Raw genomic sequence first — 60,948 nt, forward strand, 5'->3', positions numbered from 1 at the left:
CCAGATCCTCCCTCCACCCACCTCATCCCACCCCTTTGAAGGCATCACATCCCACCAGGTGAGAAATGACCTTTCCAAGGTTTTTCTCCCCAAAAAACCCCATGGGACTCACTCTCGATGGAGTTGTTGTTCAGGTAGAGGTGCTCCAGCTTGGGGCTGATGAAGGGCACGTTGGTGAGCTTGTTGTGGGCCAGGTGCAGCACCAGCAGGTTGGTGAGGTTGAAGGAATTTTTGGGCAGCCCCTTGTCCGAGATCTGGTTGTAGTTGAGCCGGATGAAAGCCAGGTTGGGAAACTCCTTGAAATAATCGCTGGGGATGTCCTCGATGTTGTTCCTGTCCAGGAAGAGCTGGTGGATGCGCTGGGCACGCCGGGGGGCATCTTCCTCAGGATGTTGTGGGCCAGGTTGAGCTGCATGAGGTTCTTGAGCCCCTTGAAGGTGTTCTTGTTGAAGACGCCGTCGCTCAGCTTGTTGTGGTGCAGGTCCAGCAGCACCAGGTTCTCCAGCTTGTTGAAGACCCCGGGAGGGATCTTGGAGATCTGATTCCTGCTGAGCCTCAGCTGCTCCAGGTTGGGCGGCAGGAAGGCGGGCACCTCCTTCAGCTGGTTCCTCTCCATGTAGAGGAAGATGAGGTTCTCCAGCTTCTCCAGCACCTTCCTGTCCACCTTGCGGATGCGGTTGTTGTCCAGGTTGACCCACTTGAGGCCGGTGGCGTTGCGGAAGGACTCCTCGGGCAGGTCGGCGATGAAGTTGTTCTGCAGGTACAGGTAGTGGATGCGCGCGGGGATGACGGGCACCGTGCGCAGGTTGCGGCTGTCGCAGTACAGCGCCGACGGGAAGTCGGGCGGGCAGTAGCACTCGCGCGGGCAGTTCGGGGAACACGGACGGGGGGCCCGGAGGGAGGGGAGGGGGCAGCTCTGTGGGCTCCACGGGCTCCTCGAAGGGCAAGGGAGGCCGGGTGGGCCGGCGGGGCGGTTTGCGGCGCTGCCCGCTCGCCGCCAGCGCCAGCGCCAGCGGGAGGAGGAACGCAAGGGTCGCCCTCATGGTCCCGGTGATTTCCTGCAGGGACACGAGGAGGAGGGTTGGGTGTCAGGGAAGATGGAACAGGAAAGCCCTATAAATATGATTGTCTGGCAAAAGATTTTGAGAGTACAGAAACTATTAAGTGAGATGGAAATGAAAGCAAGCTTTGAGATCCCTCAGTTACTGAACAACTGAGCAACAATGGTGTGGCCAGCTGAAGGTGATCCCCTTTTGATGGAACAACACCCTCTGCTTGCAGACAGGCCCAAGGGTCAGAGCAGACCCTACAGCCTGGCAGAAGGGCCCAAAGAGGAGTTTTTAGGGTTTAAAATGTAAGACAGTATGGTAATGTAGTGATTCTTATAGGCTGTATGGAAATGCTGTAGGATTTGTATCTTGTTCTAGATTGGTTAGTGAGAATCAGAATATTCAACACAGAAGATGATTTATTTATTGTAATGGGAAATTTGCTGTCTTGTCTCTTAGCTCTTAGCTCTTACCTCTTGTCTCAAAGCTCTTGCCTTTTACGCCTTACCCCTTTTACTCTCTCACCCTCTCATCCTCTGCACCCCTCTCTTCTCTCAGTCCTGCTCTGAGCTGTGTTTGGCAGCTCCCAGCACAGCCCCGCACTTGGCCCTTTGCAATAAACCCCAAGTTCCCAGCCCTGGCTGCGGAGATCTCTCCTCTCCATCCATCCCAACCGTCCTACCCCGTCAATCCTACAGCTGGGCGTTGCAGACATCTTTTATGAAAATCCTTTCCATTATCCATGGAATTCCTCTCCCTGCCTCACCGTTATCCATGGGGAATGTTGCTGTCGTTGTTTAGTTTTGTTTTTAATTCGGGTTTTTATTTCATGCTCTCATCCCGCTCCGCCCGGGCCCTCCCCAGAGGTCACTTCCATCCTCTCTTCCCAAAGGACGGATCAGCCCTTCAGTCTCCTTCATGGATTTGGCTTCATTTGGCACTCAGGACAGCCAAATCCATGATTCCAGAGGAAATTGGCTCTGGAAAAGCACCGGAAAGGAAAGGAAAGGAAAGGAAAGGAAAGGAAAGGAAAGGAAAGGAAAGGAAAGGAAAGGAAAGGAAAGGAAAGGAAAGGAAAGGAAAGGAAAGGAAAGGAAAGGAAAGGAAAGGAAGGAAAGGAAAGGAAAGGAAAGGAAAGGAAAGGAAAGGAAAGGAAAGGAAAGGAAAGGAAAGGAAAGGAAAGGAAAGGAAAGGAAAGGAAAGGAAAGGAAAGGAAAGGAAAGGAGAAGCCTTTGGAGGTGCTGGAGCTGCTGGTGCCAATTCTGGGGGGAACTCCAGCACTTCCAGCACAGCAGAGTGGGGTTCCCTGCCTATCGTCCCTTTCCAGCCCATTTCCAGCTCTCCTCACACCTGGAACCCCCAATTTCCATCACCTCTGAAGGGAGAAAATCCCCCACCCAACCTGGGAACCGCAGGGACCCCCTGGCCCACCCCCCTTCCAGAGCCACCCCTGCCATCCCCAGCTCCCTTTGCAGCCCACCCCACGCCTTCCTGGGGCTCCAAGGAATTGACTTTCTCCAGGAAAAAGTTCCCGTTTTGGCCCCTCCTGCCGGCCCAGCCTGTTCCTGCCCCATCTGGCTCCGGTTAACCCCGCACGCCTCCCGGGCCGGCTGCTTTCCATCAGGGCTCTGGCATCTCGCTGGGAAAGGGAGGGAGGAGCAGGGAAGGAGCCAGCAGAGCCCGGAGCTGCCGGGTCCCGAGCCCAGCAGAGCTGCAGCAGGTCCTGCTCGGGGATGGACGTGATCCCGTCCCTGCATTCTGGGATTGGCGACAGGAAAATGGGAAAATCCACGACAGGGAAAAGGCTGTTTGTGCAGTGACCTTCCCATTCTGGCAGAATCCTGCTCCTTCCCCAGACACACCACATGGGTGTCGCTCACAAAGCTTTCCATGGGCTCCCAGAGCTTTCCATGGCATTTCAGAGTTTCCCATGGGCTCCCAGATCTTTCCATGGGCTCCCAGAGCTTTCCATGGGCTCCCAGAGCTTTCCATGGGCTCCCAGAGCTTTCCATGGGCTCCCAAAGCTTTCCATGGCATTCCAGAGCTTTCCATGGGATCCCAAAGCTTTCCATGGGGTCCCAAAGTTTTCCATGGGCTCCCAGAGCTTTCCATGGGCTCCAAAGCTTTCCATGGGGTCCCAAAGCTTTCCATGGGATCCCAAAGCTTTCCATGGGATCCCAAAGCTTTCCATGGGGTCCCAAAGCTTTCCATGGGATCCCAGAGCTTTCCATGGGCTCCCAGAGCTTTTCCATGGGCTCCCAAAGCTTTCCATGGGGTCTCAGAGCTTTCCATGGGATCCCAAAGCTTTCCATGGGGTCTCAGAGCTTTCCATGGGATCCCAAAGCTTTCCATGGGCTCCCAGAGCTTTCCATGGGCTCCCAGAGCTTTCCACAGGGTTTTTCCTCTGCTCCAGAACCTGGATTTTAACCCCACAAACACCCGAGGGAGAGCTGAGGTCAGAGCTTGGCCCAGTGCAGAGGGGAGGGAGCAGCTGGGAGGTGACATTCCAGCTGGGAGGTGACCATTCCAGCTGGGAGGTGACAATCTTCCATCCAGGACCCGACATTCCAAGCTGTGATCCAGGTGTTGGATCCACTCAGGCCACCCAACAATGTCCCAGCAGGGTTGGGGGACAGGGCAGCGCTGTCACCCCACTGACCCTGCCCTGTCCCCTCACACACGAGGGTTTGACACCCCAGATGTTTGTGGACTCGGCACAGAGCAGGAACAGCCACCCCAGCCGGGAATTCTGGCTGGAGAGTGACAAAATCCTGCGGAATTCTGTCGGCACAGACGGGCAGTGGTGGGAGGGTGACGCCACCCCTTTTACCCACCCTGCGGGGACTGTCCCAGCCCTGTGGCACTGCCACCACCCTTCCCCTGCCGTGCCTGTCCCCATCCTGCCTGGGGAAAGCAAGACACACATTTTTTTTTTTTTTTCCTAACAAACTGCAGGAAAGCAGCGACATTCCCAAAAAAAACAGGGATGCAACGAGCCCGAGGCCACCAACACGTCACAGTTGCTGCAAGATTCCAAGCCAGCTCTCCCAGGAAAAGCTGGAAGCGTGTTCTCCACCCTGTTGGGTTTACTGGCATGAATTCCAGGAGCAGAATTCCCATAATCCCACCCCTGATCCCGCCAGAGCCCCAGCACAGCCTGTGGGGGCAGCTCCATTCCAGCTGCCCACAAGGAATCCGCGCCACTGGAAACAAAGTTAAGTCATGGAGCAACGCAGGAATTCAGGAAACCGACGGCCTGGCGTGGAAAAAAGGCTCAATTCATGGACGAAACCAGCCCTGACACCTCCTCCGCTCCGCACGGCCAAGGCACCCAACAGATCCCGGGGTTTTTCCCAGAAGGAGGCAGCTGCTTCCTCAGCCGTTCTGCTTACAATGGACAAAAAAAATTAAAAAAAAAATCCTTGCAACAGCTGGAAATTCCAGCCCCGAATGCCACTGGGGTTTGCTCTGCGCATATTTTCTGTTCCCTGCATCCCAGTAACCCCCAGCTCCAGCGGCGCTGGCTGCCAGCCCGGGATGGGATGGGATGGGACGCCAAGGGCAGGGAGAAGCCGCCAGCCCAGGGCGAGAGGGAGCCGTGCAAGGGTCACCGAGGGGGATTTGTCACGGCAAAGTCCCCTCGATGTCCCTCGGGTGCCTCAGCAGCGGTGAGGGGACAGCGAGCAGCTGGATCCTGGTGTTTGTGCGAGATCCCGCTCCCCGCAGAGGGATAAAGGGAATTTAAACCCTGGGAGAGGCAGGAAAAGCCTGGATGGCTGAGCAGGGCCCCTTTCCAGCACGTTCCCGCAATTCCCACCAGCCCTGGTGGGGGAAAAGCCCCTCTCCAGCCTGGGAGCGGGAATGTCGGAGCAGAACAAGATAAAAATAAACCACAAGGAGCAGGCAAAGCTCCTTCCTTGGCTTCCCTCGCTCGTCCAGCCCCGCTCGTGTCTCTGCGAGAGCCCGACCCAGCTCAGAGCTCGTCATCCAGCGCCTCTGCAGCGCCGGGAATGGTGGAAAAAGGGGCGAGGGCAGCCAGGCTGTCACCCGGGCGTCGCCGGGGTCCCTTGGGAAGCGCAGCCCTGATGCAACAACCCCGTGAGTCTCGCCCTTTCCCAGCCCTTTCCCAGACAGCAGCGGAGCCGGGGCTGGGTCCTGCTGCATTCCTACTGGGACGGAGCTGTGTCCGTGCAGGGATCGGTGACACCAGCCAGGACACTCCGTCCTGTCCCATTCCCACTGGGATGGAGCTGTGTCCGTGCAGGGATCGGTGACACCAGCCAGGACACTCCGTCCTGTCCCATTCCCACTGGGATGGAGCTGTGTCCGTGCAGGGATCGGTGACACCAGCCAGGACACGCCATCCTATCCCATTCCTACTGGGATGGAGCTGTGTCCGTGCAGGGATCGGTGACACCAGCTGGGACACTCCATCCTGTCCCATTCCTACTGGGATGGAGCTGTGTCCGTGCAGGGATCGGTGACACCAGCTGGGACACTCCATCCTGTCCCATTCCCGCTGGGATGGAGCTGTGTCCGTGCAGGGATGGGTGACACCAGCCAGGACACTCCATCCTATCCCATTCCTACTGGGATGGCACTGTGTCCGTGCAGGGATGGGGTGACACCAGCCAGGACACTCCATCCTATCCCATTCCTACTGGGATGGCACTGTGTCCGTGCAGGGATCGGTGACACCAGCCAGGACACTCCATCCTATCCCATTCCTACTGGGATGGAGCTGTGTCCATGCAGGGATCGGTGACACCAGCCAGGACACTCCGTCCTGTCCCATTCCCACTGGGATGGCACTGTGTCCATGCAGGGATGGGTGACAGCCACCAGGACACAGCCAGGGCATGGTGACAACAGCGCGGAGCTCCTGCCAGGAGGGTCCCTGGATCCCCAAAAGCTCATCCCGTTCTCTGCTCCCGGACCCCCACAGCCCCCAGGATCGTCCCCAAAGGCTCATCCTGTCCTTTATTCCTGGATCCCCAGAATCCCCGGGATCCTTCCCAAAGGCTCATCCCGTCTTTTATTCCTGGGTCCCCACAGACCCTCAGGATTCTCCCCAAAGGTTCATCCCTTCCCCTGCTCCTGGGTCCCCAAAGTCTCCAGGATCCTTCCCAAAGGTTCATCCCTTCCCCTGCTCCTGGGTCCCCAAAGTCTCCAGGATCCTTCCCAAAGGTTCATCCCTTCCCCTGCTCCTGGGTCCCCAAATCCCTGGGATCCTCTCCAAAAGCTCATCCCATCCTTTGCTCCCAGTTCCCCACAGTCCCCAGGATCTTCCCCAAAAGTTCATCCCGTCCTCTATTCCCAGGTCCCCAAACCCCCAGGATCCTTCCTAAAGGCTCATCCCCATCCCCAGCTCCTGAGTCCCCACAGACCCCGGGATCCTTCCCAAAGGCCCATCCTGTCCTTTTTACCCGGGTCCCCAGAGTTCTTGGGATCCTTCCCAAAGCTCATCTGTCCCCTGCTCCTGGGTCCCCGCAGTCCTCAGGATCCTCTCCAAAGGCTCATCTTGTCCTTCACTCTCGGATCCCCACATCCCCGGGATCTTTCCCAAAGATTCATCCCGTCCTCCTCTCCCTCCTCCCGTAGGAGGGCAGCCCTGGCCGGGATCACCTTCCCGCTGCTCCCTGGGTCTCAGCAATTCCTCCCTCCCTCCCTGCGTGTCCCGGCCCTTCCCAGCTCCGCTCCCGGCTCAGATCCTGCTGCCACAAGAACTGGGAATGGCTGCATGGGGACAAAAGGGGATCCCAGGGACAAAAGGGGATCCTGCTGCCGCACGCACTGGGAATGGCTACACGGGGACAAAACGGCTGCCACATGCACTGGGAATGGCTGGAAGGGGACAAAAGGGGATCCCCCTCACGCACTGGGAATGGCTGCACGGGGACAAAAGCGGATCCCCCACACACACTGGGAATGGCTGCAAGGGGACAAAAGGGGATCCCGGCTGCCACAAGAACTGGGAATGGCTGCAAGGGGGGGGACAAAAGGGGATCCCACTGCCACACGCACTGGGAATGGCTGCACAGGGACAAAAGCGGATCCCCGCTGCCAAAGCGCCGCCGGCTCGGACCCCCCACACGCCCCGCTCGCCCCCCCCAGCAGCCGCCTCGCCTCGTTCCGCTTCTCCCTCAGGCTGGGAAGCGGCTCCGACGCCTCATTCCCTCCTCCAAGGGCAGGGGAAACCTCCCAGGGCTGCGCTTTGATCTCTGGAAGCGCTGATCCCTCATTGCCCGGGGAGCAGGGACTCGATTCCCGCATTCTGGCTGAGCCAGGAAACGGCGCTGGGATGCCCTGGGTGCCACACGAGGTACGGTTGGGATTGTGGGATCCCAGCATCCCATGGTCCCAGGATCCCAAGGATTGCAGGATCCCAGAATCCCAAGGATTGCAGAACCCTAGGACTGCTGTATCCCAGGATCCCAGGATTGCAAAAATCCCCAACCCCAAAATCCCAGGATCCTAGAATCCCATGATCCCAGAATCCCATGATCATAGGATCCCAGGATTGCAAGATCACAGGATCCCAGAATCCCATGACCCCAGATCCCATGATCGCAGGATTGAAAGATCCCAGAATCCCAGGATTGCAACATCCCAGGATCGCAGAATCCCAAAATCCCAGGATGCCAGAATCCCATGACCACAGGATCCCAGGATTGTAGAAACCCAAAATCCCAAAATCCTAGGATTCTAGAATCCCATAATCCCAGAATTGCAACATCCCAGAATCCCAGGATTGCAAGATCCTAAAATCCCAGAATCCCATGATCACAGGATCCCGGGATTGCAGGATTCCAGGATTGCAGGATCCCAGGATTGCAGGATCCCATGATCGCAGGATCCCAGGATTGCAGAATCCCATGATCACAGGATCCCATGATCACAGCATCCCAGGATTGCAGGATCCCGGGATTGCAGGATCCCAGGATTGCAGGATCCCAGGATTGCAGATCCCAGGATCGCAGGATCCCAGGATTGCAGGATCCCACGATTGCAGATCCCAGGATTGCAGGATCCCAGGACCTCCAGGAAGTTTCCAAGCCCTCACACGCCGCACACCAAGGAGATCAATTCCCATGTTTTGCTTTGGAGCTGCTTTTCCCCAAACCTCTCCAGCCGGCGGGCAAGGGCAGGTCTGGGATCAGCCTCTTCCAAGTAACAAAACTCCTTTTCCTTCCAACAAAACTCCTTTTTTTTTTTGTTTTTTTTTTTTTCCCCAGGATTTCGGCGAACATCGTTTTGTTTCCCGCTCGTTCCTCCTGGCGGAGCGGGGACAAAGAACCCCGGGACCCCCCGAGGGGAGGGGGCTGCACTCCCCCGCCCGCCTGGAGCTGAGCTCCGGGCAGGAAAAGTGGGATTACATTCCCTGGGAATGCTCGGTGCGATCCAGGCAGGAAAGAAAGGCTTTACCACCAACATTTTGGGCAGAAAACAGCCCGTTGGAGCTGCGGGGCTGCTCGCTCCCACCCTGCTCCCGTCTGAAATTCCCTGCTCCCCCTCCATGGGAGCAGCCCCCCAAAGCCAGGACGGGGTGCCCCGATGTCCCCGGAGGCTCCTGGTGGCATTCCTGCCTCCGGAGGGGTCTCTCCTCCCCTCAGCCTCTCCCTTTCCTCGCTTGTTTTCCCTCCTGCTCCCAGGGCAGGGATTGTGCAGCCCTCCCAGTTCCCCCAGTTTGGCTGCAGAGCCGAACGCGCTGGGCTTTGGGCTGTGGGGGACGCACAAAGGGCACCTCGTGTCCCACCAAAAGCGCCTGGCAGTGGCCACAGCGCTGTCACACCCCCCAAATCCTCCCCTCGTCCACCCCAGAAACTCCTGGAAGCGGAGCAGAGAGAGAACAAAGACTGCAGAGCGCCGCAGGACAGAGGAGCCAAGAGGAGAGGGGGGAAAAGAGGAAGAGGAGCAGATGTTTTTGGGGATGGGAGGAAGGCCGGAGAGGGCAGAGCATCGTGGAGCGCTGGCTGGGAGGCTCAGGCAAGGTGAGGAGAGCCTGGAGGGGGAAGCACCTGCCCAGAGCTTACCTGTGTGCACCTCTCCCTCCTCCTGCCTCCTATTAATCCCCAAGACAAGTTTCTCTCGGGCTTCTCTCTCCCTCCTCCTCCTCCACCACCTCCTCCTCCTCCTCCTCCTCCTCCTCCTCCTCCTCCTCCTCTGTGCTCCGCCACGGGCGAGCCCGGCCGGGCGCGGGGGTTTTGTGGTTGGGAATGCGGGGGGCGGAGGGCGGGGAGGGAGGGCTGGGAGCGCTGGGAGGGAGCACTGGGAGCACTGGGAGGGCTGGGAGGGAGCTCTGGAAGCCCTGGGAGCACTGGGAGGGCTGGGAGGGAGGGCTAGGAGCATTGGAGGCACTGGGAGGGAGGGCGGGGAGGGAGCACTGGGAACACTGGGAGGGTTGGGAGGGAGCACTGGGAAGGAGCACTGGGAGCACTGGGAGCACTGGGAAGGAGCACTGGGAGCACTGGGAGCACTGGGAAGGAGCACTGGGAGCACTGGGAGCACTGGGAGGGAGCACTGGGAGCACTGGGAGCACTGGGAGCACTGGGAGGGAGCACTGGGAGCACTGAGGGGGAGCACTGGGAGCACTGGGAGCACTGGGAGCACTGGGAGGGAGCGCTGGGAAGGAGCACTGGGAGCACTGGGAGCACTGGGAGGGATCACTGGGAAGGAGCACTGGGAAGGAGCACTGGGAGCACTGGGAAGGAGCACTGGGAGCACTGGGAGCACTGGGAGGGAGCACTGGGAGCACTGGGAGCACTGGGAGGGAGCACTGGGAGCACTGGGAGCACTGGGAGCACTGGGAGGGAGCACTGGGAGCACTGAGGGGGAGCACTGGGAGCACTGGGAGCACTGGGAGCACTGGGAGGGAGCGCTGGGAAGGAGCACTGGGAGCACTGGGAGCACTGGGAGGGATCACTGGGAAGGAGCACTGGGAAGGAGCACTGGGAGCACTGGGAAGGAGCACTGGGAGCACTGGGAGCACTGGGAAGGAGCACTGGGAGCACTGGGAGCACTGGGAGGGAGCACTGGGAGCACTGGGAGCACTGGGAGGGAGCACTGGGAGCACTGGGAGCACTGGGAGCACTGGGAGGGAGCACTGGGAGCACTGAGGGGGAGCACTGGGAGCACTGGGAGCACTGGGAGCACTGGGAGGGAGCGCTGGGAAGGAGCACTGGGAGCACTGGGAGCACTGGGAGGGATCACTGGGAAGGAGCACTGGGAGCACTGGGAAGGAGCACTGGGAGCACTGGGAGCACTGGGAGGGTTGGGAGGGAGCACTGGGAGCACTGGGAGGGAGCACTGGGAGCGGGGCACGCTGACAGCAATCCCGTCTTTCTCTGGCAGCCGAGAGCGGCGGGATCGGCGCGCGGCAACAATTCCTCTTCCTCCTCCTCCTGCTGCTGCTGCTGCTGCTGCTGGCGCGGAGGCAGCTCCTTGTTTCAAAACAAAGCTAATTAATCACGGAACAAGCCCTGCCCTCGCCGCCGGCTCCGCTCTCCCAGGGGCGGGCTGGAGTCTGTGCGCAGGGTGGCTGTGCCCTGTCGCCTTCCCACATCCATCCCTGTCCCAGGATTGCCGGGATTTGGGATCCAGGGGGGCACAGGAGCCCTGGGAATCGCCTTCCCACATCCATCCCTGTCCCAGGATTGCCGGGATTTGGGATCCAGGGGGGCACAGGAGCCCCCCAGACCAAGGAATTGCCCTCCCACATCCATCCTTGTCCCAGAATCTCAGGGATGTGGGATCCAGGGGGCACAGGAGCCCTGGGAATCGCCTTCCCACATCCATCCCTGTCCCAGAATCTCTGGGATGTGAGATTTGGGGGGCAGAGCAGCCCCCCAGCCCCAGGAATTGCTATCCCACATCCATCCTTATCCCAGAATCCCTGGGATTTGGGATCCAGAGGGGCACGGGAGCCCCCCCAGACCCAGGAATCGCCATTCCACATCCATTCCTGTCCCAGAGTCCCTGGGATTTGGGATCCAAGGGGGCACAGGAGCCCCTCAGACCAAGGAATCCCCATCCCACATCCATCCCGATCCCGGAACCCCCAGGATTTGGGATCCAGGGGGGCACAGCAGTGCTGGGAATCGCCCTCTCACATCCATCCCTATTCCAGAATCTCTGGGATGTGGGATCCAGGGGGGAACAGCAGCCCCCCAGCCCTGGGAATTGCTATTTCACATCCATCTCTGTCCCAGAATCGCAAGGATTTGGGATCTGGAGGGGGGGGCACAGCAGCCCTCCAGCCCCAGAAATTGCCATCCCGCATCCATCCCTATTCCAGAATCCCCGGGATTTGGGATCTGGGGGGGCACAGGAACCTCCCAGACCAAAGAATCGCCTTCCCACATCCATTCCTGTCCCAGAATCGCCGGCATCTGGGATCCATGGGGGCAGAGCAGCCCCCCAGACCAAGGAATCCCCATCCCACATTCATCCCTATTCCAGAATCTTTGGGATGTGAGATTTGGAGGGGCGCAGCAAACCCCCAGACCAAGGAATCGCCCTCCCACATCCATCCTTGTCCCAGAATCCCGGGGATATGGGATCCAGGGGGGCACAGCAGCCCTGGGAATCGCCTTCCCACATCCATCCCCGTCCCAGAATCTCTGGGATGTGAGATTTAGGGGGCAGAGCAGCCCCCCAGCCCCAGGAATTGCTATCCCACATCCATCCTTATCCCAGAATCCCTGGGATTTGGGATCCAGAGGGGCACGGGAGCCCCCCAGACCAAGGAATCGCCATTCCACATCCATTCCTGTCCCAGAGTCCCTGGGATTTGGGATCCAAGGGGGCACAGCAGCCCCTCAGACCAAGGAATCCCCATCCCACATCCATCCCGATCCCGGAACCCCCAGGATTTGGGATCCAGGGGGGGCACAGCCGTGCTGGGAATCGCCCTCTCACATCCATCCCTATTCCAGAATCCCCGGAATTTGGGATCTAGGGGGGCACAGGAACCCCCCAGACCAAAGAATCGCCTTCCCACATCCATTCCTGTCCCAGAATCGCCGGCATCTGGGATCCATGGGGGCAGAGCAGCACCCCAGACCAAGGAATCCCCATCCCACATCCATCCCCACCCCAGAATCTTTGAGATTTGGGATCCACAGGAGCCCCCAGCCCTGGAAATCGCCCTCTCACATCCATCCCTATCCCAGAATCTTTGGCATTTGGGATCCAGGGGGGCACAGCAGTGCTGGGAATCGCCCTCTCACATCCATCCCTATTCCAGAATCCCCGGAATTTGGGATCTGGGCGGGCACAGGAACCCCCCAGCCCTGGGAATCGCCCTCCCACATCCCTGGTGATTCCAAAATCTCTGGGATTTGGGGTCTGGGGTCTCCTCCCTCCCTCCCTCCCCACCATCCCCCTCTCTCCACCCGCAGCAGCCCCGTGAAACCCGAGCTGCTCCGGCTCCTCGAAATCCCAATCCCAAACCCACCCAGGAGGGGCTGCTCCTGCCCTGGCAGCCAAATCCGGAGCTTTTCCCCAAAATCCCCCCTCTCTGCACCGCCCCTTTTGCCTTAAACCTTTAAGTTAATTTATTTTATTTTTTGGGGGCTTTTCTTTTTACCCCCAAACCCGAGGGTTGCTCTTTGCTGAGGGATGGAGCAGGACGATCCCAAACCTGAAATGCAGCAGGTAGATGGGGAGGGAGGCAGGAAAAAGCACCGAGAGGACCCACAGAGGAATTCCACAGAGGCTGTTCAAACAAAAACTCGGGATGGAGGCTCGAGTTTGCCAGCTGGAAAAGCGCCAGGATCGATAGGGAAAGGAGATGCTGTTTGAAAGGAGATGCTGCTGGAATTTGATGCTAATTCCTTTCAAAACCGGTCCCAAAATCCCCCAAATCTATGGGGACTTGTTCCATGGGGGTTTCTTTGGTTTGATTTGGTTTGGTTTGGGTTTTTTTGGGGTTTATTTTTCGGTTTTTTTGGTTGTGTTTTTTTCGGCTGTGGGTTTATTTTTTTTTTGGGGGGGGGGTGCTTTGAGGTTTTTTTTTTGGGGTTTTTTTGTCGTTATTGTTTGGTTGGTTTGGGGGTTTTGGGGTTTTTTTTAGTTTTTTTGGGTTTTTGGGGGTTTTTTTGGGTTTTTTGGGGGGTTTTTTTTGGAGTTTTTTTTTGTTTGTTTTGGTTGGAGTTTTTTGGGTTTTTTGGGGTTTTGGGGGGGTTTTGGGGGAGTTTTTTGGAGTTTTTTTTTTTGTTTGTTTTGGTTGGGTTTTTTGGGTTTTTTGGGTTTTTTTTTTTCTGGTTTTTTGGGGGTTTTTTGTTTGTTTCGGTTTTGTTTTTTAATTTTTTTTTTCTTTTTCCCCTGCTCGTTCACAGCTGCCCAGCCAGCCATGGAAATGGAGAAATTCAGGCACCAAAGCGGCACCTCCTGGCACCAAAGCGATGCCAGCCGTGCCAAGGTGCCACATCCCCGACCTGCACCCTGCCCTGCCCGACCCCGAGAAAACTCCAAATTCGGGAGGCACCGACCCCTCCCCGCCGCTCTGGGGGTGACGGCGGGCGCTGCTCTCATCTCGGCCCGGGGAATTTGTTTGTTGAATTTTCTCCCTGCAGGAATTCTCTCCCCGGCTGCGGCCAAGTTTCGGATCCACCTTCAAAGGCGCCCTTTGACATTTTTCAGCCCTCGGACGTGGCTCCAGGCATCGTTTTTTTCCATGGTTGGAGTAAAATCCTGCCTTGCTCTTGCAGGGAAAGGTGGGGCTGTGTGTCCCCGGCCTCGGCCTTGATGTGGATTTTCAGCCATTCCGGCGGTTTTTCCCCTTTTTCCCGGTTTGTCCCACATGGGTTTGGAGCCAAACCCCTCACGGGTCTGGCAGAGGTGGGAGAGGGGATGTGCAGAGCTTGGGAATGGCAGGGGACAGGGCCAGGACAGCAGGAATGGCTGAGGGGACCGAGGAGAGCACGAGGGACAGAGGTGGGAATGGGGGGACACAATGGGAGGAATTTGGGTCCCAGCGTGTCCCACCAGGAGTGGGGAGGTTGGAGCATTGTGACCATTCCCTGGCCATTTCAGCCATTCCTTGGTCACTCTGGACATTCCATGGTCACTGTGGACATTCCATGGTCATTCTGGATGTCCCATGGTCATTCTGAATGTCCCGTGGTCACTGTGGACACGTTCTGGTAACTCTGGACATTCCATGGTCACTCTGAACATTCCATGGACACTCTGGATGTTCCATGGTCATTCTGGATGTCCCATGGTCACTGTGGACATCTTCTGGTCACTCTGGACATTCCATGGTCGCTGTGGACATGTTCTGGTCACTGTGACCATTCTCTGGTCACTCCAGCCATTCCTTGGTGACTCTGGACATTCTATGGTCACTCTGGGCATTTCATGGTCACTCTGACCATTCCCTGGTCATTCTGGCCACTCCTTGGTCACTCTGGACATGTTCTGGTCACTCTGGACATTCCATGGTCACTCTGGACATTCCAAGGTCACTCCAGCCATTTCTGGTCATTCCAGCCATTCCATGGTCACTCTGGTCATGTTCTGGTCACTCTGGACATTCTCTGGCCATTTCAGCCATTTCCTTGTCGCTTCAGACATGTTCTGGTCACTCTGGACATTCCATGGTCACTCTGGACATTCCATGGACACTCTGGATGTTCCATGGTCACTCTGGTCATGTTCTGGTCACTCTGGACATTCTCTGGTCACTCTGGACATTCCATGGACACTCTGGATGTCCCATGGTCACTCTGGCCATGTTCTGGTCACTCTGGACGTTCCATGGTCATTCTGGACATTCCATGATCACTCTGGATGTCCCATGGTCACTGTGGACATGTTCTGGTCACTGTGACCATTCCCTGGTCATTTCAGCCATTCTTTGGTCACTCTGGTCATGTTCTGGTCACTCTGGACATGTTCTGGTCATTCTGGACATTCCATGATCACTCTGGATGTTCCATGGTCATTCTGGCCATGTTCTGGTCGTTCTGGACATTCCCTGGTCACTCTGGACATTCCATGGTCCCTCTGGACATTCCTTGGTCACTCTGGCCCTGTTCTGGTCAGAAGGGAAGGGAAGGGAAGGGAAGGGAAGGGAAGGGAAGGGAAGGGAAGGGAAGGGAAGGGAAGGGAAGGGAAGGGAAGGGAAGGGAAGGGAAGGGAAGGGAAGGGAAGGGAAGGGAAGGGAAGGGAAGGGAAGGGAAGGGAAGGGAAGGGAAGGGAAGGGAAGGGAAGGGAAGGGAAGGGAAGGGAAGGGAAGGGAAGGGAAGGGAAGGGAAGGGAAGGGAAGGGAAGGGCGGTGCCAGGCTGGAAAATCGCGCTCAGCCTCCCCCGGGAGCGGCTCCTGCCCGGCCCCTCCGGCTGCCCCCGCACGCCAGAGCCGCATCCAGAGGAGCCCGGGAGAAGGGCTTGGCTCCGGGAAAAACGCGCTGCAGTCGGGAATGAGCGAAGGGGAAAAGAATTCCGGGGTGTAACGAGCGGATCGCGCCTCACGTGGCGGCTTTGGGGCCGCGGGGAGCTGAGATGGGGAGGGCGAACCGATCCCTGCCCTGAACCAGCCGGGAATGGCCTGGGGAAGCGGCTGCAGCAAAGCTGGCCCGGCCCCAAAGCGCTCCAGAGGAGGTGGGATTTGGGAATTTCGGCGGCGCTTTGGTTATCCCGGCACAGGGATCCACAGGGAGGGAGGGAGGAAGAGGAGGAGGAGGAATTCCGAGCATATTCCAGGCATCCCAAACACCCATCCCTGCTTTCCTGGTGCCCCCATGCATCCCTGAGCATCCCTGAGCCTGGGATGGGATCCTTGAGCCTGGAAAAGGATTCCCACTTTTTATTCCCACTTTTTATTCCCAGTTTTCATCCCCAAGTTTTATTCCCAGTTTTCATTCCCAGGTTTTATTCCCACTTTTTATCCTCAGTTTTTATTCCCAGTTTCTATTCCCAGTTTTCATCCCCAGGTTTTATTCCCAGGTTTTATTCCCAGTTTCCATTCCCAGTTTTTATTCCCAGTTTTCATCCCCAGGTTTTATTCCCAGGTTTTATTCCCAGTTTTTATTCCCAGCTTTTATTTCCAGTTTTTATTCCCAGTTTTCATCCCCAGTTTTTATTCCCAGTTTTCATCCCCAGCTTTTATTCCCAGGTTTTATTCCCAGATTTTATTCCCAGGTTTTATTCCCAGGTTTTATCCTCAGTTTTTATTCCCAGTTTCCATTCCCAGGTTTTATTCCCAGTTTTTATTCCCAGTTTCTATTCCCAGTTTTTATCCCCAGGTTTTATTCCCAGGTTTTATCCCCAGTTTTTATTCCCAGTTTTTATTCCAGTTTTTATCCCCAGGTTTTATTCCCAGGTTCCTACGAGGCACCGGGGCAGCCACGACGACTTCGCTGCCTTTAATCAAATCCCTTCATTAGGTTGTTTAATTAGCAGGGGAGCTCCGGGAGCGCTCCCAGGAGGAATTTGCGGCACAGCCATTAAGGCCCAATTAATCCAAATTTTATCTCCAGGAGTTCATTTAAACCTTCCCCGTTTCCACCTTTAAACCTTCCCTGCTGACCCCACACCAGGGGAAACTTCCCTGGGAGTGCCCAGAGGGTTTGGGGAGCTCCAGGGACCCCCTTGGAGCATCCCAGAACCCCCAGGCCTGCAGGGAATTCCAGGGAATTCCCACAGAATTCCAGGGAATTCCCACATCTGATCCTTTATGGACTGGGGAGGGATGTGCTGAGTCCCACTGGGGCTTGTGGGGCACAGGAAAAGGGTCAGGGGAGGAGAGGAAAGGCTTCTAATCCCAAAAATCCCAAATTAATTGGGGTTTGCCCGGCAGGGAGCAGATTCCACATTCCAGCTGTTGAATTCCATGATTTTTACCCATGGATAAAAATCCAGCCCTTTTATCCAGGGAATTCCCACATCTGATCCTTTATGGACTGGGGAGGGACGTGCTGAACCCCACTGGGGTTTGTGGGGCACAGGAAAAAGATCAGGGTGGGAAAGGAAAGGCTTCTAATCCCAAAAATCCCCAAATTAATTGGGGTTTGCCCGGCAGGGAGCAGATTCCATGTTCCAGCTGTTGAATTCCATGATTTTTACCCAAATTTCTCAATATGATCCTGCAGGGATTGGGGAGGGAAGTGCTGAACCCCACTGGGGTTTGTGGGGCACAGGAAAAGGGTCAGAGGAGGAGAGGAAAGACTCCTCAACCCAAAAAAACCCCAAATTAATTGGGGTTTGCCCAGCAGGGAGCAGATTCCAGCCTCCAGATTCCGCCTGTTGAATTCCATGGTTTTTACCCACATTTCCCACCCCTTTGCAGAGAGCAGGGTCAGCTCGGGGGGCTCCTGCCAGCTCCAGGTTTGGGCAGAGCTCAGCCCCAAAACAGCCCCAGGAGCCGCCAAAATCTTTGGAAAATCTGGGATTGGAGCTTTTTTCCCAAAAAAGGGCTCCTCTCTCAGCTCTGTGGCTGTTCCAGGGTTCCTTCCAGATGGATTTGCTTCTCGTTTTCCCAGCTCCTGGGCCTTTTGTGCTTCCTGCGGATTTGTGTAACCCCGCTGTCCTCTCTGGAATTTGCAGATCCATCCTCGGAGGGTTTTGTGTTATTTCCTCCCTCGTTCCCCAAGCCCAGTAAACAGCTGCTCCTGCAGGCCACCCCCAGACCTGCACTTTCCATCTTTGTGGGTTTTCAGAGCCCTGAAAAATCCTCACATGGAGAATTCCACAGCAAATCCCATGTTATTATTTTATTTTTTATTATTTTATAACCAATTATTATAATTATTTTATCATTTACTAGGAGCTAGTATTTAAATTCCATTTTATGCATCCATTATTTTTATCTTGACTTTATTTTTTTGTCAGATAATTAAACCATATATCCCCACATTATCCGAATCACTCGCCATCAATACACTTTCAATTAACGTTTCTCTATATTTCCTAATATCAAAAACAACAATCAAGCATCATCATCGCTCCACAAGCACCCCCAAACAGACATAGAGTTGACCCCAGAAATAGCTCCCCCCAAAAAAACCAAACAAAAATAGAAATAATGATGATAAATCATCGACCAATCCCCCACCAAATTTTATGTTCTTGGAGCTTATGGAAAGCATGAAACTGAAGATGCCTTCGGATTTCACATGGAGCCATTCCCTGCATACTCAGGCGTCCCCAAATCCCCAAAAATTCTCCAATCTTTGGTGAAGACCTTCCCTGGGTCATCACCGCTTCACCCAGGCTTGGAATTTGGCCAGAATTTCTGGCTGGAGGTGGAAATTTCCATCCCAAAATGGAAATTTTGGGGCAGCTCAGGGTGTTTGGTCTCTCCCATGGATTTCCCTCAGGTTCTGCTCATCCCACCCCTGGGAATTCCGGGCTCAGGGGTGTGAGGTGCCTTTCCTTGGGTGTCCCCAGCCTCAGCCATGTCCCCTTTCCCAAATCCCTGCATCCCTGAGCCCCATCCCTTGGGAATTCGCTCTGGTGGCCCTCAGGCTCCAAGGAAAGCTGACAAGGTGTCAAAGCCTCCTGCACCTGCCTCGTTTTCCCTCTCTTTTTGCCTTCCCGAGGAAAATACCCAGTTCTGAGGATAAACACCCGATATTCTGGGGATAAACACCCAGTTCTGGGGATGGACACTCTGTTCCAGGCATGAACTCCTGGTTTTGGGGATAAACATCCAGTTTCTGGAGATAAACACCCTGTTCTGGGGATGAACACCCTGTTCTGGGGATAAAAACCCTGTTCTAGGGAACAGCTCCTGGTTTTGGGGATGAACACCCAGTTTCTGGGGATAAACACTCAGTTCTGGGGATAAACACCCAGTTTTGGGGATAAACACCCTGTTCTAGGGACGTACTCCTGGTTCTGGGGATGCCTACCAAGTTTCTGGGGATAAACACCCAATTCTGGGGATGAACACCCAGATCTGGAGAGGAACTCCCAGTTCGGAGGGTGAACACCCTGTTCTGGGGACAAACACCTGGTTTTGGGGATGAACACAGAGTTTCTGGGGATCAACATCCAATTCTGGGGACGAACACCCAATTCTGGGGGTGAACACCCAATTCTGGGGGTGAACACCCTGTTCTAGAGATGAACTCCCAGTTTTGGGGATAAACACATGGTTCTGGGGGTGAACACCTGGCTCCTGGGTGTAAACACCCAGTTCTAGGGATGAACTCCTGGTTTTGGGGATGCACACCCAGTTTTGGGGATAAACACCCTGTTCTGAGGATGCAGACCCAGTTTTGGGGATAAACACCCTGTTCTGAGGATGCAGACCCAGTTTTGGGGATAAACACCCTGTTCTGAGGATGCACACCCAGTTTTGGGGATAAACACCCTGTTCTGAGGATGCACACCCGGCTCTGAGGATGCACACCCGATTCCCGGGACAGCAGCAGGGCCCGGCTCCCATCCAGCCTGTCCGGAGCCGCTGCTGCCCCGACACCTCCTCCTCCCTCCTCCCTCCCTCCTCCTCCTCCCTCCCTGCCCCGTGACGCTCCAGCGAGAGGAATCTGGAGCGCTCCCAGAGCCGCGGCTCGGCTGTTCCCAAATGTCAGGTGGAGGTGGAGGCGCAGGAAGTGTTTTCATCCCCGAGGCATCCACAGCTCCGCTTCCAGACCCTCCCAGGACCGATCCCTCCTGCCCGGGGACGCTCCCGAGGGGTGGAAGGGATGGAGCAGCTGCAAAAGCACCGCTGGTTCCTGCTCCTTAAAAATCCACCCGAGCTGGCCCGGAACAGGGAAAGTTCTGGAAGGGAAGGGGAGGCACCTACAGCCTGGATGGGTGGAAATGTGGGGATGGAAAATGGATGGAAATCATCCATCTCTTTCTGGTTCCAGAGGGGTTGGGAGAGGGAAGGACGGGGCAGAAGGCAGCAGGTGCCCCCCGGGTGTGCTCCAGCCCTGGGGCTTTGCTGGGCCTGGAGGAATCCGTGTTTTTGTGGGAGGAAATGAGGCAGCGCTGCTTTAATAGGAAATCAAAACACAGGGAAGGAACACAGAGCGGGACACGGGCCTGGAAAAAAGCGGAGCCGTCCAGAGCTGTCTCGCCAGCAGCCCCGACACTGCCAGGGGTGCAGGGCCACGCTGCCCTCGGCTGTGCCCTGATCCCACAGGAATGTCCTATAGGGATGATCTGGCTGTGCCCTGATCCCACGGGAATATCCCACAGGAATATCCCATAGGGATGATCAGCCGTGCCCGGATCCCACAGGAATGTCCTATAGGGATGATCAGCCATGGCCTGATCCCACAGGAATATCCCACAGGAATATCCCACAGGAATATCCCACAGGAATATCCCATAGGGATGACCAGCCGTGCCCTGATCCCACAGGAATATCCCACAGCAATATCCCACAGGAATATCCCATAGGGATGACCAGCCGTGCCCTGATCCCACAGGAATATCCCACAGGAATATACCACAGGAATATCCCACAGCAATATCCCATAGGGATGATCAGCCATGCCCTGATCCCACAGGAATATCCCATAGAGATGATGTGGCCGTGCCCTGATCCCACAGGAATATCCCAAAGACCTCCATAGGGATTCACCCCTGTGGGGTGGCAGGGGATGCTGGGGGGATAGATGGATGGATCCATGGATGGATGGAATCCATGAATGGATGGATCCATGGATGAATCCATGGACGGATCCATGGATGGATCACAGATGGATGGATGGATGGAATCCATGAATGGATGGATCCATGGATGGATCCATGGACGGATCCATGGATGGATCATGGATGGATGGGTGGATGGAATCCATGGATGGATGGATGAAATCCATGGATGGATCCATGGATGGATGGAATCCATGGATGGATGGGTGGATGGAATCCATGGATGGATGGACAGACGGGTGACCACATCAGCAGACCCATCTCCAAGGACAACCCCTGATGCTCACCACAACTGCCCTGACATTTCCAAGAAGGAACAATTCCACACCCGCCTTGGAGCTCTTGGAAACTCCCCCAGGATTCCATGGTTTCCTGCAGGATTGGGAATGAGCGTGGACACGGCCCAGCAGGGAAAGCTGGGGAAGGAATCAAACTCCTCCCGGAGCTGTGGAAGACAAAGCTGGAGTGAGAGACACAATCCAGGGAGGTTTCCATGATCCAGCCCTGTCCTGGCTGTCCCTGGAGCAGCACCCCGGGCTCCAGCCATGCAGGAGGAGCCGAGAGCTGGAATCTCGGCCCGGAATTCCCTAAAAACCTGAGCTTTGTTATCTCTGTACCCATCCCCGCATTCCTGCATCCACCCGGGAGCTCCAGCAGCTCTGAGAGTGGAGAAATCCTTTGAAGGTTCTCCTCAGAGGAGACCTGCTGGGATCTCTGGAGCTGTGGAGCTTCTGAACAACCTCGCTCGGAAGCGTTTAATTGGGAGGGCTGGGAAGGGGCGAGGAGGGAAGGGAGGGAAAGGCTGGATGGGAGCTGGGAGCTCAGGGATTTGGGATTTGGGGTTGTCCCGGTGATGCTCCAGCACTGCAAACCCCCGGGGATCGTGTTTGGGAAGCGCTGGGAGAAGGGAAGGCAGGAGGAGAAACATTCGGAAGGAGATTCCAGACCATTCCCGCAGCCGCTTTCCCCACAAAAAGCTCCTTCAGCCGCGGCCAAGGGCAACACTCGCGCCTCGGGAGCTGCAGGAAACGCGGAGATTTTCCAGCACATTCCCTGCCCCGCTCGGGCGGGGGGAGAGGCAGCGACCGGGGCGGATTGAGACTGGGAAAAGCTTTAAAGCTTTCCCTGGATCAGCGGGATCAGCCCCAAAATCCACCCCACATCCCATCCTAGCAACCCCGGAGGCGTTTCCGAGCGAAATCATCCTGGGATTCTTTCCCCCACCCCAAAATCCCACGGGACATCCTTGCTGGGAAAGGGGGGACACAACTGGGGGTCCTCACCCTGGTGTGCGCTGCTCCCCAAATCCTGCGGAGCTGGGATTGGGGTGCCCGGGGGTCCCCTCGCACCCATGGGTGACGGGGGGGGGGGGTCCCCCATGCACGGCCACGTCGCTGTGAAGCCGCTTCCCGGCCCAGGGGGGTGTAATTAATACCAGACCTCGTTTGGGCTGCTCGCTAATTAACCCCGCGCCTCTGCGGCTTTCCCTTTCCATTTCCTCATGGATTTGGGGGGTAGAGCTGAGGAAAATTCTGGAAACACTCCAGAAAGGGAATGGAGCCCCCCTGGGATAATCCCTGGCACCATCCAGGGGTGAAAAACACTTTTGTGGAGTCCAAAACTAAGGAAAAACCATTCCCACCCCTCCCGAGCGGGAGGAGGACCCGAAATCCTGCCAGGATTTTTGGGGGTGATTCCCAATCTGACACCTGGGGGTGTCCCACACCAGCAGGGCAGGAATTTAATGTCTCCATCTCTGTTAAACACCCCTGGATGGAGACATTTACCCAGATCTGCCCTTACTGAGCAGCCACAGATGGAAAAGGTCGGGAAAAATCAAAAATCCGCTGTAATTTCCCAGAGGGAAAGCTCGGGGAGGGGATCCTGCGGGGCTTTCCTCAGGCAGCTCCACAGCAAAGGGGAATTTTTCCTCCTTTTAAAGCACCCGGAGAGGGGAAAAAAATAGAATGGAATGGAATGGAATGGAATGGAATGGAATGGAATGGAATAAAATAAAATAAAATAAAATAAAATAAAATAAAATAAAATAGTAAAATAAAATAAGAAAATGAAATAAGAAAAAATAAAATAAAGTAAAATAAAGTAAAAAAATAAAATAAAATTAAATAAAATTAAAATAAAATAAAATAAAATAAAATAAAATAAAATAAAAATAAAATAAAATAAAATAAAATAAAATAAAATAAAATAAAATAAAATAAAATAAAATAAAATAAAATAAAATAAAATAAAATAAAATAAAATAAAATAATATCTCCAGAACATCGCTGGAATCATCCCCATCCATCCCCATCCCTCCTCAGCCCTCGGGGGCGTTCCGTGAGAGGATTAAATTAATTAAATCCTGCAGCCGGCGCCGGGCTGGGTATGATGGTGAATTATTCATCCCTCCAATAACGCGGCTGATTTATTAATGAAAAGGTCAGAGCGCCGCTGGAAGAGGAGAATTGTTGGGAAAAGCGCTTTGGGATTGGGAGGATTCGGGACGGGCTGCGAGGAACAGCCCAGCTCGTCCCCATCGGCGCGGAGCCGCACGTTCCCGGCTGGAAAATTGGGAATATCGGAGCCTGGAGAGAGAAAAAGAGGGAGGAGAAAGAGGAGAAAGAGGAGAAAGAGGAGAAGGAGGAGAAAGAGGAGAAAGAGGAGAAAGAGGAGAAAGAGGAGAAAGAGGAGAAAGAGGAGAAAGAGGAGAAAGAGGAGCGGCCTCCGCTGCCGCCTCCCGGCAGGAGAACCCGGGGAGCCGAGCAGACCCAGAGCTTCCACATCAGCAGAGAAGCGATCCCGATCCCGATCCCGGTCCCTCCCCGAGGCAGGGAGCTCCCGACTCCCTCTGGAATTTTGGGGATCCCGGGGTCCGGAGCGCTTTTCCCTGTGGTTGTTCCTGGGGGTTGGCAGCGCTGAGCGCCCTGGCCGCGATTTGGGCACCCCCTTCCCTTTGCTCGGCTTTCCAGGAGGAGAAAAGCGGCCAGGGTGGGAATTTTGGGAACATTTTCAGGCTTTTCACACCTCGGGGTTGTCACGGGGCTGTGACAGAGGAGGGAGAGCTCAGGGAATCCCAAATCCAGGTTCAGCCCTTTCCATGTTACCGGGATGGCAAAGGGAGCGCTCAGAGCATCCCAAATCCTTCCCTCGGTCCCTGAATAACAAAGGGAGCGCTCAGAGCATCCCAAATCCTTCCCTCGGTCCCTGAATAACAAAGGGAGCGCTCAGAGCATCCCAAATCCTTCCCTCGGTCCCTGAATAACAAAGGGAGCGTTCAGAGCATCCCAAATCCTTCCCTCATTCCCTGAATAACAAAGGGAGCGCTCAGAGCATCCCAAATCCGGGTTCAGCCCTTCCCTCATTCCCTGGACACCAAAGGGAACATTCAGGGAATCCCAAATCCGGGTTCAGCCCTCCCCATGTTCTTGGGATGGCAAAGGAAACATTCAGGGAATCCCAAATCCGGGTTCGGCCCTTCCCTAATTCCTGGGACAGCAAAGGGAGCGCTCAGAGCATCCCAAATCCTTCCCTCATTCCCTGAATAACAAAGGGAGCGTTCAGCGCATCCCAAATCCAGGATCAGTCCTTCCTTCATTCCCTGGGTAGCAAAGGGAAGGTTCAGGGCATCCCAAATCCAGGTTCAGCCCTTTTCACGTTACTGGGATGGCAAAGGGAGTGCTCAGAGCATCCCAAATCCAGGTTCGGCCCTTCCTTTATTCCCTGGGATGGCAAAGGGAGCATCCCAAATCCAGGTTCAGCCCTTCCCTCATTCCCTAAATAACAATGGGAGAATTCAGGGCATCCCAAATCCAGATTCAGCCCTTCCCACCTTCCTGGGACAGAAAGAAGGCACTCAGGGAATCCCAAATCCGGGTTCTGCCCTTCCCTCGTTCCCAGGACAGCAAAAGGAGCTCTCAGAGCGTCCCAAATCCAGATCCATGGCCCGGGTTCAGCCCTTCCCTCATCGCCTGGGATGCAAAGGGAGCTCTCAGAGCATCCCAAATCCAGATCCATGGCTCGAGTTCAGCCCTTCCCGCACTCCCGGCGCAGCTGGGGCCGCGTGTCTGGCTCCGAGGTTTCCCTCCGGCTCTGGAGGGAGAGATAAACCCGAGCCCGGGAGCCAGGGAGAGGCTCCCGGCCACAACGCGTTCCATTGAGCAATTCCAGAGGGAGGGATGGACCGGGGGAAAGGGGGGAGACACCCCCGGGGGGCTCTGGGGGCCGGGATGGAGCCGAGGAGCAAACCCCGAGCAGGTGGAGGGGCCGAGGCGGCGTTGCTGAAGCTGTTTTTGGGGAGAAAAGGGATTTTCCAGATGTTTCTGCCGGGATGGGGTTTGCTGTGGATTCCTGCGTGATCCCTCGTTTATGGGGGAGCTGAGCCCCAAAATCGGCTTCTCGCAGCCCCCGAGGGCAGCAGGAGGCGGCGGTGACTGCCTGGGGACACCTGGGAGCTGTCCCTGCTCGGATCAGGCGCACACAATCCCAGATCCCCTCCCGGGAGCACCGGGGGTTGTTTCTCCCTCCTCCGGGAGATTTCCCATCATCGCATCCCGGGGCTGTCGGGAAGGAGCCGCTTTGATCATCGCTGATTATCGCTGGGGGCTGACAGCCCCGCCCGGGCTCTGCGGCACCCACGGACCCCGATCCAGCCTCTCCCAGCTCCCCGGGATTGAGGGAACGATCCCAAATATCCCAATATCCACCCCAAACCCAGCTGTGGCTGCCCACAGACCCCAAATCCAGCCTCTCCCAGATCTACAGGGCCCAGGGAATGATCCCAAATATCCCAGAGCTGCTCCAGGTTCTCCCATTTCTGTGGGACTGAAGGAATGAGGGAATGATCCCAAATATCCCAGCTGCCATCCCCAGCCTGGAGCGGCACCCACGGACCCCGATCCAGCCTTCCCCAAATCCCCGGGAATGAGGGAATGATCCCACAAATCCCACAAATATCCACCCCCAGCCCAGCTGTGGCTGCCACAGACCCTGATCCAGCCCTCCCCAAATCTCCGGGAATGAGGGAACGATCCCAAATATCCCAGCTCCCATCCCCAGCCTGGAGCGGCACCCACGGACCCCGATCCAGCCTCTCCCCAAATCCCCAGAGCTCAGGGAATGATCCCATGGGGCCCAGGGAATGATCCCACACACGATCCCAGAGCTGCTCCAGCCTCTCCCAGCTCCACAGGGGTTGAGGGAATGATCCCAAATATCCCAATATCCACCCCAAACCCAGCTGTGGCTGCCCACAGACCCCAAATCCAGCCTCTCCCAGCTTTGTGGGGCCCAGGGAATGATCCCAAATATCTCAGAGCTCACCCCTGGCCCAGCTGTGGCTGCCCACAGACCCCAAATCCAGCCTCTCCCAGATCCATAGGGCCCAGGGAACGATCCCAAACATCCCAGAGCTGCTCCAGGTTCTCCCATCTCTGTGGGACTGAAGGAATGAGGGAATGATCCCAAATATCCCAGTGCCCAACCCCAGTTCCCATGGACTCCCTGAAGCCCATCCCAGCTCCACAGGGTGCAGGGAATGATCCCAAATATCCCAAAACCCATCCCCAGATCAGCTGTGGCTGCCGTGGGCCCTGCTCCATCTGCTCCCAGTTCTATGGGACTGAGGGAATGATCCCAAATATCCCAGAGCTGCTCCAGTCTCTCCCAGATTTATGGGGCCCAGGGAATGATCCCAAATACCTCAGAGCTCACCCCTGGCCCAGCTGTGGCTGCCCACAGACCCCAAATCCAGCCCCTCCCAGATCTACAGGGTCCAGGGAATGAGGGAATGATCCCAAATATCCCAGACCTGCCCCAGCCTCTTCCAGCGCCCTGAGGCCCAGGGAATGAGGGAATGATCCCACAAATCCCAACATCCACCCCAAACCCAGCTGTGGCTGCCCACAGACCCCAAATCCAGGCTCTGTGGTGCCTAGGCAATGAGGGAATGATGCCACGGGGCTCAGGGAACGACCCCAAATATCCCAGAGCTGCTCCAGCCTCTCCCAGCTTTATGGGGCCAAGGGAATGATCCCAAATATCCCAACTCCCATCCTCAGCCTGCTCGTGGCTGCCCATGGACCCCCTGAAGCCCATCCCAGCTCCACAGGGTGCAGGGAATGATCCCAAATATCCCAAAATTCATCCCCAGATCAGCTGTGGCTGTCATGGACCCTGCTCCAGCCTCTCCCAGCTCTGTGGGGCCCAGGGAATGAGGGAATGATCCCACAAATCCCATCTCCCACCCTCCAAAGGGGGGAAAGGGGAGCACGGCGTGACCCCAAGCCCCAGGGCACACATCCCCCTCGTGCCACCTGCCCCAAATGCTCCTTTTGTCCCCAAAATCACCGCCAGGACCCCCCAGTCCCCCCCCGATCCTCGGTTCAGCTGCAGAGCAGCAGCGCCGCCCACGCCCCGCTCCTGCCTCCTGTTTATCTCCCAGCACTTTGGTTTATTTTTTTTTTTTTCCAGTTTATTTTTTTTTTTTCCAATGTATTTTTTTCCAATTTTTTTTTTTTTTTTTTTTTCCAAATGCTCTGCTTTTCTCCCTGAGGAGTTTGGCAGCTCGGGAAGAGCTGGAGCAGGGCAGGGAGGGCAGAGGTGCCCGGGCAGGGCTCCAGGATTGGAAATTTTGGGAATTTTTGGGGATTTTTTGGGATGCCAGGTGGCAGGAGCAGGCAGGAGCGCTGATGGCTTTCCCAGGCAGCTGATGTTGCTTTTTTCCCTTTATTTTTTTTTTTTTTTGCTTTTTTTTGGATTTTTTCGGTTCATATTCGGGATGCTTTGCAGACAAAAACAACATTTTAGGGAGGGCAGCTCGGGGCCGTGACCTTCCCGAGCCAGGGGGACCCTGAGGGCTCCAGGACGGGCAGCTCAGCATTAATTAACTTCTATATGGAATTAATTAACTTCTGTATGGAATTGTTTCATCCTACATGGAATTAATCCATCCTACATGGATTTATGTTTGCCCTATACGGATTTACATTTGCCCTGCAGGGATTTTTTTTCTGTCTTATTTGGATTTATTTCTCTTACAGGGATTTTATTTGTCTTATTTGGATTTATTTCTCTTATAGGGATTTTATTTGTCCTACGGGGATTTTATTTGTCTGATATGGATTTATTTTTCCTAGATGGATTTATTTGTTCTTCAGGGATTTCATTTGTCCTATAGGGATTTATGTTTGTTCTGTAGAGATTTTATTTTTCCTATAGGGATTTTATTTTTCCTATAGGGATTTCTGTTTGTTCTATAGGGATTTTATTTGTCTGATATGGATTTATTTTTCCTAGATGGATTTAATTGTTCTAGAGGGATTCTATTTGTCCCATAGGGATTTATGTTTGTTCTATAGGGATTTATTTCTCCTATAGGGATTTTATTTGTCTTATAGGGATTTATTTCTCCCATAAGGAGTTAATTTGCCCTGTATGAGTTTATATTTCTCCTATAGCGATTTATATTTGCCCTGTAGTGATTTTATTTATCCTGCAGGGATTTTATTTCTCCTGTAGGGATTTATTTGTCCTACAGGGATTTAAATGGAAACACTGCAGGCCTTGGAAAACAGGGATTGGGGATCCAAGAATGGGAACACCCCACGCATCCTCCCAGCTCTGTGGGGCTGAGGGAGTGATCCCAAATATCCCAGAGATGCTCTCTCAGCTCTATGGGGTCCTGGGAATGATCCTAAATATTCCAGAGCTGTGGGGCTGAGGGAGTGATCCCAAATACCCCAGAGATGCTCCAGCGTGTCCCAACTCTATGGAATTCTATTTGGGAATGATCCCAAATACCCCAGATCTGCTCCAGCCCCTCTCAGCTTTATGGGGCTGAAGGAATGACCCCAAATATCCCAGAGCTGTTCCAGCCCATCCCAGCTCTATGGGAATTCTATTTGGGAATGATCCCAAATATTCCAGAGATGCTCTCTCAGCTCTATGGGGTCCTGGGAATGATCCCAAATACCCCAGAGCTGTGGGGCTGAGGGAGTGATCCCAAATATCCCAGAGCTGCTCCACCCTCTCCCAGCCCTATGGGAATTCCATTTGGGAATGACCCCAAATATCCCAGATCTGCTCCAGCCCATCCCAGCTCCATGGGGCCACAGGAATGACCCCAAATATCCCCAGAGCTTCTCCACCCTCTCCCAGCTCTGTGGGAATTCCATTTGGGAATGATCCCAAATATCCCAGAGCTTCTCCAGCCTCTCCCAGCTCTATGGGGCTGAAGAAATAACCCCAAATATCCCAGAGCTGCTCTCCCAGCTCTGTGGGGCTGAGGGAATGATCCCAAATATCCCAGAGCTGTGAGGCTGAGGGAGTGATCCCAAATATCCCAGAGCTGCTCCACCCTCTCCCAGCCCTATGGGAATTCCATTTGGGAATGACCCCAAATATCCCAGAGCTGTGGGGCTGAGGGAGCGATCCCAAATATCCCAGAGCTGCTCCACCCTCTCCCAGCTCTGTGGGAATTCCATTTGGGAATGATCCCAACTATCCCGGAGCTGCTCCAGCCCATCCCAGCTCCACGGGGCCGCAGGAATGACCCCAAACACCCCAGAGCTGCTGATCCCAGCGGATCCCCGGCCAGCCCAGCCCTCCCAGACGCGTTTGGCCGCGTGTCCGTGGAGGTGTCAGAGCGGGCCAGGGACAGGAGGGAACGTCGGGATGAGGAAACGCTTCAGAGTTTCCAGCCCTGCTCCGAATGAATCCTTTAACCTTTTCCAAACCCTTTTTTTTTTTTTTTTTTTCCAGTGGCTGAGAGGAGCTCGGAGCCTCCTGGTCTGGAGGGAATCAGGGAATTTGGGATTTTGGGGGATTTGGGATTTAGGGATTTGGGATTTAGGGATTTTGGAATTTGGGATTTAGGGATTTGGGATTTAGGGATTTTGGAATTTGGGATTTAGGGAATTTGGGATTTAGAGAATTTGGGATTTAGGGATTTGGGAATTCAGCACTTGGGGTTTGTAGGGAAGGGGATGGAGACCACAGGCCGGAGGGGACCCAGGGGCACTTACGGGGGGCTGGGGTTTGGGATGGGGTGAAAGGATTCAATGGGAATGGGAATTTGGGATGGGCTGTGAGGATTTTCTGTGGGGCTGGGAATCTGGGATGAGTGGTAAGGACATTCTGTGGGTCTGGGAGTTTGGGATGGACTGGAGGACATTCCATGGGGCTGGGAGTTTGGGATGGGCTGTATGGATTCTGTGGGGCTGGGAGTTTGGGATTTGTGTAAGGATTCCATGGGGCTGGGGGTTTGGAATGGGCTACAAGGACATTTTATAGGGCTGGGAGTTTGGGATGGGGTGAAAGGATTTTCTGTGGGGCTGGGGGTTTGGGATGGGCTGAAAGGAAAGAATTCCATGGGCTGGGAATGCAGATGGGCCACAAGGATTCCATGGGGTTGGGGGTCTGGGATGGGGGGAAAGGACCTTCCCTGGGGCTGGGAGTTTGGGATGGGCTGTGAGGGTTTTCTGTAGGGCTGGGAATTTGGGATGGGGCGGAAGGATATTCTCTGGGGCTGGAGGTTTGGGATGGGCTGTAAGGCCATTCCGTGGGGCTGGGAACTGCCAGGACCGAGCCCATCCCCACAACAACCCACAGACCCAGAGACACCAGGCAGGAACCGTGCGAGATTCCAAGCCTGGAACTGGGGCAGGATGGGGGAAAAGGCTGCCCCAGCACTTCCCAACATCCCCCAGCCTTTCCCAGCCCCAGGAAGGCACAATGCAGGATTTGGGATTTGCCGCCTCTCCCTCGGCTCTCCCCACGCCGGGCCAGCTGTGGAGCAGCTCCCATGGAACTCCGGCGGTTCCAGGAGCTCCGGGAGCCTCCAGCAGGGCCGGCTCAGCCCCGCTCAGAGTTTCCAGCCGCTCGCTCGGCTGTTGCTCCGTCTCCGGGTGACCGAGTCCCTCCAGATTCCCTCAAATCTCGGTCCAAGAATGTTGTTTGGGCTGAAGAATGCGCGGCTGGGAAGGGAAAAGGGAAAAGGGAGGCTCGGGGTGAGCGGGGAGGTCGAGGCAGGGCTGGATCGGCTCTCCCTGCTGACCTGACCTTCCCTGCAGTTGGTGGGCAGATGTGGGGCCTCCACCCCAGAGGGATCCCCGAATCCTTCAGGGTTCCTTTCCTGGAGCCTCTCAGGATTCCCTTTCCTGGAGACCCTCAGGATTCCCTTTCCCCCTTTCCTGGAGTTCCTCAGAATTCCCTTCCCTGGAGTCCCTCAGGATTCCGTTCCATGAGTCCCTCAGGGTTCTTTTTCCTGGAGTCCTTCAGGGTTCCCTTTCCCCCTTTCCTGGAGCCCCTCAGGGTCCCTTTCCTGAAATCCCTCAGAGTTTCCCTTTCCTGGAGTTCCTCAGGATTCCTTTCCATGGGTCCCTCAGGGTTCCTTTTCCTGGAGCCCCTCAGGGTTCCCTTTCCTGGGCTCCCTCAGGGCTCCCTCAGGTCCAGGGTGGTGGGAATCCATCGGGACCTTTCCCTGGGCACAGGGAATTAATTCCGGGGGGCCCACAGAGAGCAGAGCTCTGCTGCCAGGGAGTGCCTGGAGCAGCAGGAGGAAGAGGAGGGAAAGGAGGAAGATGAAGAGAATGAGGGTCCCCTGCATGGATGGAACAATGAGAGGTACCTGGAGAGAGGAAGAAGAGGAAGAAGATGAAGAAGAGGAAGAGGAGAAGGAAGAGGAGGAAAATGAGGAAAAGGAGAAAGAGAAGGAGGAGAAGGAAGATGAGGAAGAGGAGGAAGAAAAGGAAGAGAAGCGTTCCCTGTATGGATGAAGCAATAAAAGGTATCTGGAGAGAAGAAGAAGAGGAAGAGGAGGAAGAGGAGGAAGAGCAGGAAGATGAAGAAAATGAGGGTTCCCTACACGGATGAAGCAATCCAGAGGTAGCTGGAGAGAGGAAGAAGAAAAAGAGAAGGCAAATGAGTAAGAGAAGGAAGAGGAGGAAGACAAGGAAGAAGAGGAAGAGGAGGAAGAGGAGGAAGACAAGGAAGAGGAGGAAGATTCCTGCTCCAGCTGCCACCACACCGCTCAGAGGGGATCAAACCCCTCCCCACCTCCCTTCCCTGGGGTTTTCCTCCCTTTCCCTGCCCTCTTTTCCCACTTTCCCCGCATCCTCCCTGCCTGCAGACGGGCTGTGCTTTCCAGGCACATTTCCCATCCCAAACACTCGGGATTTCTGGCCGAGTCCCCGCTGTACAGCGTGTCCCTCCAAGCGCGGCCACCGAACCGCGCTCACATCGCTGCTGCCGCTCCTCCTCCTCCTCAGGATCCCCGCAGGGCTCCCCCGCCCCGGGAGGATGTTTGGGCTGGGAATTTCCTATGGAAAACAAGGAGGAACGGAGCCCGGGGGGGGAGCTGGCACCTGCTGAGCGCTGCTAAATGATTCCAGGCTGCCGGGAGGATCCGGGAGCTCCGGGTTCCTTCCCTTCCCTTCCCTTCCCTTCCCTTCCCTTCCCTTCCCTTCCCTTCCCTTCCCTTCCCTTCCCTTCCCTTCCCTTCCCTTCCCTTCCCTTCCCTTCCCTTCCCTTCCCCCAGGGGATGGATGAAACCCCCAATCCTGGATGGATGAGACCCCCAAATCCCAGGGGAGGGATGAAATCCCAAATACCCAGAAGAACGGATGCGACTCGAAATCCCAGAGGATGGGTGAGATCCCCAATCCTGAGCGATGGATGAGATCCTGGTGGGAGGGATGAGATCCCCAAATCTTGGGGGATGGATGAGACCCCAAATCTCCAGGGAATGGATGAGATCCTGAATCCCTGAGGGATGGATGAGATCCCAAATCTCCTGGGGATGTATGAGACCTCAAATCCCAGGGATGGATGAGATCCCGAATCCCAGGGGATGGAATGAAACCCCAAATCTCTGGAGGATGAATGAGATCCCCAAATCCCAGGGGATGGAATGAAACCCCAAATCTCTGGAGGATGAATGAGATCCCCAAATCCCAGGGGAGGGATGAAATCCCAAATACCCAGAAGAATGGATGCGACTCGAAATCCTGGGGGATGGACGAGATCCCAAATCCTGGGGGGTGAACGAGACCCCAAATCCCTGGGGGATGGATGAAATCCTCAATCCCGGTGGATGGATGAGACCCCAAATCCCAGATGGATGGATGAGATCCCAAATCTCCAGGGGATGGATGAGACCCCAAATCCCAGATGGATGGATGAGATCCCAAATCTCCAGGGGATGGATGAGATCCCAAATCCTGCGGGATGGGCGAGATCCCAAATCCCAGGAGAATGGATGAGATCCTAAACCCTGGGGGGTGGATGAAACCCCCAATCCTGCTGGAATGGATGACACCCCAAATCCTGGGGGGATGGATTAAATCCCCAAATCCCAGAGAATGGATCAAATCCCCAAATCCTGATGGGACTGATGAGATCCCAAATCCTGATGGGATGGATGGGATCCCAAATCTCTGGGGGATGGATGAAACCCCAAAATCTCTGGAGGATGGATGAGATCCCCAAATCCCAGGGGAGGGATGAAATCCCAAATACCCAGAAGAATGGATGCGACTCGAAATCCCAGAGGATGGGTGAGATCCCAAATCCCAGAGAATGGATCAAATCCCCAAATCCTGATGGGACGGATGAGATCCCAGATCCTGAGGGATAGATGAGACCCCAAATACTGGGTGGTGGATGAGATCCCAAATCCCAGGGGATGGATGAGATCCCCAAATCCTGGGAATGGACGAGATCCCAAAATCCTGGTGGGATGGATGAGACTCCAAATCCTGATGGGATAAATGAGATCCCAAATCCCAGGGGATGGATGAGAACCTCAAATCCCCGGGAAAGGATGAGACCCCAAATCCCACGAGGATGACTGAGACCCCAAATCCTGATGGGATGGACGAGACCCCCCAATCCCACATGGATTTTTTCCCAGCCTGCAGAAACGCCAGCTTGGCAACCCCAGGCTGCCAAACCCGAAGACAAATCCCCGCTGTCACAGTGGCCCCTTTGCTGGGGAATTTATTTACTTTGGATGCCGCTGCCTTATCGTCCGTGGAAATGTTTATCCCAAATATTTAACGGCAGCACGGCACAAACTGAGCCTTCCTGGGGAGCACTCGGAGCAGGGCCCACATCCCCCCTCCTGGAAGTGTAAAAAATTCAGGGAAAACTCCCTTTTCCCCCCCAACATCCCCAAAACCTGACATTCCCTAATCTGACGTTCCCTAACCTGACATTCCCCTCCTGGTCATGTAAAAATTCAGGAAAAATTCCTCATTTTTCCCCAACATTCCCTAACCTGACATTCCCCTCCTGGCCAGGAAAAAAATCCGGGAAAAAAATTCCTCGTTTTCTCTCCAGCACCCCCAAAACCTGACATTCCCTAACCTGACATTCCCTAACCTGACATTCCCCTCCTGGAAGTGTAAAAAATTCAGGAAAAATTCCTCATTTTTCTCCAGCACCCCCAAAACCTGACATTCCCTAACCTGACATTCCCTAACCTGACATTCCCCTCCTGGAAGTGTAAAAAATTCAGGAAAAATTCCTCATTTTTCTCCAACATCCCCAAAACCTGACATTCCCTAACCTGACATTCCCCTCCTGGTCATGTAAAAATTCCTCATTTTTCCCCCACCATCCCCAAAACCTGACATTCCCCTCCTGGTCATGTTAAAAATTCAGGAAAAATTCCTCATTTTTCCCCCACCATCCCCAAAATCTGACATTCCCTAACCTGACATTCCCTAACCTGACATTGCCCTCCTGGTCATGTTAAAAATTCAGGGAAAATTCCTCGTTTTTCCCCCCACCATCCCCAAAACCTGACATTCCCTAACCTGACATTCCCCTCCTGGTCATGTTAAAAATTCAGGGAAAATTCCTCATTTTCCCCCCACCATCCCCAAAACCCGACATTCCCTAACCTGGCCAGAGGCCTCCTCGCAGCTCCCTGATGAGAAACGCAGGAGAGCCCTGACAAACAACATCCCAATCCCGCTAAGTCGTTGAGCAGAGGGAGCCTGGAAAGTGCCAACACTCCTGAGAGAAAAGGCTGGAGAGAGAGAGAAAGAGGAGGGAGAGGAGGGAGAGGGAGGAAAGAAATCGCAGGTTATTTATAACGCCAGGCAGCACCAGGGGCTCGCCAGTCTCTCCTGCAAAGCTGCGGCGGGGAGGTCACTCCCTGAAAAATCAAAAAAAAAAAAAAAAATTAAAAAAAAAAAAAAATTTTAAAATAAAAATAAATCCCGGAATCCCCGCCGAGCCCCGGCCGTGCCAGCGCAAGATTCGGGATCCGGGGCGGGCACGGGCGCTGCGGCTCGGGAGCCTCCCCCCCCGCCGATGCTGCCGGTGCCACGGCACAGCCCGCAGCAGCCTTTGCACAGGAGGAGAGCGGCAGCGCGGTGAGTCCGGCCCGGCCTTCTGCAGGCAGCTTTTTTTGGGTTGTTTTTTTTTTTTTTTTTATTGTTTATTTGGGGGTTTTTTTATATGTTGGAAGGCTGGTTTCTATCGCTGCGCCCCGGCTGCGCGTGGGGTGGCACAGCTGGAGGGATGGGGATGTTGGAGAGGCGCTTCCCCTCCTGCCGGTGCCCATCTCCCTTCCCACCCACTTCTGCCGGTGCCCATCTCCCTTCCCACCCACTTCTCCCGGTGCCCATCTCCCTTCCCACCCACTTCTGCCGGTGCCCACCTCTCCTGCTGCCCGATTCTCCTGCTGCTCCTCTCTCCTGCCCACTTCTCCTGATGCCATCTCCCTTCCCACTCACTTTTCGTGCTGCCCCTCTCTCCTGCCCACTTCTCCTGCTGCTCCCCTCTCCTGCCCACTTCTCATGATGCCCAGCTCTCTTCCCACCCATTTTCCTCATGCCCATCTCCCCTCCTGCCCACTTCTCCTCATGCCCATCTCCCCTTTTGCCCACTTTTCCTGATGTCCGTCTCCTTTCCCTCTTTTCCTGCTGCTCCTCTCCCATGCCATCCATCTCCCCATCCCCATCTGCCCTCCTGCCCCTCTGCCACCTCCGTGCCCACTTCTCTGGGATCTGGACACCTTCCCTGATGTCCATCCAGGCTGGGTGGAGGCCCCCATCCCATCCCATCCCATCCCATCCCATCCCATCCCATCCCATCCCATCCCATCCCATCCCATCCCATCCCATCCCATCCCATCCCATGGATCCCATCCCATCCCATCCCATCCCATCCCATCCCATCCCATGTTCCATCACCCCACGGATGCCCCCAAACCCTTGGCACGAGGAGCTGACCCCCGGTGCAGTCCCTGGCACAGGACAGGAACATCAGGACCAGGTCCCACCCCAAACCTGGGGGTGAAGCCCCAGGGAGGGGAGAGAACCCCAACAATCAATGGGGGGACAGCGGGGGATGCTGGGGGACAGAATTTGGGGTCACCAGAGGGGTGAAGGGGGGCACTGGGAAAGGTGGGTTGACACCAGGCATGGGGGTTTCCCCCCAGAGATGGGGATTTTGCCCCCATGTACAGGGTTTTGCCCCCAGAGATGGGATTTTGCCTCCAGGGATGGGGTTTTGTCCCCAGTTGAGGGAGTTTTGCCCCTGGGATGGGTTTTTTTTCCTCCAGGGATGGGGGTTTAGCCCCCAGGAATGGGGTTTTAGCCCCCCATGTATAGGGTTTTGCCCCTGGGATGGGGTTTTTTGCCCTCAGATATGGGGATTTCCCCCCAGAGATGGGATTTTTGCCCCCTAGGGATGAGGTTTTTGCCCCCATGTATAGGGTTTTGCCCCCAGGGATGGGGGTTTTGCCCCCCAGGGATGGGTTTTTTGCCCCCAGGGATGGGTTTTTTGCCCCCAGGGATGGGGTTTTTGCCCCCAGGGATGGGGTTTTGCCCCCATGTATAGGGTTTTGCCCCCAGGGATGGGGTTTTCCCTCCAAGGATGGGGTTTTGCCCCAAAAGGGCCCCCAAGAAGGGGCTGCCAAGAGGGTGGAGGAGCTGCAGGCTCTGGTATGAGAGCAGGCACAGAGCCCTGGAGCAGCAGCAGCAGGAGGAGGAGGAGGAGGAGGAGGAGGAACAGGAGCTCCTCTGGCCCTGCCAAGCTCCCCGTGGCACTCAGCATCCCCAGATCCCGTCCCGAGCAGGAGCAGGGAGAAAAGGACAAACCCCAAACCTGGATCCCCCAATCCCTCTCTGTTCCCGTGCCAGGCTGGCAGGGCAGGGCACTCTGTGCCCTCTGGCAGTGCCAGCCCGGGTGTCCCCTCCCTGCTGCAGCCTGGGGGACACGGCCAGGGGCCACCGGGTGACCTCAGGGCCACCCCTGGCACGGCAGAAAGGGGACATTGGTCCTTGCTGGTCCCTGCTGTCCATGATGTCCCTGCTGTCCCTTGCTGGTTCCTACTGGTCCCTACTGGTTCTTACTGGTCCCTGCTGTCCTCTGATGTCCCTGGTGGTCCCTACTGGTTCTTACTGGTTCCTGCTGATCCCTACTGGTTCTTACTGGTCCCTGCTGGTTCCTGATGTCCCTACTGGTTTCTACTGGTCCCTGCTCACCTCGCTTGTCCCTACTGGTCTCTGTTGGTCCCTACTGGTCCCTACTGGTTCTGGATTATCCCTGCTGTCCCCTGATGTCCCTACTGGTCCCTGCTGGTTTCTACTGGTCCTTGCTGGTCCCTGTTAGTCCCTACTGGTTCCTACTGGTCCCTTCTGTCCCCTGATGTCCCTGCTGGTTCCTAATGGTTCTTACTGGTCCCTGCTGTCTCCTGATGTCCCTGCTGGTTCCTAATGGTTCTTACTGGTCCCTACTGGTTCTTACTGGTCCCTGCTGTCTCCTGATGTCCCTGCTGATCCCTACTGGTTCTTACTGGTCCCCTGATGTCCCTACTGGTTTCTGCTGGTCCCTGCTGATCCCTACTGGTCTCTGCTATCCCTGCTGTCCCCTGCTGTCCCTCCTGGTCCCTGTTAGCCCTTACTGGTCCCTGCTGTCCCCTGCTGTCCCTACTGGTCCCTATTGGTCTCTGCTGTCCCTCCTGGTCCCTACTGGTCCATACTGGTCCCCGTTAGTCCTTGCTGGTCCCTGCTGTCCGTGCCGGAGCAGAGCTGGCAGTGACGCCCTCCCAGCCACGTCGGATCCTCTCCCGCTCCCAGCAGCCAAATTCCTGGAGGGATTTCAAACTGCCTGGCTGCAGGAACCGCCCGTGCGCTCGTTCATCCCGGGAATGAGGAGCCTGGATGGCTCCAGGGCTGGAATCCTCCCGCTCCCAGCCCCACCTGGCCACGGCAGGAGAAGGCCAAGGGGATCGGGGGCGGCTTTGCCTCACTCCCTGATCTCCTCCGGATCATTTCCAGGTGTTGTCCCCTCTCCCTGGTGCTGCCCCCTTTTCGTGCCTGGGGAAACGGGAGTTTGGAAGAGATCTCAGCTCCAAAACCAGGCAGGATTTGTTTACCAGGATCTGCATCCCGCGTTTCTGTGGGGGAAGGGAGAGCTGGATGAAACCCACAGCGATTCCTGTCACCAGCGAGCGAGCGGAGCATAAATAGCTCCTTCAAAAGATGCCTCCAGCTCCTTCAAAAGGCTCCTCAGGCTCCCGGAATCGCCCTGATCTGGCAGATTCCGCTCTCAGGCAGAGAATTCAAATCCCTTCTCCAAGGGGATCCAAATTCCTCCTGCTCCCTCCCACGCGGAGCCAACCCGGGGCACCTCGTGTGACCCCAGAAAAATCCACACGTCCCCAGGCTCTGTTCTCTGCCCAGGAACTGGGATGGAATGAGCCAGAAATCAGGATCTCACCAGCACATCTCCTCTGGGGTGGAGATTCCTCCCAAATCTCCGCTGGGATGGAAATTCCTCCCAAATCCACACTGGGAGGGAGTTTTCTTCTCAAATCTCCACTGGTTTCCCCCACATCTCCACTGAGGACTAAGGCTCCTCTCAAATTTCCACTGGGATGGAGATTCTGCCCCAATTTCCACTGGGAAGAAGGTTTTCCCCAAATCTCCACTGGTTTCTCCCAGATCTCCACCAAGGAGGGAAGTTTTTCCCAAATCTCCACGGGTTCCTCCCAGATTTCCACTGGAATGAAGGTTCCTCCCAAATCTCCGCTGGTTTTTCCCAAATCTCCACCGGTTCCTCCCAGATTTCCACTGGGATGTAGGTTCCTCCCTAAATTTCCACTGGGAGGGAGGTTCTCCCCAGATTTCCACTGGAAGGGAGGTTTTCCCCAAATCTCCACCAGGGCCATAATTTTCTCCAAGGTGAAAAGTGAGAAGATCACACAACTCCACCCAGGAGAAATATCACACAGCCAGGGATTTTTGGGCAGGATTCCTTCATTTCCTGCTCCTCCAGCCAGCCCTGCCTTCCTCCCCACCTCACCCTCCCTGGCCTTTGTCCCCTCTCAGGTCCCTCCATCGCCATGCCTCGGCCCACCGCCCTCATCCTCATCCTGGCCGGGCTCTGCGCGTCCTCGCTGGGCCAGTACAACGAGGAGGAGGACCTGGCGTGGCTCCAGTACTACCTGCGGCAGTCCCGCGCCTCCTCCTACAACTACGTGCCCTACTACGAGGAGGAGAGCCCCGCGTACGCCTACTCCTACCCCAGCGCCACCGACACGGAGCCGGAGCCCGAGCCCGAGCCGCAGCAGGCGGCGCCCTGGCGGTGTCCCCAAGAGTGTGACTGTCCCCCCAACTTCTCGTCGGCCATGTACTGCGACACGCGCAACCTGCGCTACCTGCCCTTCGTGCCGTCGCGGATGAAGTACGTCTACTTCCAGAACAACCTGGTCACCTCCATCCAGGAGGGCGCCTTCGACAACGCCACCGAGCTGGAGTGGCTGGCGCTGCACAACAACCAGATCAGCAGCGACAAGATGGGCAAGAAGGTTTTCGGGAAGCTGCAGAGGTTGGAGAGGCTCTACATGAACAACAACAACCTGACCCGGCTGCCCAGCCCGCTGCCGCGCTCGCTGCGCGAGCTCCACCTCTCCTACAACCAGATCTCCAAGGTGCCTCCCAACGCTCTGGAGGGGCTGGAGAACCTCACGGCGCTCTACCTCAGCCACAACTTCATCTTCGAGATGGGCGCGTCCCTCAAGGGGCTCAAGTCGCTGATCCTGGCCGACCTGAGCTACAACAACCTCAGGAAGGTGCCCGACGGGCTGCCGGCCTCGCTGGAGCAGCTCTACATGGAGTACAACTACATCAACGCCATCCCCGACGAGTACTTCCAGGTGTCCCCCAGGCTGCTCTACGTGAGGATGTCCCACAACAGCCTGACCAACCAAGGGCTCTCCAGCAACACCTTCAACAGCAGCAGCATCCTGGAGCTGGACCTCTCCTACAACCGGCTGCAGAAGATCCCGCGGGTCAACACCAACCTGGAGAACCTCTACCTGCAGGGGAACCAGATCGATGGTGAGCAGGGGTGGGGAAGCGGGGTGGGGAACCCACAGGAACCATCTGGTGTGGTGGGAAACCCAGAGGAGCAGGTATGGGAACGGGAATGGAGATGGGGATGGGAATGGGGACAGGAATGGGAACAGGAACGGGTACAGGAACAGGAATGGGAATGGAGATGGGGATGGGAATGGGGAATTGGAATAGGGTGGGGATGGAAATGGGGACAGGAATGGGAACAGGAACAGGTACAGGTATAGGAACGGGAATGGAGATGGGGATGGGAATTGGGTAGGGACAGGAATGGGAACGGGAACAGGAATGGGAATGGAGATGGGGATGGAAATTGGATAGGGACAGGAATGGGGACGGGAACGGGAATGGAGATGGGGATGGGAATTGGATAGGGACAGGAATGGGAACAGGAACGGGAATGGAGATGGGGATGAGAATTGGATAGGGACAGGAATGGGGATGGGAACAGGAACAGGAACGGGAATGGAGATGGGGATGGGAATGGGGAATGGGAATAGGGTGGGGATGGAAATGGGGACAGGAATGGGAACAAGAACGGGTACAGTAACAGGAACGGGAATGGAGGTGGGGATGGGAATTGGATAGGGACAGGAATGGGGATGGGAAGGTGCCAGTGCCGCCATCAGCTGTTGCAGGGAAAACACAGAACCCCGCAGCGGGGAGCTGCCAGCAGCACAGACACGGGAACAGATTCCCAAATGTTTGCTTTCCAAAGCGGAGCTGCCGCCGTCTGCCCACAAACGCCGCGGAGCCACCGCCGGCTCCTCCTCCTCCTCCTCCTCTGCGGGTCCCGCTGACCTTCACAGCCCCCCAAAATCGGGGATTTGCGGCTCCGTCCCCTTTGGAGCATCCGGAGCGCGGTCCTGCCCCTCCGCCCCACCGAGGGTCCCTCTATGGGTGCAGCCCCCAAATCCCAGCGCTCCCGCCCTGCATCCCGCTGCCTTTTCCTGGAGCTCTGCTGCCCTCTAGGCTCAAATCCTGCACGGAAAAAAAATCCCAAAAAAATGTATTTTGGAGTTTGTTCCATCTCCCGCTTCCTGATGTGCTGGGCTGGAATTTCCCTGCCCGGCGCTGGCAGCGGAGGAGCAGAGCTCACCACCCCCTAACACCACCCCCAAACCCTAAACCACCACAAAACCCCCCAAAAAAACCACCAAAAAAACCACAAACCCCAAAACCCCAAACCCCGAGGCCTCACCACCTCTTCTCGCCCCACAGAGTTCTCCATCAGCAGCTTCTGCTCCGTGGTGGACGTGGTGAACTACTCGCGGCTGCAGGTGCTGCGGCTGGACGGCAACGCCATCAAACGCAACGCGGTGCCCCCGGACGCGCCGCTGTGCCTGCGCCGCGCCACCGTCATCGAGATCTGAGCCCCCCCAGGACTGGTGTCCCCCACATGGGGATCCCCTCGTTCCCGCTTCCCCGCCCGACTCGCAGCGCCGTCGCTGGTTTTTCCGGAATCGTCCCTTTTTGCACTCGGATCCCGGCTCTGATCCCGCCACAGGCGTCCCATGAAGGGGACATGGGCGGCTCCTGTCCCAGGGTGGGGTGGGACATGGCAGGGGTGGGGATCATCCTGCTTTGGACAGGGGGAAATCCCAAACTCGATCCCAAATTCGGGTCTGAACCCCCCTGGGAGGAGTTTCCTTCCATGGGGATCAGATCCTTTTTCTGGGGGGAAATCCCAATCCCAAATCCAGGTCTGAACTCCCTAAAAGGAGCATCCTTCCATGGGGATCAGACCCTTGTTCCATGGGGAAATCCCAAACTCGATCCCAAATTTGGGTCTGAATTCCCTGGGAGGAGTTTCCTTCCATGGGGATCAGACCCTTTTCCCATGGGGAAATCTTTCCATGGGGATCAGACCCAGAAGGAACATCCTTCCAGGAGGATCAGACCATTTTTCCATGGGCAAATCTCAATCCCGACCCCAAATTCGGGTCTGAATTCCCTGGGAGGAGCTTCCTTCCAGGAGGTTCAGACCCTTTTTCTGGGGAGAAATCCCAATTCCCAAATCCAGGTCTGAACTCCCTAAAAGGAGCTTCCTTACAGGGGGTTCAGACCCTTTTTCCATAGGGAAACCCCAATCCCAATCCCAAATCCAGGTCTGATTTGGGAGGAGCATCCTTCCCGGAGGATCAGACCCTTGGTTCCATGGGGAGATCCTGTGGGGGAATCCCATGGGGACCAGATCCTTTTTCCATGGGGAAATCCCAATCCCAAATTCGGGTCTGAACCCCCTGGGAGGAGCATCCTTCCATGGGGATCAGACCGTTTTCTAATGGGGAAATCCCAATCCCAAATCTGGATCTGAACCCACTGAAAGGAGCATCCTTCCATGGGGATCAGACCCTTCTTGCATGAGAAAATCCCATGCGGAAATCCCAGGGGAATCAGACCCTTTTTCCATGGGGAAATCCCAATCCCAAATCCAGGTCTGAACCCCCTGGAAGGAACATCTTTCCATGGGGATCAGACACTTTTTCCATGGGGAAATCCTTCCAGGGGAATCAGACCCTTTTTCCACAGGGAAATCCCAATCCCAACCCCAAATCTGAATCTGAACCCCCCTAAAAGGAGCATCCTTCCATGGGGATCAAACCCTTGTTCCATGAGGAAATCCCATGGGGAAATCCCGTGGGGATCAGACCCTTTTTTCCATGGGGAAATCCCAAATCCAGGTCTGAACCCCCTGGGAGGAACATCCTTCCATGGGGATCAAACCCTTTTTGCAGGGGGGAATCCCATGAGGATCAGACCCTTTTTCTGTGGGGAAATCCCAATCCCAAATCCGGGTCTGAAACCCCTGGGAGGAGCATCCTTCCATGGGGATCAGACCCTTTTTGCAGGGGGAAATCCCAAAAAAAAATCCCAACCCCAAATCTGGATCTGAACCCCCTGGGTGGAGCTTCCTTACAGAGGGATCAAACCCTTTTTCCATGAGGAAATCCCATGGGGAAATCCCATGGGGATCAGATCCTTTTTCCATGTGGAAATCCCGTGGGGATCAAACCCTTTTTCCATGGGGAAATCCCAATCCCAAATCCGGGTCTGAACCCCCTGAAAGGAGCATCCTTCCATGGGGATCAAACCCTTTTTCCATGTGGAAATCCCATGGGGATCAGACCCTTTTTCCATGTGGAAATCCCATGGGGATCAAACCCTTTTTCCATGAGGAAATCCCATGGGGATCAAACCCTTTTTCCATGGGGAAATCCCATGGGGATCAGACCCTTTTTCCATGTGGAAATCCCATGGGGATCAGATCCTTTTTCCATGTAGAAATCCCATGGGGATCAAACCCTTTTTCCATGGGGAAATCCCAATCCCAAATCCAGGTCTGAACCCCCTGAAAGGATCATCCTTCCATGGGGATCAAACCCTTTTCCCATGGGGAAATCCCCATCCCAAATCCGGGTCTGAGCCCCCTGGGATGAGCACCCAAGGGCTTGGGATCTGCAGGAGTGAAGGGTTAAAGCTCTCCAGGCTGGAGGAGCAAATCCATCCCTTCCCTTCCCTTTTCCCCCCTTTTCCATCGACCTGCTCCAGAAGTAACGGGGAGAAACCCTAAAAGAGAGAAACCCACCTTGGGATCCGAGGGAAACCCCTGAGGAACAGAGGGATCCCAAATCTTCCTCCCAAACCCCTGGATCAGGGCAGGGGTGGGGAAAAATCCTGGAGTTGTCACCCCCCTGAGCTCAGACACCCCAATGAAAACCCCCAAAACCAATCACGGAGCCACGTTGGAATTCCCTAAAAATCCCAAATCCCCCAAAATCCCCCAACTCGGCCCCTCAAGCGGCTGAGTTTGAGGATTGAAGGGGCAGCCGAGCTTTTGGGGGCTCACCCCGACCCTCCGCGTCGTTCCTGCATGCGAAGATCATTTTAAAAAAAGAAAAACCCCAAAAAAATCCCGTAATTTCACCAGCATGAACTGTAAACCCCAAAGCCGTCAATAAAACCTTTGCAGTGCCTGCACCGAGCGCTTCTCCTCCTCTCCGGGATGGATTTCCAGCCGGAATCCAGGCTGGAATTGCCGTCTAGTGGTTGGACCGGGTACGGCACGGAGCTTTCACCGGGAAAAGGGAAAAAAATTCATGGAAAAGGGGAAAAATCTCCATGGAAAAGGCTCAGCGGGAGTGGGGAGGGATGGAGGCAGCACCGGGGTTTTTTAGTTTTTTTTTTTTTTCTGGACCCTCCTGGCTTTGGTTGTGGGGATTTTTAACAGCTGGGCTGGGGGGTGGTTGGAAAAGTGGATGGAAAAACAAGGGGAACGTGAATGGAAAAATAAGGGGAAAAAATGAATGGCAAAATGGATGGAAAATAAGGGAAACATGGATGGGAAAAAATAAGGGAAAAAATAAGGGAAAAAATAAGGGAAACATGGATGAGAAAAATAAGGGGAACATGGATGGGAAAATAAGGGAAACATGGATGGGAAAGTAAGGGAAAAATAAGGGAAAAATAAGGGAAAAATAAAGGAAAAGTAAGGGAAAAATAAGGGAAAAATAAGGGAAAACATGGATGGGAAAAATAAGGGAAACATGGATGGGAAAAACTGAGGGAAAAACTGAGGGAAACATGAATGGGAAAATGAATGGAAAAATAAGGGGAAAATGGATGGGGAAAAACTGAGGGAAAAGGGATGGAAAAATAAGGGAAACATGAATGGGAAAATGGATGGAAAAATAAGGGAAATGAATGGAAAAATAAGGGGAAAATAAGGAGAAAATGGATGGGAAAAAAAGGGGAAAATGAATGGGAAAATGAATGGGAAAATGGATGGAAAAATAAGGGAAACATAAATGGAAAGATAAGGGAAAAATGGATGGGAAAATTGGTGGAAAAAGAAGGGAAAATTGGTGGAAAAAGAAGAGGAAATGGATGGAAAAATTAATGGAAAAATAAGGGAAAAATGGATGGAAAAATGAATGGAAAAATAAGGAGAAAATGGATGGGAAAATAAGGGAAAAAAGGGAATTTTTACAGAATTCCACACAGAGGGAAGCAGAAAGTGCCATGTCCCAGGGTGGGAGCAGCTGGAGGAGGAGGAGGAGGAGGAGGAGGAGGAGGAAGGGCTGCACACCCAGGGCCTCCCAGGAACGAGGCAGAGATTTTTGGGTTGAGATTTCTGCGTTTTTATTAAAGTAACAAAAAGCGTCAGGGCTGGAAATTGGGGGGATAAAATGTGCTGTACATCAGGGAGCAGCTGATCCATCCTACAGATCCTCACAGGATTCTGAGAGTTTGCACCAAAAAAGGAGGAAAACAAAAAAAAAAATCCAAAAAACAAACAAACAAACAAAAAACCCCCCAAACCAAATAAACAACAACAATAAAAAAAAGCCCCAAAAACCCTAAAAAAAACAAAAAAAATAACCCCAAAAAATCAACAAAAACCCCAAATTAACCCTCTGGGAAAAAACCAAACAAAAAATAAAAAACCCTAGCAACAGAAACTAAACAAAATAAAATCCCATCATAAACAAAAAAAAAAAAAAAAAGCAAACAAAAAAAACCCCAAAGAAACCCAAAACAAACAAAAACCCCAAAAGAACCCCAAAAACAAAAACCCCAAAACAAGCGTACACAAAAAAACAAAAAAAAAAAAGCAAACAAAAAATGAAATACCCAGCAACAAAAAAAAACCAACAAAACAAAATTAAAAAACCCTCAAAAACAAAACAAAAAAATCCCCAAAAAGTAAAACAAAAAAACCCAAAGAACCCCAAAAACAAAAAGCCCAAACCAGCGCCCAAATCAAAACAAAAAAAAACCAAAAACAACAAAAAACCCAAAACAACCTCCCACAAAAACACAAAAAAAACCCAAAATAAACCCCAAACAAAAAATAAAATACCCTAGCAACAAAAAACCCAAAATAAAACAAAACCCCCTCAAAAACAAAACAATTCCCAAAAAACCCCAAAGAACCCCAAAAACAAAAACCCCAAAACAGCCCCCCAAAACCAATAACAAAAAAAACCCAAAAAACCCCCAAAAATAAAACCCCCTAGCCAGAAAAAAGAAAGCAAAACCCCCCTCAAAAAAACTAACAAAAAAACACCCAAAAAACCAGAAAAAAACAGCCCCAAAACCAACAAAACCCCCAGAACAACGCCCCCAAAAATACAAAAAATACTCAAAAAAAAAGAAAAAAAAAAGAAAAAAACCAAAACCCTAGCAACAAAAAACAACAGAAAAAAAAAAAAAAAACAACAAAAAAACCCCAAGAACACAAAATAAAACCGAATTAAAAACCCACAAAAAAAGAAAAACTAAACAAAAAAATCCCCACCAAAATAACCCAAAGAAACAAGAAGCAGATCCCGTTTGATTAAAAATTAAAATTAAAATATAATAATAATAATAATTAATGACAGCAACCAATCCCCTCAAAGACATTTTCTCACAATCCACACCAGGAGAGCTCAGGAATTCACAGCTTGAAGTGGTTTCTACCCAAATCTGGTTGGTTTTGAAGCTTATTTTTAATTAAAAATTAAAAAAAAAAAACCACCTTGGAGATGAGGCTAGTTTAGGGTTCCTTTGGTGGGGAAATCCTGGAAATTTTCTGGAAAATCAATTTCTCCCATGGAAAACTTCTCTGGGGGAGAGGGAGGGGAAAAATAAAATCAAATTTCGATGCTACATTTTTATTAAAGTAACACAAAAGTCAAAGTGAGGAATTCCCCCGAAAATTAAAGTGTTGGGATGTGTTTTGCTGGAAAATAATTTGGTTTTTGGGTTAAAATCAAAGCACTGGGATGCGTTTTGCTGGAAAATAATTTGGGTTTTGGGTTAAAATTAAAGCATTGGGATGCGTTTTGCTGGAAAATAATTTGGTTTTTGGGTTAAAATCAAAGCACTGGGATGTGTTTTACTGGAAAATAATTTGGTTTTTGGGTTGAAATTAAAGCATTGGGATGTGTTTTACTAGAAAATAATTTGGGTTTTTTTGGTTTTTGGGTTAAAATTAAAGCACTGGGATGTGTTTTACTGGGAAATAATTTGGTTTTTTTTGATTTTTTGGCTGTGGGTGAGGTCACCTATTGCACAAGTGGAAATTCCCCTCAGAGCTTCCTTCCTGCTCTGCTGACGTGGAAATTCCAGTGGAGAGGGAAGTGATGCAAGCCCAGAGCGCCTGCAAGCACAAAGAAACTGATATTTAAATGAAAATATATAAATATTTGAGAATTGACGTTGATTTTTCAGTTCTGGGCTTGAAAAAGGAAATAAAATCTGAATTTTAGAAAGGGGGAGAAATGCAATGATGGGAATGATGCAAGCCCAGAGTGCTCTGATCTCCTCAAGCACAACCAACCTGACATTTCCATTAAAAAAATATAAATATTTGAGAATTTCAGCTGAATTTCTAGTTTTGGATTGCAAAAAAAAAAATTAAAAATCTGAATTTTAGAAGGGGGAGAAATGCAACGATGGGAATGATGCAAGCCCAGAGTCTGCTCTGATCTCCTCAAGCACAAACAACCTGATATTTCCACCAAGAAATATATCAATATTTCAGAATTGAGGTTGATTTTCCAATTTTGGACTTGCAAAAAACCCCAAAAATCTGAATTTTAGAAAGGAGGAGAGAAGTGATGCAACTCCAAACTCTGATCTCAGGCACAAACAACATTAAAAAAAAAAAACAAAAAAAAAAACATTAAACGACATTTTAAAAAATATAAATATTTGAGCACTGAGGTCGATTTTCCAGTTCTGAACTTGCAGAAATAAATCTGAATTTTCAAAGGCAGGGCCGGGCTGCTGGGGTGGGTAATTTGATTTATTCAGGATTTGGAAACGTGGCTGCACGAACCTCTGAGAATTTGAATCGTCAGGAAAAGGGGAAGAGAGAAACAAAAATCCAGGAAGTTTTGCAACAACCAAACCCCAAATTTCTCCACGGTGGGGTGGGAAAAGGGGAGAGGATTCGGGATTTCACAGGAAAGGCTCCTTCCCAAAATCAAGGAGGGGTTCAGGGCATTTAGGTCCCACTGAATTTGGGATTTAAAGGTGAAATCCTAAAGAAAATCCATTTAAAAGTTCTCAGACGTGTTCGTAGCCCCTTCAGAAAATCAAGGTGGGGTTTAGGATGTTTAGCTGCCAATAAATTTGGGGTTTAAAGGTGAAATCCGAAATAAAATCCATTTAAAGGTCCTCAGTGGTGTTTGTAGCTCCTTCCCAAAATCAAGGTGGGTTTAGGGCATTTAAATTTGGGATTTAAAGGTGAAATCCTAAAAAAAAAACCCTTTTAAGGTGCTTGCAGTGCTCATTGCCAGCATCAAATGGGGTTTAGCACTTTAGGTGCCAATAAAAATATATTATGAAATATATAAAATAATAGAATGCAAATAAATTTGGGATTTAAAGGTGAAATCCTAAATAAAATCCACTTAAAGGTTCACAGTGGTGTTTGTAGCTCATTCCCAGCATCCAGGTGGGGTTTAGGGCATTTAGCTGCCATTAAATTTGGAATTTAAAGGTGAAATCCTAAAAAAAAAAAAATAAAATCTTTTAAGGTGTTTGTAATGCTCATTCCCAGCATCAAATGGGGTTTAGGGCATTTAGGTGCAACTAAATTTGGGATTTAAAGGTGAAATCCTAAATAAAATCCACTTAAAGGTTCTCAGTGGTGTTTGTAGCTCCCTCTCAAAAATCAAGGAGAGATTTAGGATCTTTAGGTGCCAATAAATTTGGGATTTAAAGGGTTTTCTTTAGGAATTCACATTTAAGGGTTTCTCACAGGTGTCTGTAGCACCTTCCCAAATCAAGGTGGGGTTTAGGATCTTTAGCTGCCACCAAATTTAGGATTTAGGATTTACTGCTAAATCCTAAATAAAATCTGTTTAAAGGTTCTCAGTGGTGTCTGTAGCCCCTTCCCAAAATCAAGGTGGGATTTTTGGCCTTTAGCTGCCACTAAATTTGGGGTTCCGAGGCCAAATCCCCAAAACCCACCCGGGCAGAGCCTCCCTGAGCGCAAAAGGAAACGCAGAGAGCAGAAATTTTAAATCGTGCAAAGTTTTGTACCAAAGGGATGGGACACCCAAAACACCCACAGAGAGCAGGGAGAGCCCCCCAGAAACGCAGATTTGGGGAGAAAAGGCACCAAAAAGGGGGTGACACACACACCAACCCCTGCAGGACGAGGAGGGCAGGGACACGAGGACACGGAGGGGACACAGAGGGGACACAGAGGGGACACCAGGGCAGAAAATCCACAGGTCCAGGGTGGTGGCAGCAGCAGGAATGTCCCCTCAGTGCCACCTTGGGGACACTGCCAGGTGTCTCTGCCATGCTCCAGGTGCCAGGGGAGCCCTTCCAGGGGTTGGGACATCCCAATGTCCCCAGTGTCACCCAACAGGGCAGGGCAGAGCTGCAGCACGTCCAGGAGGGTGACCCCAATGTCCCCAGCCCTGAGTGACACCAAATCCAGGCCACAAATCTCCACCTGGAGATGCAGCAGCAACAGCAAAGGTGACAACAGCGTGGTGACAAGGTGACCAGACTGGCTTCGCCCCCCTCGTCCCCCATTCCAAGGTGAGCAAAGCCAGCCCCAAAATCATCATCCAACATTAAATCAGGCAGATTTCAGCTTCGTAATAACAATAAAAAAAGGGAAACTCACGAGGTTGCAACAGCTTTAGAAAAGGCACCTGGTCTGGGGTGGTGGCAGCTGCAGGAATGTCCCCTCAGTGCCACCAGGGTCACCTTGGGGACACTGCCAGGTGTCTCTGCCCTGCTCCAGGTGCCAGGTGAGCCCTTCCAGGGGTTGGGACAGGACATCCAGGAGGGACATCCCAATGTCCCCAGGGTCACCCAGCCCTGAGGTGACACCAAATCCAGCACTACAACAACACCTGGAGATGCAGCAATGGTGACAACAGGGTGGTGACAAGGTGACACGGCAGCCACACTGCCCAGCCTGGCTTCACCCCCTCATCCCCCATTCCAAAACCAGCCCCAAAATCATCCTTAGGTAGATTTCAGCTTCATAATAATAATAACAATAATAATAATAATAATGAGAGAAATAAGCTCACAACAGCTTTAGAAAAGGCACCTGGTCTGGGGTGGTGACAGCTGCAGGAATGTCCCCTCAGTGCCACCAGGGTCACCTTGGGGACACTGCCAGGTGTCTCTGCCATGCTCCAGGTGCCAGGTGAGCCCTTCCAGGGGTTGGGACAGGGCAGAGCTGCAGCACGTCCAGGAGGGTGACCTCAATGTCCCCAATGTCCCCAGCCCTGAGTGACACCAAATCCAGGCCACAAACCCAGCACTGCAACACCTGGAGATGCAGCACCAGCAGCAAAGGTGACAACAGCGTGGTGACAAGGTGACAAGGCAGCCACACTGCCCAGCCTGGCTTCGCCCCCTCATCCCCCATTCCAAAGCCAGCCCCAAAACCACCATCAGGCAGATCTCAGTTTCACAATAATAACAATAACAATAATACAAAAAAAAAAGAGAAACTCACAAGCTTGCAACAGCTTTAGAAAAGGCACCTGGGGCGTCGCCTCGGCTCAGAGCGGCGCCCGAAATTTTAATTTTGGATTTTCTGGAGGTTTTTTTTTTTTTAAAAAATATAAATAAGCTCTTCATCTCAAAAATAGATCCTCAGCTTGAGGTATTACAGTAGCCTGTGTCTCGGCAGTGTAAGGACAAGGAGGAGGAGGAGGAGGAAAAAAAAAAAAATTTTTTTTTTTTTTTTCTTTTTGTCGTGTTTTGTGGGGGTGGGTGTGGGGCGTCTTTTTGGTTTTTTTTTTGTTTTTCTTTTTTTTTAACTGGAGACAGTCATGATGTAGTTTTTGGAAGGGCTGCTGCGGCCCAGCATCATCTGGTTCTTGCAGGTGAGCATCCCTCCGTAGGGGCTGGCGTGGTGGGGCCGGGCGGCCTGGTAGAGGACGCAGATGGAGCCGTCCTCGCCGATCCTGTAGGACACCTCGTAGGGGTCCACCCAGAGCGTGAGCTCGCGGGGCAGCAGCTGGAACAGCTGGGGCACGGCCAGCCCGCCCTGCCCCGCCGCGCGGCTCAGCAGAGGGTCCATCCTCTGGTTGACGCGGATGCAGCGGTAGCCGGAGCCTTTGGAGGGCTTCTCGGGGAACCAGTGGTGTCTGTAGTGCTCTGGGGAAGGAAAAAAATGTGAGAAAATAATATCCTACAGGTGGGTGGGGTTTAGAGCCTTTATCTCCCACTAAATTTGGGGTTTGAAGGTGAAATCCTAAAGAAAACCCTTTTGAATGGTTTCTCGGGGAACCAGTGGTGTCTGTAGTGCTCTGGGGAAACAAAAACACCTGTGAGAAGATAATATCCTACAGGGAGGTGGGGCGTAGGGTCTTTATCTCCCACTAAATTTGGGGTTTGAAGGCGAAATCCTAAGGAAAACCCTTTTTTCTAAATGGTGTCTGTAGTGCTCCGGGGAGGTGAAAAAGAGCTGTGAGCAGGGATATTCCAAAGGCAGATGGGGGTGAGGGCACTTGGGTACCACTAAATTTGGGGTTTGAAGGCGAAATCCTAAAGAAAACCCTTTTTTCTCAATGGTGTCTGTAGCGCTCTGGGGAAACAAAAACGGCCGTGAGAGAAGATATCCCAAAGGTAGTGGGGTTTAGAGCCTTTAGCTGCAACTAAATTTGTGGTTTAAAGGCCAAATCCTAAGGAAAACCCTTTTTTCTCAATGGTGTCTGTAGTGCTCTGGGGAAACAAAAACACCTGTGAGAAAATAATATCCTCCTACAGGGAGGTGGGGTTTAGAGCCTTTATCTCCCACTACATTTGGGGTTTGAAGGTGAAATCCTAAAGAAAACCCTTTTGAAGGGTTTCTCGGAGAACCAGCGGTGTCTGTAGTGCTCTGGGGAAACAAAAACGGCCGTGAGAAAATAATATCCTACAGGTAGGTGGGGTTTAGGGCACTTAGATACCACTAAATTTGGGGTTTAAAGGCCAAATCCTAAAGAAAACCCTTTTTTCTCAGTGGTGTCTGTAGTGCTCTGGGGAGCAAAAAAGAGATGTGAGAAAGGGTATCCCAAAAGGAGGTGGGGTTTAGGCGCCACTAAATTCCGGTTTAAAGGTGAAATCCTAAAGAAAACCCTCTCAAGGGTTTCTCAGTGGTGTTTGTAGTGCTCTGGGAAGTGAGCAGGGATGCCCAGTGGGCAGGTGGGGTTTAGGGACTTTAGCTGCCACTAAATTTGGGGTTTAAAGGCCAAATCCTAAAGAAAACCCTTTTTTCTCAGTGGTGTTTGTAGCGCTCTGGGGAGAGAAAAAGAGATGTGAGAAAATAATATGCTGCAGGTAGGTGGGGTTTAAATTCAGGTTTTAAAAGGTGAAATCCTAAAGAAACCCCTTTGAAGGGTTTCCCTGTGGTGTTTGTAGTGCTCTGGGAAAGGAGAAAAGCTGTGAGAAAAGACATCCCAAAAGTAGGTGGGGTTTAGGCGCCACTGAATTTGGGATTTAAGGGCCAAATCCTAAAGAAAACCCAGTGAGAAATGGTGTCCCAGGAAAGGCTCCTTCTCAGCAGGCAGGTGGGGTTTAGAGCCTTTAGCTCCCACTAAATTTGGGGTTTAAAAGCCAAATCCTAAAGAAAATCCCTTGAAGGGTTTTGCAGTGGTGTCTGTAGTGCTCCGTCCCAGCAGGCAGGTGGGGTTTAGGGCCCTTAGACACCAGCAAATTCAGGGTTTAAAGGTGAAATCCTAAAGAAAACCCCTTGAAAGGGTCCCTCAGGGAAGCAGCGCTGTCTGCAGTGCTCCCTCCCAGCAGCCAGGTGGGGTTTAGAGCCGTCAGCTCTCACCAAATTCAGAGTTAAAAAACCCAAACCCCAACAAACACCCGGGCAGAGCCTCCCTGAACGCCGGGAGCGCAAAAGGAACCGGGCAGGGCAGGAAATTAAACCGGGCAGGGCAGGAAATTAAAACTGTGCCAAAAGTTCCGCACCAAAGAGTTCGGGACCAAAAGTTTGGTACCCAAATCCCTTTTCCAAGGGTGGCAGCGAGAGGGAAGCACCACTGGGCACCTCAAATGCTGCTCTTCACCCCAAAAACCCCATCAGGACAGTGCCAGGGGCTGTGGGGGCAGATAGGGCACCCCAAAGCTGCCCCATCCCACAGCTCAGCACTCTGCTACCCCTTATCACAGCCCGGCCACCCCTCCTGGGGCTGATAAGAGCCCCGGGCCGGAGGGAGGGAGCCCCGCACCGCCCAGGGAGGGACACGGGCGGTGACAGCGGCACGGACCGGGCAGCACTGGGGACACCGCCGGGAGCGGCGCTGGGATGGGACAAAGGGACACAAAGGGACAGATGGCAACGAGAGTGGCACGGGACACACCCGAGGGGTGCCCGACCCGAGGGGACACGGGGGGCACTCGGGAGGGGACACCCGGTCCCGGGAGCGACATGGAAAAGGACATCAGATCCTGGAGGGGACACGGGGGACAGCCCAGGAGGGACAACAGGACCCAGCAGTGACACCGGGGCCACTCGGGAGGGGACAGCAGGTCCCGGGACTAAGACGAGAGCGACACCAGCTCCTCGGAGCAACGACTGGGGGGCACTCGGGACGGTCATCAAGTCCTGGAAGGAGCACAAGGGGCACTCAAAGGGACGCCAGGTCCTGGAAGGAGCACAGACGGCACTAAAAAGGACGCCAGGTCCTGGAAGGCACACGGGGGAAGCGCTCCGGTGTCCCCCTGGCCCCGAGGGCCGCCAGCGGGCACTGTCACCGCCCTCTCCCCGAGCTCACCTGTGAGCGCCTCCCGCAGCGCCCCGCTGAAGACCTGCAGCTGCTGCTCGCTGACGCAGCCCCGCGTCCGCAGCAGGCCGGACACGAAGCCCACGGCGGCGGCGATCTCGGGCACCATGTCGGCCCGGGGCCCGCGGCGCTGGCTGTGGCGCTGGCTCATCCCGGCGGGGACGCGGCGACACCCGCGACGGTCCCGGCGGCTCCGCGGCGCTCGGACTGGCGGCCGCTGGCACTGCGGGCGGTTTATATAGGGCGGCTCGCGCGCGACGTCACGGCGCGGCCCCGGCGTTCCATTGGCCGCGCCGCATGCAAATGAGGGAATGCAAATGGAGCGGTATGGTAATAGCGGCTGAGCTCAGCGCGGTGACGTCACAGCGCGCGGGGGTGTGGAGGGGGGGGGGGCGGTTACCGGGGGAGGATCGGGGGGGACAGAGGGACACAGGGACAGAGGGACACAGGGACAGAGGGACAGGACAGGGACAGAACAGGGACAGAGGGACAGGGACAGGACAGGGACAGAGGGACAGGACAGGGACAGGACAGGGACAGAGGGACACAGGGACAGGACAGGGACAGGACAGGGACAGAACAGGGACAGAGGGACACAGGGACAGGACAGGGACAGGGGGACACAGGAATAGGGATAGGGGACAGGGACAGAGCGACACAGGGACAGGGGTACAGAGGGACACAGGGACACAGGGACAGAGGGACACAGGGACAGAGGGACAGGACAGGGACAGAACAGGGACAGAGGGACACAGGGACAGGACAGGGACAGGGGGACACAGGAATAGGGATAGGGGACAGGGACAGAGCGACACAGGGACAGGGACAGAGCAACACAGGGACAGGGGTACAGAGGGACACAGGGACAGAGGGACACGGGGACAGGACAGGGACAGGGACACACGGACAGAGAGACAGGGACAGGGATAGGGACAGGACAGGGACAGGGGGACACAGGAATAGGGATAGGGGACAGGGACAGAGCGACACAGGGACAGGGACAGAGCGACACAGGGACAGGGGGACAGAGGGACAGAGGAACGGGGATAGGAACACAGGGTAGGGACAGGGGGACAGGGACAGAGGGACAGGACAGGGATAAAGGGACAGGGGGACAGGGTAAAAGGACAGGACAGGGATAGGGACAAGGAGAGGGGTAGGGACAGAGGGACAGGGGGACAGGATAGGGACACAGGGACAGGACAGGGACACAGAGACAGAGGAATGGGACCCGGACAGGGAAAAGGACACAGGAGGAGGTGAGAGGTGACAGTGCCACCCCCTGAACCTTCTGAACTTCCTGAACCTTCTGAACCTCCCGAACTTCCTGAAGAAGGTTCCAGTTGTCCCTGCAGGACATGAGGGGTGACAGTGCCCCCCCCCCCCCCCCCCCGCCCCCCGAACCTTCTGAAGAAGAGGGAGAAGTTTCCAGGTGTCCCTTGGAGGACACAAGAGGCGACAGTGCCACCCTTGGACATCCTGAAGAAGGGAGAAGGTTCCAGATGTCCCCTGGAGGAGTTGAGGGGTGACAGTGCCGCCCCCACCCCACGCGAGGAGGCTGAATGGGACACCTGGGACCTCCCAGCCCCACTCCAGGCTGGAGGAAGAGCAGGATGCAGGAGGAGGTGGCACCAGGGCCGTGTCCCACGCCAGGACAAGCCAGGGCAGGCAGGGCTGGAGCAGCCACGGAGCCTCCAGGTGCTCCCAGCCAGCCCAGAGGGAGGGACAGGAGGAACCCTGATGCTGTGGGAGATGCAGGAGCACCTGGAAGCCACCACAGGAGCTCCTGCTGAAACTGGCCCCGAGCTAGAGAGCAGTGGGAGGGCGAGCTCCTGCCTTTGATCATCCATGGGAGAGCTCAGATGGAGGCAGGGGTGGGATCCTGGGTGAGATATTCCCCGCCTGAGCTCCAGGATGGGTTCAACCAACGTCCCCCAGTTCCAAACCGACCTTCTCCAATTCCAAACCAACCCTGTCCAGTTCCAAACCAACCTTCTCCAACTCCAAACCAACCCTGTCCAATTCCAAACCAACCTTCTCCAATTCCAAACCAACCCTGTCCAGTTCCAAACCAACCTCCTCCAACTCCAAACCAACCTTCTCCAACTCCAAACCAACCCTGTCCAATTCCAAACCAACCTTCTCCAATTCCAAACCAACCCTGTCCAGTTCCAAACCAACCTCCTCCAATTCCAAACCAACCTTCTCCAATTCCAAACCAACCTCTCCCAGTTCCAAATCAGCCTCCTCCAGTTCCAAACCAAATTCCTCCAGTTCCAAACCAACCTTGAGCTCCTGGAGGGGGACCTGGACCCAAAGCTCTGCTCTGCTCCCCAGAAAAACGCCCTCTGCTCCCCAAATGAGGTTCCAGGTGCCCGCCTGGCATCTCCAGATCGGCACAAGAGGGAATGGACACGCTGGGGTGGGAGGTTTCTAGCAGGGTTTGATGTTTGAGGTGCAGTTGTGAGACTGGATCAGGTTCTTTGGGGTTTTGTCTGCTTGGGTTTTGTGGATTTTGAAGGCTGGAGCTCGGGAGGGTTTTTTGGGGGATGGTTGTTGTTGATATGGAAAAGGTTTTCTTACATTTCTTACATTTAATTTGTGTTTTTGATTTATTACTGTATATGACAGAAGGGTTTGGTTTTATTTGGTTAAACTTTTCATGGGTATTCAGAAGATTATTTTAGATATTATTTTCAACAGAAGCGCTGGGAGCAGTTGGGATGAGGAATCCCACCTCTCTGGGGCTCCTCAAGGTTCTGTCTCTCTGGAAAATTATCCTGGACTTCTGACCCTTGGGTTCCTGTAAATTATCTTGGACTTGCTGATCCTCTCCTGTCCCACTAGAAAATTATCCTGGACTTCTGATCCTTGGGTTTCCACTGGAAAATTATTCTGGGCTTGTTGACCCTCTCCTATCCCACTGGAAAATTATCCTGGATTGCCAATCCTTGGGATTCTGTCCTTTTAGAAAATTATCCTGGATTTCTGACTCTTTCCTGTTCCACTGGAAAATTATTCTGGACTTCTGATCCTTTTCTGTCTCTCTAGAAAATTGTCCTGGGCTTGCTGACCCTTGGAATCCCACTGGAAAATTATCCTGGATTTGCTGACCCTTTTCTGTCCCACTGGAAAATTATCCTGGATTTCTGACCCTTGGGTTCCTGTAAATTATCTTGGACTTGCTGATCCTCTCCTGTCCCACTAGAAAATTATCCTGGATTGCTGATCCTTGGGGTCTTGTCCCTCTGGAAAATTATCCTGGATTTGCTGACCCTTTTCTGTCCCACTAGAAAATTATCCTGGACTTCTGATCCTTGGGTTTACACTGGAAAATTATTCTGGGCTTGCTGATCCTCTCCTATCCCACTAGAAAATTATCCTGGATTTGCTGACCCTTGGGGTTCTGTCCTTCTAGAAAATTATCTTGCACTTGCTGACCCTATTCCTGTCCCACTGGAAAATTATCCTGGATTTGCTGACCCTTTTCTGTCCCTCTGGAAAATAATCCTGGACTTCTGATCCTTTTCTGTCCCTCTAGAAAATTATCCTGGCCTTTCGAGTCTTCCCTGCAAAATTATCCTGGATTTGCTGATCCTTGGGGTTCTGTCCCTCTGGAAAATTATCCTGACCAAGGGGCAGCATCACCCGTTTGTACCCCTAAAAATGAGGATGGCACTGAGGTTTTCCAGAACTTCCAGGTCTTAAATTCCCAATATTTCCCAGGATTCTGGGCTGTAATAGGATTTTTTTTTTTTAATTGAGGCGTTTTGCTTGCAGCCTGCAGCTGCTTTTATTCCTGCAGCTGCTTTTATTCCTGCTCTGATTTTATTCCTGCTCTGGGTTTATTCCTGCAGCTGCTTTTATTCCTGCTCTGGTTTTATTCCTGCTCTGGGTTTATTCCTGCTCTGATTTTATTCCTGCTCTGATTTTATTCCTGCTCTGATTTTATTCCTGCTCTGGTTTTATTCCTGCTCTGGGTTTATTCCTGCTCTGGGTTTATTCCTGCTCTGCACAAGGGATTTCCCACCCAGGGCTGTGCACAGGAATTGGGAATGGGACAGGAATAAGGGGAAGGAAAATGGAAATTTGGGGATTGTGGGGAAGGGAAATTCAGAGTTCCTGACCCCATTTCGTGCCCCGGGTTGGGTCAGGTTTGAGAGCAGACACAGCCAAAGGGTCCCCAAATCCTCCCCTCCCCATCTGCCACCCCAGAGCAGAAGAAATCAGGCAAATCTCTCACCACAAACCAGATTTGCCTTTGTAAGCTTTGAAATAAACCCAAGGATTAAAGTCTAAGGATTTTTTTTCCTATTTCTTTTCTTATTTATTTAATTTTTTTTTTTAAGATGTGAGAGGCCTGGGAGGGCCCAGCACAGGGGATTGGATATTTGGATATTTTGGATATCCCAGAGCCCCCTGGAAGAGGCTGGACAAACACCCAGAGCTCTCAACACATCTGGGCACACGGTTCAGCAGGAAAAATGGGAATCAAGAAAAAAAAGAAATGGGAATCCAGCAAAACCATCCTGGTGGGAAATATCCCCCATGTGCAAAAGCAGCCAGAAAAACCAAATTAAAAAAAAAATTAATTTAAAAATTAAATAAATAAATAAACAAAATTAATTTTAAAAATCTAAAATGTAATAAATTAAAAACAAAAATTAAAAATAGTTAATTAAAAGAAATTCAAATAATGGATAAATTTTTTAAAATTAATTTTAATGAATTAAAAATGAAAATGAAAATAATTATTTAGAATTAAATTAATAAATACAATTATATTTAAAATAAAAATTAATAAATTAAAAATAAAAATTAAAAATAGTTAATTAAAATTAAATTAAATTAATTAATAAAACTATTTTAATTTTTAAAAATAATTTTAATAAATTAAAACTAAAAATGAAAATTATTGATTAAAATGAAATTAATAAATAAAATTATAAGAAATTTTGAAAATAATAAATTAAAAATACAAATTAATATAAAATGTATTTCACTGAGCTGAGATTGGCCATCCCAGCTGGGATCAGGGCTGGTTCCCCCCAGCCTGAATAATTTTGGGATGGAATCCTCCAGCCCTGAGTCACTGGCTCGGAGCAGCCTGGCCCAGAGCAGCTCTAATAACCAGGGCTATTAATGAACCATTAGGGGCTAACCGTGCTCATTAGGCACTGATGATGATGAGGATGATGAGGATGAGGCAGCCCCACTGGGCAGGTTCCCCTGGTCCCCCCAGGATGGGGGAAGTGGTGGCACCATTCCCCAAATTCCCATTTCCTCCTGATCCCCCCTGTGTTCACCAGGCTCCTAAACCAGCCTGGCCCCGTTAAACCCTTCCAAGGGGGGATTTCCTGCGGGCTCGGGGCCCTCCAAGCGGCTTTTGTGTCCTCATTTCTGCCCTCGGGGTTTGAAGGCAGAGCTTGAGGCTCAGTGCAGCCTCTCAGAAGAGTTCCAGAGCAAAGGAACCACCAGAAAATCAAATTTGATTTCTTTCTTTCTTATTTTCTCTTTCTTTCTGTTATTTTTCTATTTCTCCTTCCTTCCTTCCTTCCTTCCTTCCTTCCTTCCTTCCTTCCTTCCTTCCTTCCTTCCTTCCTTCCTTCCTTCCTTCCTTCCTTCCTTCCTTCCTTCCTTCCTTCCTTCCTTCCTTCCTTCCTTCCTTCCTTCCTTCCTTCCTTCCTTCCTTCCTTCCTTCCTTCCTTCCTTCCTTCCTTCCTTCCTTCCTTCCTTCCTTCCTTTGAAATTTCATTTCCTTTCCTTTCCTTGAAATTTCCTTTCCTTTCCTTGAAATTTCCTTTCCTTTCCTTGAAATTTCCTTGAAATTTCATTTCCTTTCCTTGAAATTTCCTTTCCTTTCCTTGAAATTTCCTTCCCTTTCCTTGAAATTTCCTTTCCTTTCCTTCCTCTTATTTTCCTTTTCTTATTTTCTCTGAGATTGATGCTGTTCTGGCTGGGTTACTTTTCCACCCTGCATTTAGCTGAGAGCATTCTGATTTCAATTTTAAAAAAACCCAACAAAAACCAACAAGGCAAACTCAGCAAATTTCTGCTCAGGCATTGCCCAGGCTGGGGCTGGAACTGGTCTGACAGGAACCAGGAGCTCACAGAGGCTCCCAAACCCTCCTGGCTACCCAAATGAGCCTCCAAACCAGTCGAGCCGGAAATTTTACAATAAAATAAAAACGAAAATAAATTTAAATACATTTAAAAAAAAAAAAAAAAAAAAAAAAAAAGGGAGAACATTTGGCGCCCAACCAAGGGTTAAACCCAAGCTGCTCTCAGGGACTGAGGCTTTGCAAGTCAGCAGCTCGGCGTGTTTCATGTTCAGTTCCCACGCCTTGCTTGGGCTCTTTGTGGTTTTGGTTTGTTGTTTTTTAGGGTGACGACACCCCCGGTCTGCAGCTTGTAGGGCACGAGGCACAAACCCCAACCCCAAACATCCTGGAACCCCAGCAGAGGCAGCGGCCCACACAGGGGGACTCGGCACCCCCTGTGCCCAGCAGGAAAACAGCCCCAGAATTCAGAATTAACATAATTAACATTTCATTAACTCTCAAATCCTGCTCATCAGCTGGGTCCCGCTTGCTGATTTTTTTTTTTTCCTATTTTTTTTCCCCTCTTTTGTTTTGAAGCCCTCACCACAGACGAAAGAGGCCTGGGCAGGTTCCTTCAGCCGCCCCAAGCTTCGGGAAGGATTTCAAGCTTATCTTGGTCCATTTGAGCTGCTTTTCTTTAAATTTAGGGGGGAAAAATTGCTAGGAATGGTCCAGAACTGTAAAAATAATGGATGTATTTATTTGTTTATTTTTTTAAATCAGCACCACAGATGAAAGAGGCCTGGCCACCTCCCCTGGTGGGTCCCTGCAGCCACCCCAAGCTTTGGGAAGGATTTCAAGCTTATCTTGGTCCATTTCAGCTGCTTTTCTTTAAATTTAGGGGGGAAAAATTGCTAGGAATGGTCCAGAACTGTAAAAATAATGGATATATTTGCAATAATCCTGGTAACCATCAAAAAATCCCTGTCCCCAAAACACCCCAAACAAGGCAAAGTGCTGTCAGTAGGAAGGCGACTTGCTGAATTTATTTTTTTTCCTTTTTTTTTTTAAATGTAAAATGTAAAGTGTAAAATATAAAATATAAAGTGTAAAGTATAAAATG

General features: G+C 53.1%; 3 protein-coding genes across 3 annotated transcripts in view; 1 reads left to right on the forward strand and 2 right to left on the reverse strand.

Moving 5' to 3' along the window:
• Nucleotides 1-9,168, reverse strand: part of LOC134430313 (prolargin-like) — a 13,400-nt gene extending 4,232 nt beyond the window's left edge. The window contains 4 exon segments of the mRNA XM_063177910.1: nt 113-358; nt 361-868; nt 870-1,058; nt 9,083-9,168. Of these exon segments, the coding sequence (XP_063033980.1) occupies nt 113-358; nt 361-868; nt 870-1,043 (928 nt within the window). The 5' untranslated portion in view covers nt 1,044-1,058; nt 9,083-9,168.
• Nucleotides 9,169-34,871: 25,703 nt separating this feature from the next.
• Nucleotides 34,872-44,011, forward strand: FMOD (fibromodulin). Its single transcript, XM_063177931.1, has 3 exons — nt 34,872-35,041; nt 39,008-40,018; nt 41,255-44,011. Exons 2-3 carry the CDS (start codon nt 39,022-39,024, stop codon nt 41,404-41,406), a joined length of 1,149 nt encoding a protein of 382 aa, XP_063034001.1. The 5' UTR covers nt 34,872-35,041; nt 39,008-39,021; the 3' UTR covers nt 41,407-44,011.
• Nucleotides 44,012-49,627: 5,616 nt separating this feature from the next.
• On the reverse strand, nt 49,628-53,970 carry BTG2 (BTG anti-proliferation factor 2). The gene is made up of 2 exons (XM_063177958.1): nt 53,776-53,970; nt 49,628-51,166 (listed from the first exon to the last, which is right to left on the reverse strand). The coding sequence occupies exons 1-2, from the start codon at nt 53,933-53,935 to the stop codon at nt 50,823-50,825; spliced, it is 504 nt and encodes a 167-aa protein (XP_063034028.1). The 5' UTR covers nt 53,936-53,970; the 3' UTR covers nt 49,628-50,822.
• Nucleotides 53,971-60,948: the final 6,978 nt, after the last annotated feature.

This window comes from Melospiza melodia, chromosome 28, assembly GCF_035770615.1.
Source record: "Melospiza melodia melodia isolate bMelMel2 chromosome 28, bMelMel2.pri, whole genome shotgun sequence".
Taxonomy (NCBI): Eukaryota; Metazoa; Chordata; class Aves; order Passeriformes; family Passerellidae; genus Melospiza; species Melospiza melodia.

Bases quoted from the DNA above. Each gene is read 5' to 3' on its own strand.
- FMOD (XM_063177931.1), top strand. From the start codon at position 39,022: ATGCCTCGGCCCACCGCCCTCATCCTCATCCTGGCCGGGCTCTGCGCG. The intron at 40,019-41,254 runs GTGAGCAGGGGT...CTCGCCCCACAG, and splicing joins GCAGGGGAACCAGATCGATG to AGTTCTCCATCAGCAGCTTC.
- BTG2 (XM_063177958.1), bottom strand. From the start codon at position 53,935: ATGAGCCAGCGCCACAGCCAGCGCCGCGGGCCCCGGGCCGACATGGTG. The intron at 51,167-53,775 runs GTGAGCTCGGGG...TTCCTTCCCCAG, and splicing joins GCTGCGGGAGGCGCTCACAG to AGCACTACAGACACCACTGG.